The following is a 72,089-nucleotide window of genomic DNA, read 5'->3' as shown; positions in this document are numbered from 1 at the left end:
GCTTATGTGCCATCTTTGATGTCATTTTTCATTGGTTGTTCATTTTCCATAGGCTAAGACACGTCTATCTCTGTTCTTATTACAATAGAACTTACTTATTGTCACTGAAGCTATCTTGGTGTAGAGAACCAATCTATGCTAGCTGTTGTTCCACTATAGCCTCATCCTAATAATGTAGTTTTGCGTAACGTTTCTTTCTAAGATGCTGTAACATAGTTTTTAGGTCATTTCACATCTCAAATACACTACAGAAGGCGATTGGGGCTACAGTTGGGATGTGGAGGAACTGAGTGAAGCAAAGTGATGTGCAAACAAGAAGAGGGTCAAAACATTTGGCATACAGCAACATACAAACAATATACAGTATTATGCTCCGTGATATCCCAGTGAGCATTTTTCCTTTGAAAGGACGGTTAAAAAACAATTATTGTCACCGGTGAAAAGACGTTCAAAACTGGTTCAAAGGGGAATTTTTTTTTTTTTTTAAATACTTGTTTTATTTACAGATGTCCATCTGAAATATGGCAGACCATCTGAACCCGGCTGCTGGGTGGCTTTGACAGTGGAAACTGTTGATGTGTTACTATGACTACGTAATTAATTGCTACATAATTAACCGTAAGCAGTTTTCAGTTTAAAAGACGTTTAAAATACCGTTAAGGTAAAAAGATGTTCAAAAGTGGTTCAAAAGAGAAAGTTCTTTGCCCGATTATTTGAAGACGTTGATTAAACGTTCACGTTTATACCAACTTTGAACGTCTTTTCAACAGAAACATGCTCACTGGGGAGGGGGAACCAGAGGGTGGGTGGTGCTGTTGGTGTTGTTAATAGGTTGATGTTGTGAGTGTGTTTCACTGGGTGGAAATGTTGAAACGTGTTTTGATTAAAACAATTAACCTTTCTCAAAGAAAACAAGTGATTGATGCTTCTACCCGAAGACTTTTAACTGGTTTCCGCTCATTGACTGTTTAGTCAATGAACTCTTCCTTTTCCTCCTTTTATTTTGGTGTTCGGCAGTTTAGTTCGTTCATCAGTCATTAGGCAGTTAGCCAATAAGCAAATTAGCCAATAAGTTGAACAACCTTGAAATTGAAAAATCATAGAGAAAAGAAAACCTATATATAGTCACTATTACAAATTAATGTAAACAGGCAAAGCACATGTCATTAAGTAGTTTGAGACATTAAGCACCAGTGACCTATTTCATAATTTAAACATGTTCACATATTACATGCACATAAAGATAATGCCCACTGCCATAAATCTTGACACCAGGCAATAGCCCTAAAACTCACAGGGTTGTTTCTGCCCCGCCTAGAGGCAGCGGGATGAGAAGATAACACTAATGTGTTAATGTGTGCTATCAGAGCTGCTGGAGCAGCTGTCCATTCATTAACACTCAATGGTTCAGGAATCCTGCAGTCCTACAGATGGTGGTACCTTTATTTGACAGGATTGTTAAAAGCTGATTCGATAACTGTAGGTGCAAGGTGGCAACAGAGTGCTTGACCACGATGACAGAATTTTACTATATACCCACTCTGACCACTAAGTGGGTTAAAATGGCGCTGTTGGTTTTCAGCTAGATGACTCCATGGGAAGGGAAGCAATGGCAGAAGCAGACTTCACTTAAAACTTGAAATGTTCATGTCTTGTTATATTAACAGACACGGAAACTCGCAAGACTTTTCTTTGTTCAAGCCGATAATCATCTGTTGGCCTTCTGTCAGTTTGTTCCTGACATTTCATCAATTGTTTCTCCGCCCTGAAACCGTAAAAAAAAGTGTAAGAAGAGAATGCGTATGCGTGTGTCTTTATTTTAATTCAGGCTATAGTATGTGTGTCTTTATATTTGCGATAAACTACTGTAACAACTGAAAAAGAGAAATCCCATACTCTTGTCAAGTGGAATTCCCAAGGGATGTCATACGTAACCTTAATCTAAGGAGTCATACCCGCTACATGCAGCGTGATTATATATGTTTAGGAGTGGTTTAAAGCTAGAACCTCTAAAACCTAAGTGCAGCATTCTAACTCCACCAGATGTGGTTTAACTGAATGTTTTCATGGACAAAACACAAATTACATCACAAGACATTTGTCTTGGCTCCATGAACCAGAAAGAATAGAATAGAATAGTAAATGGCATTTTTATTCTTGAAGCAAATAAAGCTGGATGATTGAAAGACCTAAAAAGTGTTCATACGAAAGTATAAAATATGGGTTTTAGGGCTGCATTGAATAGTTAGAGGCTTCATTCATAACTTTGAAAATGTAATTACTTAGGAGAGTATGACCCATATAGTCCAGTAGAGGGCTTTGACTGTGCTTATAGAGCTAGGGTTACAATATTGTAAACTTCATTCATCCAAATCACCCACCAACCCTTCCCTGTGGTTCCCATACATTGCACTACTTTAGTAGTTTGTGTTGATCTGGCCTGCCTGGTTCACTAACCCTCGTATCGTTTCAGGTCCTGCCTCTCACACCATACAATCACTCATTCCCCTCACCTGCAGCCCATTCTCTCGTTAGTGCCTCGGTATCTACATCAGTCCTGCACTTCATCCCTGCCATATTGTCTTGTGTGTTACTACCAAGCTCTCCAGCGTATTTCTAGTTTCTGAAGAGGATCTGCTGTTCCGACCCTGCTTGCCCGTTTGGACTTTGGATTTTCTGCCTGACCCTTTTAGATTTGTTTGCTTCAGTGACTGATCTCCTAGTTCTGCCTGATGAAGTAAACTGAACAATCCTTGTGTCTCTTCGTCGTGCTTTTGGGTTCTAGTTTGCATGTACAAGTGATCATTAAGCCCAGATGTTTTGTGGCAGAATACTATTGTTACGCTGCAGCTTATTTTTTTTTTTTTAGCATTTAAGCATTTTTCAGTCCCTCCTTTTTGAATGAACATCCATTCCAGTTCTGATATGAAATCTGGATATGTTTCATTGGACACCTTTGGTGCATGATGCTTGGTGAGAAGTAAATCAATTATTTTGTCAATAGCTTATTATACCATATTATGTGATGTACATTGTGACACCCTATTGTAAGCTTGTGTCAGGCGCCTTCTGTCACACATCTGAGACAGCGCTGCCACTGTCCTTTTGCCACTCAACTGACACATGAAAACTGGGTGTTTAGATGTGCACTGGGCTGTGATCTGAGCTGTAACAATAGCCCAGATTCACAACACACACACAGCTACACACACACACACACACACACACACACACACACACACACACACACACACACACACACACACACACACACACACACACACACACACACACACACAGTTACACGCTCACTCACACATATACTGTCGTCACTCGCTGTGATAGTCAGTGTGGTCCAGGGGAAGAGACAGACAGAGAGAGGCAGAGAAGGAGCAGTATATCTGAAGGGGGAAACATTAGAAGGGTATCTCTTATGGTTTCCATTAAGGTAACAGAGATGTGATGGCAGGAATGTTGGACCAGATAAGAACAGAAAGAGACATAAATGGAAATGGAATGCTTTTTTTTTGTTCCCCCCCAGTGCATAACGCTGGCATGATTTCACAGTGACTTTCTCTATAAGATTGTATTCCAGAACAAGCGACATATAATGTAATACTAATGTATTATATGTAGTACTGATGTATTTGTGCAGTTGGCAACTCAAATGGAGAAAGAGTGACAGCTCGTACCATTGTTGAGTGAAATTGAGAATCCTTAAAGATAATATCCCTGATGCTGCTTAGGTAAATGTCAGATAGCATTCAAACGAATCAAACACCCAAACCAGGGAGTCTTTGTGGTATGTGGCACACATCTCCGGGGAGCGCCTGTTATTTACACCCTCTCATCCTGTCTAGGTTGGTGCTTTGCAGATGCATCACATTCTCACTTTGTTGTAGATCAGCTTTAGACTGCTTTAACTGTCAGCCACAGCACTTTAAATCCCTCAAGGCCCATTCTATTTGCACTAGCCATTAGCCGAGGAAAAGGCCTCTGTATGTCGCTCAGCTTATTTAGCAACTCTTTGTTTGTTTTTCCCTTGCTGATTCCCATTTGATGGTTCCATTCCTCACTCCTCATTGATGTGGACTGCGTATTACTGTTTCGCTAGTGTTTAAGTTTACACGTTTGGGGAACAGTTGGGGGTGGCGGAGGGGGTTCAAAGCGCGAACGAATGGTCTAATCACATGCAGGCATGCTGTCTGACGCTTTAATCGCCTTTGTCAGCCATGTCTCTGAGTTCTGAGAGGGGGCCGGCATCCCTACATGATACCCACTGCTGTGTTCATATTGGAGACGCATAAACTTTGAAAACAAAGGGGAGGAAAGCAGAGGCACAAGTCTTTGATCTGACTATAAGCTGCCATTTGCCGTTGCTGGACATTGTATACAAAAGTTTGGTGCGCCCAAGACTTGAGTCTTTGAAAAGGTCCAACAGACAAATCTCACAGACTTTCGTTGTGGTCTCTTAAATCCCAAGCCTTCAGCCCCAAAGTCAAGTGTTATTCTGATAGAGGCATTTCAGTCATGCCTCTTTATGAGCCGTCACAACTTCACTACAGCTGATAGAAAATGGCGACGCTTTCACCTTAAACACAATATGTGTTCAACCCTTCTCACAAAGTCAAACCTTTCATAAGCTGCAACAAACTACAATAAGTTTTCATATCTACATTTGTTCTTAAGGATTAAAAATCCTATTTTTAGCAGGAGAACTAAGGGAATAAAAGGAATACCTAAGGCTTCATTTTTTTTTGAACAAGCATTCTTTTTCTTTGGATAACTTTATGAGTGTTTATTGAGATTATGAAGCATATTCGTTCTGGTTCTTTTTTTTTCTTTCTTTTTTTAAAGTAGCAATTTCTGGCATTTGTAAGAAACACCTGTTGTGTAGAATACTATGAATTAAATTATCTACAGAAACATCCATGATAGAATCAATGGGTCCTGGTCTAATGTTGCGATACAGGTGTGTTTTTCTTTACCTCACTGGACACAACCTGTCAGACGACAGCAGCGCTGATGATGCGAAACCTAAACAGACAGAACTCCTGGCACTGAATCACATAATTGCTTGGAAATGTAATTTATGTTCTTATTTTAACAAAGAGAGTCAATATGGCAGATAAAGAGCACAAGCTATTAAGGTAAATTCAATTATCTGCCCCTCTAATTTACTTTTCCTATCATGAGATTTATCATGCAGCAAAAGTAATTGGTGATTGTGGGGGTGCATGTCTGTCTCTCTCTGAGTGTGTGTGTGTGTGTGTGTGTGTGTGTGTGTGTGTGTGTGTGTGTGTTCACATTTCTGCTTGCATACTGATATGAGTGAAACTTATTTTAACATAACAACACAACACGCTGTTCATATTGAGTTGCATTGACCTCAGACTGGATCATGAATCTTTCAATTTCACATGTCATGCAAAGATGTCAAACTGTACTTTAAGGCCTGACCTTAACATGACTTTACAACACTTCTACACGCTTCCCTTTTCAAACTATTATAGAGTAGACAAATTGGGTAGCTCATGATATATCCCAAAGAACATTGTCATAATGACATTGTGGTATCGCTCAGTTAATGATGGCATAGCTAATTGATATGATATGATAGGATCAATGGTGCAGCACTGACAAAGGAGAACAGGTTCACTGTAAGAGAGATCTGTCCCCAAGGTCATATTCTGTTCGTGTATTATTGACCTTCCTGTTCCCTCTGTCCAAATAACATCCTGTTATTGCTGCACAGCCATTTAGGTCTCTGTGACGAGTTATCAAAGTCTAACAATGAAATCACTTGTATGTTAAAACAACTTATAGGTGGTAAACTAAATACAAGTTCTCATGATGTCCACAAAATTACAAATCATTAATAGAAAAGGAAGAAAATGTGGTGTGAATGCTGGTTGTGGAAAGGCTGATGCTAAACTGGATTGCTGGCTTACATTTGGATAAGGAAGCAGATGGAGTGTGAAGGAGTTGGAAAAGTGATATGGATGTTTCAAATGAGGAAATCTCAATCAGCTGTGTTTAAAATTTCCAAGAAGTATATATTGTTAATACAAGTTATGTAAAACTCCTTATCTATGAAAGATGTGGAATTGTATTGTTTGAATGAAGTTTAAATCACAAAATAAGATATAAGGATGCATGAAAAAGCAGCTGAAGCAGTATGAATATAAGGAAAAGTGGGAAAGGGATGAAGGATGCAAAATATAGAAAATGCAATAAAAAAAGTTCAAATAGGAGTTAGAAATATTTTTCAGTCAACACTTCTTAATAAAGTGTGTTGAATAAAGTCATTCAAAAGTAATAGTATGCATAACATACACTCAACAACATACAGTCAGCAACAATCAACACAGTGCAAAGTAGAAACATTTAAAAATGTACGGAGAAATATTAAATAAAGTGTAAAATAAAGTGAAACATAAAATAAAGTGAAACATAAAATAAAGTGAAACATAAAATAAAGTGCACAAACGAACAGATAACAGGACTATAAACAAGTGAGATGTAAGTGTAGTGTAACAGTGTCAAGTGTATTTAAATAACAACCTAGAAGTGATGTGCCGGGGAGTGACCGGTACGACAATTGTCCTGGGGATGACAGAGTCAGTGGGGGACCCGGGCTCTGTTAATGAGCCCGACTGCGGATGGGAAGAAACTGTTCATGTGTCGCAAGGTCTTGGTCCTGATGGACCTCATCCTCCTGCCAGATGGAAGGGGCATGAACAGTTCGTGTCCAGGGTGAGATGGGTCGGCTACAATCTTTCTTGCTCGCTTCAGGGTCCTTCAGGCGAACAAGTCCTGGAGGGACGGCAGATTGCAGCCGATCACCCTCTCAGCAGAGCGAATGATGCGCTGCAGTCTGCCCTTGTCCTTGGCAGTGGCTGCAGCGTACCAGACCGTGAAGGAGGAGCAGAGGATGGACTCAATGATGGAGTGCACCATCATTGTCTTTGGCAGATTGAATTTCTTCAGCTGCCTCAGGAAGTACATCCTCTGCTGAGTTTTCTTGGTGATGGAGCTGATGTTCAGCTCCCACTTGTGGACCTGGGTTATGGTGGAGCCCAGGAAGCGGAGGGACTCCACAGCCTCGACGGGGGAGTCACACAGGGTGATGGAGGCAGGTGGGGCTGCGTTCTTCAGGAAATCCACAACCATCTCCACTGTCTTTAGAGCATTGAGCTCTAAGTTGTTCAGATCGCACCAGGTCACCAGAAGGTCAATCTCCCTCCCACCTGTAGGCGGACTCATCCCCACCAGAGATGAGTCCAATGAGGGTGGTGTCATCCGCGAACTTCAGTAGCTTGACGGACTGGTGACTGGAGGTGCAGCTGTTTGTGTACAGGGAGAAGAGCAGAGGGGGAAGAACGCAGCCTTGGGGGGGAACCGGTGCTGATGGTCCGGGAGGCTGAGACGTGCTTTCCCAGCTTCATGCGCTGCTTCCTGTCAGACAGGAAGTCTGTGATCCACTTGCAGGTGGAGTCGGGCACGTTCAGCTGGAAGAGCCTGTCATGCAGCAGAGACGGGATGATGGTGTTAAATGGGATGGGTGTTACAGAGGCGTGGGCCCCTGCTGGGCTGGAGGAGGGGGGGCTGGTGGTCTAGGGCTGGTTGATGGTTGATGGGGCTGTGGGGGATGGAGTCAGGGCTGTCCCTGTATGTTGAATTACGTAACAAAAAAGTCATAGTATAGTAATTTAAAAAAAGTCCTAAAAGGTTTGTAGTATAAAAAGATGAAAATAAATTTATAGTATATTATTTTGAAAAAAAGTGATTAAAAAGTTTTAGTAAAATACGTTTTAAAAAATGACATTTTAATGACATGCTATATTTGTATTTTGTGGCATACTATACTTTGATATTTTTTTTCATAAAATTCTATCTTTACTATGACATGTTTTGACATCCTATACAGAGGCAGCTATGATTGAAAAAAAAACAAAAAACATTTTGGACTCAGGAAATGATCAGGCAAAACTATTGACATTTTCATGGCATACTATAGTAAACATTTTGATGATTTTTACTATGAAATAATTGATTACACTTTTCATGGCACGTCATACTGTGATTTTTATGATGCATAAATATGCCATACTATACTGTGACTTTTCATAACTTTTATATGAAATACTATACTATGACTTTTTCCATGACGTTTTATGGAATACTCCACTATAATATTCTCTTGCATTTATTATGACATACTATATATTTTAATGCCATCCCACACCCCTTGCTGTTTGGGTCAAATTTGACCCGTTTTGACATTTGACGGCAGTAAAAAATACCCTAAACATCATTCCTTTAGCCTGAAATTTCATGAGTTTTCCTAAAGTGACACAACATATTTTAAAATGTTATACTTTTGAACAGGTGCTACACATTTTTGTACACTGAGGCTGTTTCGGGTCAAATTTGACCCGTATCTGTTGGATCGATTTTAGATCTACCAGTGTGGGTCAAATCAAGGAAAATGGTGGTTTTAAGGAATCATGAAACTGTGAAACTTGTCAGACCATGTTAGTGTGTATTTTTTATGGGACAGAGTTCAAGGGGGACCTCGACACTGTCACGAGAATCAATTTGGGTCGGGAGGGTGGTGTTGGTAGTGGTGGGGGGGTTCATAACATTATAAAGGTACCTGAGCTTCCATTTCAGTGACTGACATCATGGCAGCAAGATTTAGTGTGAAACAGGCCCTGGATCTGTTCTTCCATGATGAGGAGGTTGAGAGGAGAGTGATTTGGAGGATGTGTCAGAGCAGGAAGACAATAAACATTTTATTATGTAATGTTTTGTGTTCTTAGTGGTAAATGTTGAATTCATATTGATAATTATGATTCCTTATGATATAGCAGTGAGGACAGCGTTTAATGGTTGCAATGATTAAACATGGTAATATTATTAATTCCAACAGTTCCAGAATGTTCATGCTATTTTCAAATTCAATACAGTATATTTAAGTCATTATGGCTTTTATGTTTTTATGTCTTATGTAAAACAGGACATAATAATGTGTAATAGTAGATGTTTTTTTTCCAAAAAGCGAATGTTGTAAAACTTAAAAAAATACACTCTCCCTGCTCTCTGAAACATGTATTAAGGATTAATCATACATGTATTAATGAGACATAGGCTATCGGAAGAAGACTGGGAGCATCTTATTTATGTCATCCTATTGTGACATTTTGGTTTTAGTTCATTTGAGTGTGGGGACGTTGCTTGGAGTTCCTGTCACTTTCAGGCTCTCATGACCAAATGTTTAAGTCTGTTTGCTTCCACAGTTACATTTTCACCTAAAATAGCTGTTATAGCTGTTAAGACACTCCAGAGCTAAGGGTCCCCTTAGCTCTGGAGTGTCTTAAACACTAGACATTTGATATTAAGTGGCCCAATTGGGTTGATAACAGCCCCCAACAAAGTTGCTAAAATTGAGCCCCTCATTGAAGTTTCACTTAAATGCATGACATTTGGTAGAGAGGTGTAACATGTGGAGACGCACAAAAAAGCGTCTTGGATGCATGACAAAAACCACACACAAAGTCAGCCATTTCGATTTTAATATGCCACTTTAGCCTTTCACAGGTGCTGTACTTTAATGAACTCAGCCTACAGGTTCAATCACATCGTCGTACTTTGTCCAATCTGCTCTAAATGTCTCAAGCATCATATGCCCTCCAGTCCTGAGGACATTTACATGTCTCATAGACTTCCTAACCCTGCCCTTTACGCTTTAGCCCAGTCCTCTTTTGTAACTCATGAACCGTTTGTCGTAGAATCCCGTGGGAGGCATCAGTGCACTCAGCAGAGTGTACCGGTTTCACTGATATGTGTCTTCCCCACCCCCTGCACTTAAGTCCACCCTCTTTTATAACTCATGAACAGTTTGTTGTTGACACTTGTGCGAGGCATCATTGCACTGAGCAGAGAGTTCCTGTTCCATTAGTGTGGGTCATCCCCGCTCCCCTATACTTTAGCCTCTCCCACTTTCATAACCCGTTAACAGTTTGTCACAGACAGTTGTGGGAGGCTTCATTGCACTCAACGGAGAGTTCCTGTTTCATTGGTGTGGGTTTTCCCACATCTGTCAGTACCCCCGAGGCACGGGAAAGTGCGAGGGACCGGTCATCGCTTCTTGAACCTTTAATTGTGATCAATTCAGCGGCGTCAGTCATCCTGCACTTTGCCAGGGCTTCTAATTCATGAGATGGAATTTACTGTCTACTTTTCCAAGTGTTAGTTATTGACCTTTTATTATAGCACTACCCCTCATGATGTGAACTGGCTCCTTCACAGACGCTGTCTAGAACCATTCTTTTTGGTGCTTTCTATTCTGCTCCTTGAATAGTTAACACGTTGCATCTCTTCAAGTTGACGGCAGAAGCGCTTGCATGTGAAAGGAAAATCTTAGATGCAATCACAAACTTGTTGAATGGTTCAATAATAAGCACATGCTTATTGTGTCTTCAAACGTCCTCAAAAGCTTACAACATACAAACAGTCTCCAGTTAATACAGGCGAAAGGATAGCGATCTTTCAAAAGAGTCTGGATGCACATTAACATAGAGAGGCAAACACATTCTTATCACTATGGCACATTCATCGTGCCATGCATTATTATTTAGGCATTATTTAAATGATGTGCCATCATGTCTTCCTCTGTTTGATGAAAAGTGTGTGTGTGTGTGTGTGTGTGTGTGTGTGTGTGTGTGTGTGTGTGTGTGTGTGTGTGTGTGTGTGTGTGTGTGTGTGTGTGTGTGTGTGTGTGTTGGTGGTGAAGGTTGGGTTGGGGGTTAGTGTCAAATCAAAATTGTCACTTGTGACTCCTGAATCCTGTTGTGAGACGTACATACATATTTCCAACCTCCGTGTCTCTTACGACTCTTTTACACAACCCCACACACACACACACACACACACACACACACACACACACACACACACACACACACACACACACACGTTTTCAATTTGCCTGCGTTCTTGAACACAACAATAAATGGAGGGAGAACCCTTGTCCTTAACTACAATATGATGAATACCTTAATATGGAACAGTACTTGATTAAATCTCATTAGCGCTGCTATTTGAATCAAGGACCTTGATAAAAATGCAAAAATATGATTTTCATATGTAATGTTACTCTAAATGTAAATCAATTTGCCTGCGACTAAACAACTAAATGAAAAGTGGACTAAAGTATCCATCAGAACGATATGCAAATGATCTTCTTCTAGGTATTTTATAATTAACATATATGATGTTGTCACGATGATGATCACATTTGTTTCTGTTGCATAAATATGTTGCCGATTCATGCATGGTGTGACATTTGTGTCATGTTTTGCCAGTCATATAAGAATTGACTTTGATTATTATGTGTTCAGGTTGTGTTTTAGCTCAGGTTAGGTCCCGTTATGCACTTGTTGCTGCTCTTTACCTGACACGCAGTCTACAATACCATTCATATTTCACACTATGAAACAGTTTCCAAGTGATCTGTTCTGTTCAGAGGGACTATTGAAGGTGACTGACACATACAAGAGGACAGCCTGTTATTTCTTAGCAGGTATGCTGTAGGTTTAATAATGGAAACTCTTACCACTAGGCCAAATGAGACAGTGCAGCATGAAGCAGCTGCAGTCCTAAAAAAAAAAAAATAGTTTTTTTAGAGAAAACCTCTGCTATCTTTTTAATTAATATCTACCTTGAGGCGACGCGTTAGATACAAACAGAAACAGCCTTGGTGCATACCAATGGCCTGCAAAGATCCAGGATGGGGTAAAACATTCCCTCCATGCTCCAAATAAAAATTAATTTGATTGAGTCCTCTTCAAATAATAATTACACAAATAAGTTATCTCAACGTATTTTAATGGATTCTTTTGGTACTGAATTTTTGTACACATAAAGCACTTATAATACCTTCCCAGTTGACTTTGAAAATCCAAGTGTGTAAAGATTACAAACACGACAGACATGAGTCATCCATCAAGATTAATTTAGTTTTAATATTCTTTTCTATATTCTTAATAACAAATCTCCTCAGCACCAATAAACTAGCCAGTTGCAGGTTGTAGGAAGTCTTTGTGTAATTAGGATGTGATGGTCCTAAATGAGCATTTAGAAGGACTGCAGTCTGGGAAATTAATTAACTTTAATCCTTAGACAGCAGTATGCCGATTGATGCGTGGAGTCGCAAGAGCATACAACCATATGTACTTCTGCAATCATGATGGAATAGTTGCCTGAGCTAAATGTAATGGTGTTCCATTAGCTTCCATGGTCTGTCATTTTGTATTGGAAAACACTAAAAAGGACATTAAAACCCATTCCAAAGCACTAATACTTTAAGCGGTAGTCCAAAAAGTTTGTTCACTATTCTTCATGAGGAACTAAACACCACCAGCGAGGTCACATCTGCCACCGCCAGTGTATGTTCCACTCTGAGCATCTAACACCTAATAACCATTAATTACAAATTAAGCAAACCACATTTCACTGAGCAAATGGGAAGCATATAGTTTATCTCTCTAACCACAGGCCAGTATTGAAGAGACTTCAAATTGGTCTCTGAATGCTTATCTAGCTGAAGGGTGAAGTGCAACATCTTATCTGAGAAACATTAGTACACATATTTTCAAGCACCAATTTGTTTGCCTCTGAGCAATCAGGAGAGAAAAAAAAAGCCATAGCAGTAATCTTTTGTGTGGCGAAAATGTGATCTAACATAATGAATGAAGAATATTTTTGCCAAATGCAACATTTTCAGTGTGTCTGTGTCTGGTTGGGTACAAGGTAGCATGCGACATGTCCATTTAAAGCTAAAAAACACAATTGAAAAAGCCAATTTTTTTATCTTATCCAGGCTCTGTGAAAGTAAACAGTGGAATCCTATTTGACAAGGCAAAATTGGCTGCCTAGATGCTCTGCCTAGATGCTCAAAAAGAACTAAAAAAAAAAAAAAAAAAAAATCAGGTGCTCGAGGTTATCTCTTGGGAGAAGAGAAATTAAATCAAAGCCATGACTAGCCATTTCTCAACCAACTCATACAAGGACAAGAGCAAACATTATTAGTAATTGCTTTTTTATTTGATCTTTTCATCTTTTTTTTTTCAGATAGATCACAATGAACACAGCCTTTAGACAATAGCAGTTGAAATAATCCATACAAATGAATGTCTCTGGTCTTTAAACCAGTTGCCCATTGTAGCATGGAGCCCTATGCTATCAGTGTGGGCTTGGGGTGGGGGGGGGGGGTGAGGGGACGACACTGACAAACATTGGGTGCTTGTTTTAACTAACCAAAATGACATGTTGATTCTCTATGTGTAAAGCAGTGGCTCTCTGTGTGCACCTGCATCAGTCAGAGACCGGAGGCGGTTAGCCACATTCAACAAGGCCCTGTCCTAATCCCTCGGTAAAATCAACAGTCTTAAGTGGGCAGAAATAACCAACTCTAGATTTGAGCAATGCACTGCAAACAGTGTATGATGCCAACAGTGTGTAATTAGACAATGATGAGAGGCCTTGCATTATGCTCAATCTCCATCTATGTGTTGACCTCAGCAGCAGCCTCTGCTCCGTTAGACAGCAAATAGCCTGAGAGACGGGCCATGGCTTTAAAGAATACCTTCCATCCACTGGACCCAGCGCATTTCCTGTCCACAGTCTGCGAGGGTAGACAGCGGCTAGGCCAGGGGGGGGGGGGGGTCTCCATTCGAGGGGACAGCACTTTAAATGTGCCTGAAGTGTGACCGTGGCTGTTTGTGGCAGCCAGACTGAGCAAAAGACACAGTCCTGGGGTGACCTCTGCCCTTTGTTTTAATTAATGGCCAAATAAGCCACGACAATAAAATGTATCTGTGAGTTGGAATTGAATCTATAGTACATGTGTAACAGAAATGAAATAAGAAAGGAATCGTTTAGTCAAACAATAAGGGGCATGAAAGCGCATCAAGCACAAGCACACACACACACACACACACACACACACACACACACACACACACACACACACACACACACACACACACACAGTAGAGAATGCTTGATCCAGCATGAAGTCTAAGCGTAATGAGATAAAGAAGAAAATAAACCATGAAGAAAAGTGTCACATTTGTTTGGGGAGTGTTTTGACCTCTCTTTCAGCCTTTGCATTACCTTTTTAAGGGGCTATGCATTTAAATGAAAGGCAGTGTGATGCTGAAGTGCCCAAGTGTTTGAGTGCGTGCGTGTGCATGTGCACACGTGTAACAGCATTTGTGTCAAGCTCACAGTCGCAGTGCACACTTTAAAAAGCACATTTGAGCTGATTGTATGATGTGAATGTCAGGCTTCCTTGATTTATCCAGATATTTGAGAGAGATAATGAAAAAAAAAGTCTAATTTAAAAATAACCATAAATATTTTCTTCTTCCAAGCCCTCTCTAAAAACAGCCTCTGCCATCTCCCAGGAAAAGAGCAAGGGTAAACCAAAACCAAATAGTTTGCAGACGAAAGAGAAGAGAAAAGCTAACAGTTGCTTTGCTCCCTTCGAGGCGACAAAGCAAACAGCTGAAGAGAAGAAAAGTAAGCAAATGAATAGTGAAATAGAAAAAAAAGATGGCAAGCAAAAGATACAGAAGAATGGCAGAATGACAGGACAATGTCCAAACATGTATCGCGATTATGAAAAAGAAGCAAGAACAGAAATACCAAAAATACTCCGATGTGACATGTCTGCAAGATAGAATGCGTTCTATCTGCTGTCAAGATTCCAACTCAGCTCAGAAACACTTTACGATGAACACACCAGGGCCATATGAACGCAAGTCACTGTTCCCTCTCATGGCTGCATCTAACATAGATTTGGTGATTGTAGTCATATTTTCCAAAACACATCTAGTCTAATAGCCTACTGTTCTGCTTTTTTTTTTTTACTATCAGAGTATATTAGAAAAAGCACCTCCCTTATTTCAGAGAGTGGCCGAAATGTGCCAAAATTTTCAAAAATAAATGTCTGTATCATTTCTTTTAAGAAAGCCTGAATGTGAAGACACTTGGTTATATAAACCGTGTACCTAAACAGCTAAGACATCAAATCCAAAGTAACTTTTGATAGAATTTCAGATGTCAAGTTTCTCTGCAAAATATGAGAATTCTAACATGTATCGAGAAGGAAGGAGTACATACATAAACAACACAGACTACTGAAAAAGAACCTCTTTTAGTCCTTAATAGAAAATGCACATTCTGGTGGACCAGGGCTTTATAAGCAGTCACAAGCTCCACAGATACAACAAGCTCTCCGCAGAGACAGTAAGGCAGTTTTATGATCACCAAGGAAACCACTCCACTTTCAATATGGCAGGTTTCTTTTTTGGAAAAAAGAAAAAAGAAAAAGTAAAAACATATGGAACACAAGAGATACGCATACTAGTTATTGTTAAAGAAAATAGCTGCCCTGTAAAAATCTGCTCAGTAAAAATATTCAAACTGTTATGTTGCGGTTGTTGCTTTTTGTTGTTGGTTTGAATTGTATTCTAAATCAGCTGGCTCATTAAGCTTCAACAGTTATTGTATTTGATCCAGCTGGACCTTCGGGTAAAAAGAGGCGACATCTCAAAAGCACTGAAGCCAGCCTGCAAAGACGCAGAATAGAGAGGAAAAGAAACACCAACAAAAACCCAAACTAAAGCAAACTCACAGAGTTCGACAGCTACTAAGGCAACTTTTGCCAAATACAATATAAGCCCATGTATATTGCAACACAACTATATATTAATTTAATAAAATACACAATATAGCTTTTGTACACATAACAATTTGGCTCAAATGCACAGAAATTGCAGTAAAATCAATAAAAATATGTCAGTTTTTTGATGTAAACACATCTAAATTGAATACATTTACACATATAATGATATTATGTATAGTGATAATGTGAAGGGACAATTTCTTGTTATTTATATTTTTGGATATTTGTCTTCGAAACAATGGCAGTGTCCTTTGCAGTTCTTTGAGTTAGTACCCCACGCTTGACCTTAACTCAAGGACACTTTTTACTGAGATTCCTCATTCATTTTTTTCTTATAAAATGTATAAATATGTAGTTAATATTTGGACACTTTACATGAATTCATACATATAGTCATCTATATAATCATATAGATTTCATCTTTTCACAGTTGAGGAAAAAGTGTCCCTATTTATACAACCTGTGATTGCCTTAAGGCATAGTCACACACATGATAATTCACTGTACACAAGGGACGGAAAGCTGATGATGTCCATGTATAAGACAGTTACACAGATGGCCAGTTGTGTGTAAGCATTAGTGTGTATGTGTGTGTGTCTGTAGGGTCATCAGTGCGTGCGAGTGTGTCGGCATGTGTATGAGCAAAGTGTAGTGCACATGTGTAAAATGTGTGTACAATTGGTGAATGCAACGACACCAGTCAGCAACATGAATGTTTAAATAGAGGCGTGAGACAGACACAGCTTACACATGTGGCTACAAATGACAAGTGAAACATGGTTACACTGTTAATAATTCTCCTTCAGCGTGGCAATTAAGCCCCTCCGTCGCCAAGTCCACAACCAATCCCTGCGAACACACACCTGATTAACCAGTCGCTTCATGTTCAGATACAGCATCCATCACACATCAAACACCTATATTTAAGTCAAGAGAGATAAGGTTGTTTTGTGTATTTAGGTCTTTCACTGTCCAAAACGGATTAGAATTTGTTTCACTGTTTTCGCATCGATTGTCGTGTCTGACCATAAATAGTCCTTTTTCATTCAGTTTCTATGGCCATCACACATAACAGAAATCCACCTACACACACTTAGATATGTAGGATGTCACGAGAGACCATGAACAACACACTTATGAGCTGGTGGGCACTTAGATAATAGCTTGCGAGGTGCCAGAGGCATAAGCCTCTGCAATTTGCTTAAGAATCCAAAACAAAAAGAGTTTATAAATTCAGCAGAATTCAGATGTTTGTCACCCAGTTCCTTTTTGTTGGTAGGGATCCCGGCACCGAACCGGTGCCAAATGACTGACATAGTAAATGTTCCCATCGTCCGTCCAAAGTTGGTATTTTTCAACAACAAATACAGTGAAAAGAGCTCCTAACAGAAGAGCCGTTTAACCTTTTTCATTTGTTTTGGTAACAGTTTTGGCATGAGAGTTTTTAGAATAGCATTATATTCCTCTCTCTACCTCCATAATTCTTTTTTTTTTTTTTTTTTGCGGTCCTTTGTGTCACTTCCTGAGTGTTCCAGTGGCCTCGCTTCCTCTGCAGTCCTGCAATAGTTTGTCGATGTCTCTCACCACCTGGTCAGCGTCCATTCTATCGCGGTTCGCGTCGGGCTCCACCTGCTCCAGAACACACTCCATTTCCCCTGCGGCCTCTTGGCTGATCCTAGAGCGGGCCTCTGCGAGCACCTTGGCCACTGGGTCTGAGGGAGGCAAGGGTGGGTAGACCCCCTGGTCTCTGCTTTGTTTGGTTGGTGACAGGTACTGACCATCAGGAGGCCCGTAGTGGCCGGAGCAGGTGGCGGGAGGCGGTTTGCCTTCAGCTCCGTCGGCTGGGCTTTTGACTGAAGAGCAGGGAGACATGGTGGAGCAGCCCTTGGTGGGACTGCTGGAGGCTGAAGGGACCTCTTGGAGCAGTGGACTGAGGGCTCGTTTCGCCTTCAAGTAGGGCTTGACATTGGCGACCAGGATGGTGTGGTCACGCCTCTCTTTTCCAAACGTACAGAACGTCTTCTTGCCATTGGGGTTGACGGTCTCGTAGGTCTCTGTCTCAGGCACGGTCTCCATGCCCGCCGGTACGAACATATTGTTGCGGTAGTCGACACCTTCTGCCTGGTTTCCTCCAGCGGGGAACTGGGGCATCCAGCAGCGGTCAGAATGACCCAGAACCCGGCACTCCTCCGTACAATTCACACAGTCCTCATCTGCAGATAGAAAGAAAGGGAGGGGATGGATGGAGAAGAAAGAGCTATTTAGGTCAGCAGTGTAGAATAGGAAAGTGTAAAAATCCCACACAGCGAGAGGGTAATAGAATCACAGTGCCATTATGAAACTGAACTGTACAAAGAGTTGGAGCCTAAGCGAAGTTAAGCGGAGCCAAATCTAATGAAATGATAGAAAAAGGGAAGAGCCAAGCTAAGGATGTCTCATTCCAAACACACATGCAAATGCATACACATGTGCACGCACGCTCACATACACACACACACACACACACACACACACACACACACACACACACACACACACACACACACACACACACACACACACACGCACACACACACCTTTCCAAGGGACTGGGGGACACCTGCTAGCATTTTTCAAAGCTCTGATCAAGGGGATGGCAGAGCATACAGAAGGGTTGGGGAGGGAGCGAGAGAAAAACAACAACAGTTGAGGTTTGGCAAAGGCATAGTGGCGTTATCATAAATTCATGTCAGTGGGCTTTGAAGACCTCCCTAGACAGAGAGCCTGTGCCAAATGGCTTGTGCTTCCTCCCCATGTGTTTGTGCCTGTTTATTTGTGTGCTCCTGTTGTTGTTGTTGTTGTGTGTGTGCATGCATGTGTGTGTATATAAGTGTGTGTTTGTGTTCCCCTCTTTCATCTCTATTCAGAGAGATGCACACTCTGGCTGATTATTGGAGTGTTCATGCCTGTGTCAAACAGATCCCAAACTTGGATTAAAAAATAATATTAAAAAAGAAAAAGAAAAGAAGAGGAGCCCGTTTATTTTCTCCTCTTGGGCGTGAAGTGAAGAAAAGAGAAAAGAAACAGAGCATCTGTTGTCCCACAAATGGAATTTTTCCATTGGCCAGGTGGGATGAAACCAAGAGAGCCCAAATAGACAGGATCCTAACAGTTGGGACTACACTAATGAAATTAGTGCAACCAGTTCCTTGTTTCTCATTCTCATCCACACATCAGAGAGGGCATAGTACGGGGTTAGTTACAACTAACTGATGAAAATATATTAAAACACTGACTATATATTATGTTTGGCTCCGCAGTAGCGTTTGCCTCCATCAATCATTCCATCAAGTTAAAAAAAAAAAGTGAAAATTCAACAAGGTACAGGCTATAAAAACCCTAGAATGAAAGAAAACAGCAGCATTCAACAATGTTTTCCAGTAAAATCCAAAGGTTTCTTGCACAGTCGTCTAAACAGATGCAGCAGCTCAGGCCAATTTGCCTATTGGTTTTGAGATATGCAATACATATCTGCCTGTTTGTGGAGACAAACGCCGCAGACAAACGACACACTTCCAATTTCTTAAAGCAATACAATAGTTGTTTATTTGCTGAAATACACTTTTCAGAACAGAAACTGAAAGAGAACTGAGGCGGCTTTCTCTGTGAAGAGGAATTACGCAAGTCTATTCATAGGGGCTTGAATCTGGCATTGTTGATTTTCAATATAGCCTAATGAAAGTGTCAATAGCGCAAGTGGCCGACTGTATTATTTGAGCTAAAACAAAGTCATATATTTCGCAATCGCATGTTTTGTAATGAACAGAAAGCAGCTTGTTGTCACCTTTCACCTCCCCCGCTGGTAATGGTTTGAACCTAGATTCCTCATGATGACTCTTTGTCCTCGTGTGTTGAGTGTAAGACCAATACCACATTTTAAATCAGGGTAATTTGTCTTCCTGTAGCAGGCCTGTAGTGGTTTGAAGCCTGAAACCAAAGTCAGTGTGGGACATTGTGAGTGGTATATTAATGCAAGGATTGAAAATATCCTTTTAGACTTTTTTTGTTTTGTTTTTGGGTAGCATTTAAAAGGACTAAGAATGAGGCTACTCAAAGCTGTATCCTCAACTAAATGTGAGACGACCACGACCCGACTGGACCTTTACAGTATGGCGGGTGTGTCGCCGTGACGACCACAAGCGCGGGACCTAATGCAATCTTCCGTTGATGCAAATGAGCGGGGCAGAGAGGACGTGCTTGAGCGCACTTGGCTCGGCTGTCTCTGCTGTGCTGCGGGTCAGCGGCCCGGATTCCTCAGAGACTGCCCTCCTAAGCTGTAGAGATGAGCTTAACACTTCACAAATGTTTGAAGAAGCCACACAGCGCCGGCAAAGAGAGCCTGACATTTCCTATGTCGAGGCAGTCATCTGAAGAGGAAATAAGGTGAGCTGGGAAAGCGGACGCCGGACCACTTTGAGATGGACTACATTTAAATGGTGTGTGTGTGTGTGTGGGGTGGAGGGTGAAGGAATTCATCCGCACACACTCAGAAGCACATTTGCGTGTGTGCACGCCTGTGTTTTGCGCACGAGTGATTCGAGATTTGAGTGAGAAGGAAGGAACATGTCAAAAGCACAAAGATCGATGATTCGGACGGAAGCTTGCGCATGAATAATACAAACCTGAATACACTTTCCGACCAGAGCACGCCATAATCCATCACCAAGCCGCAAAATATAGACCCTACGTGTAACCAAGCTTAACAGCTCGACAGCCACTGCCCCCTCACACACCCATCTCGCATGCATTCCAGACACACACAATTAACTTGGCCCCAACAATGTCTTCATGCTCTCAGAGGTGATTGTCCATTCACCGTGTGCATATTAAAGCATAAATAATCCATGCAGACATATTTCCCTCTATTTAGTCGGAGGAAACCTCTGATGGATTATTTATGTCTCTGCTGCACGTTCAACCTTGAGGCGTTCTCGTATCTATGGTTAACAATATGACATATGAGAGCAAGGGTGACATTCATCTCCCTCCGTCCTTCCCTTCCTCTCTCTCTCTCTCTCTCCCCCTTCCTCCCTTCCTGTCTTTCTTCACAATGGCTCCACCAGCTCTCTGGGATGGGCAACAGAAGCTTCCACCAAGGACACATTTGCCTGTGATAATTTGGCTACCAGGGACGGGGCTCAGTTGCTTCCTGTCCAGTTTCCCTTTCAGCTCTGTGTATGGCCCAAGATAAATTACACCGATCGCTACACTCAAACATGCAATCACGGTCAATGATTTGATATGGAACAATGATGAGGCACACTAATAATCAGCTTTATTCATTATTTCTGAAGAAGCAATAAATCACTCAGAAAAATAATCATATTAACTATTATCAAATAAGCGTTACTATTTCTCCATCACCTAAGAACTGCATATACTGCAAATCAAGTTTTATGTTGATATCCTTTTAGTACATGCCCTCAATGTATCATTGCATTATTGTTTTGCAACATTATTGCTGTCATTATTCAGATTATTTGTTAGTACTTGTTGTAAAATCAAAACCTCAAGATTCCTTGAACCACAAGATATCCATCTGTGTTTACAGTATTTGTTTTTATCTTTCAGTGCTCACTTTTCTTTCTTTTTTTTTTTTAAAATCATGTTTGCGATCTTGGCCAGTGATATTGTGTGGCGAAAGAAAAAGTTCTGCTTAAATCTATTCTTCCAAACGAGGCTTGAAAAGGACGGTACACATTCTAAGAACCTGAACCAAATAGGAACAAATGTAAACAACGGGGTAAGATGCAATGATATGCAGCAAGGATTTTGAATGAATTAATCCATATAAAGTGTGACCCAAACATCCGAAGTCAAGTGTCACTGAAATTCTGACTGACTTGCCCGGTCAGGAGTTTGTACCTTTGAATTCCTATTGTAGACACTTGACCTGGATCCCTGATTGAAATCAGATATTTATTACACCTCCACTGCCAACCAAAAAGTGTAATTAACTCCACACACTCTTTTGTACTTCTAGATACTTCTTTTCAGCGAGCACCCAGAGATATCTTACCACCTTCTCTGGCAGGGTTAATTGCCTTGCTTTAGGGCAGAATAGCAAGACTGGGTAACAATGAGTTAGATAGGATGACTATGTAGCTGCCAGTTATCTTTACAGCTAAGAGCACATGGAACAGATATAAAAGTAGTTAGGCTGCTCTAAGAAATCTGTGCGAAGTAGCAAAAAGGACACGCGGTGTCAAAGAAATCTTTACAGATCCAAAAAGTCCATTAATATAGCAACATTGCAAAAAGAAGAAGAAGTAAACGATCTGGGTTCACCGTGTTATTTGTCAACATCAGATGCTGCTGCACCTCGTAACAGCACCCGGGGTGAGAGACTTGTGAAAACTAAAAGATGGATGAATGAAGGATTTGTTAATTACTTTCTGAACCAATGAGGTGCCTCATCTAAAATGCAAAAAAAAAAAACAGCCCCTACATGTATCTCTTTTAAGTGACTGGGACATTTTTAGAGGCAGTTCTTGCAGAATAAATTATGCATAATTTGAATAAAGAATTTGAATAAAGAATTCCATTTAAAAGCAGAGTAGAGCATCTAAGATGTAGTGTGAGATGGCTTTCCCAAGGCAAAGACTAAACAACAGAAAGCTACATCTATTGTGAATTTAAATTGTATCTGTAAGCATGACACTGGATGTGTATGTATGAGTTCATTTATGAAAATATATATAGTTTTTCTTTTGTTAAAGAACACACACACACACACACACACACACACACACACACACACACACACACACACACACTCAATATCCACTATCACAACTCCACTTGATATGATTCAAGTGTCCACTGTAAAATGTCAAGATGGAATGAGGTTGATATTAAAAAAACTCCAATAACCCAAATTGGTCAGGAATGAATGCTGAAAAACAAAAAGCAAACACCTAATACAGTTAAACCCAGCAGACCACTAAATTGTGTGTGCTACTGTCATTTAGCTCGTGCTCATGTACAAACAGCCACATTTTTGTTTCATCTCATATCATGAGAGTTATCAGTATCATGAAAAGCTCCCGCAGCCATCTCAACAAGATGCTTCTTCTACTGAGCCATAAAACGCCTCTCATCTCTTTCCACATTCCAAAAAAAAAAAAAATGCCCCTCTGTTATCCTTCCAAAAAAAGGCTTTTACTAAATTAACACTTAATTAACGAGGGCCACGGGCCACGCAGAATCACACACAGGTGGGAAAGAAGTCACGAGGCTCTCCCTCAACACGTACTGTATTAATAGAAAGCACAGGTGGGAAAGAAGTCACCATTTCTTGAATCCTGAGTTGTTGGTTTTTTTCCTCCTCTCACAGATTGAATTTTTCAAACTTTCAGGGTGGAAGCTTTCAGTACAGTGCATGAAGGATGTGCACCTAAACCTGCGAGTGTAAAAATGTGCCTGTGTATCAGTGTGTGTCATAAAGCACGGTGTGATTTCCCTAAACACCCTTTTCTCCCTCCAGACGCCTGCCCCCCTGGCCCTGCATGCCCATCCCTCCTCGCTTTATTACCCAGCCCTGTGATTAATGTCCCTCTGTCACACACTGTGGTTCCTGTGGTGGGAGGGAGAACCAAGAGAGAGCTGTACACACAGGGTAATGCAAGCAAAGCAGCAGCAGCAGCAGCAGCAGCAGCAGCAGCAGCAGCGAGCTGAACACACGAACCCGTAGCGTGGCAGAGTGTTCAGTAAGTTTAAAAAGAAGGTGCAGGAAACACGCTATAAACACATAATAATAATAATAATGTATCACTCATCACAGAGGTGGTGATTCCTTTTATCATCATGCACACCTGGCCTATACGAATGGGGCATGATCCAAGATAATGTGTGTGTGTGTGTGTGTGTGTGTGTGTGTGTGTGTGTGTGCGTGTACTTGTGTTGTCGTGAATATCCCCCAACCCACCCAAAGTGGACAGGAGGAAAGGCAGCTGACGAATTGCGCAGAGCATCTGTGACAGACCATGACTGCACCTGTTCACCTGAGGGAGCTCACAGTGTGTGTTTATGTGTGCATGCATGTGTGTGTTATTGTGTTTTTTAATTTCCTCGCCTACTGCTATCTAGCCCAGCTGATCCATGCAAACCCCCCAACCCCGCAATCAGGGTGACTAAATATTTGAACTGCACAGATGAGAGAGTCTCCACTCTGACTGAGCCTATAATGTTAAGTAAATATCTTATGGCTTCTCTGGTTGCCAGTCTACCAAAAAAAAAAAAAAAAAAACCTTCAGGTGTGAGTAAACGGAGTGTGCGTTGGAAATTTTAAAATTTTGTTTTCTAAGCAATAAGTTTGAGACAGGAGAGACAATTTTTCCCGGTCGAAAGACGAATGTCGAGGCATCTTACAGTTTCCGCTTTTTTGAATTTTTTTTAAAAAAAAGAGCTGTTTTATTATGAAACTCAATATGTATTCTGCTGTGAATTTAGTTTTACCTTGACACAGACCCAAAGAAATGTTATATTTCTCATCAAGTCAGATATCGAGCGAGTTATTTTATAGGTCTTTCTCCTTACGCAGCATTGCTGTGCTGAAATTGAGCACATTACTCTGGTGTATTGCTGAATTTGATATTGTTATGATTCTAGAGCAGAGCGGTGGAAAGCAGGTTGTTTTCTACAGTTGGCAAGTCTGTTTTGTCAACATTATTTCAAGAGATTACAATACAATAGTATTTCCATGAAAATGTTATTTTGGTGTATCCACCATACTTTGTTGTGAGACCTGCAACTCATACTGGCTTACTGCTCGGCAATCAGTGAACAGCAGTTACTGGTGCCCATGTTGTGATTTGAAATGGTAATTTGGAGTAAAGTGCATTTTTAAATGTATTAATCCTTTTTTTGCTGGTAAAGCTCTCCATCCATGGCATCAGAACGCACAACAAGTATAACGTAACAAAATAATATAGCAAGTTAAATCAATTCCAGAATATAATGTGATAAATTGTTGGTTAGCGTCCGATCATTGATTCAACGTTCTACTGTGAGTGTAGCTGTTCGTTCAGGGAACAGGTCGGGATTGTTTTGTGCAGTGGGTGGCTTAGCACAATGAGAAGGATACTTCTCTCCGGTGTAATAGCTTTTATCACAGTGGGAGGCAAGAGAATACCGACGCATAGCAGGAGAAGCTTGGCAGCGGCGGTGGGGGTGCCCGGTGGCTGGCAATGCCGAGACTGAAACAAGGACGCGTATCGCAGGATCAAACACGTCCTCTCTTCAGGCGTTCCCTAACAAACTGCAGGCCCCTCCGTCAACTAATGCCTGGCTAAGTTGTTCAAAGAACACCCGGAGGAGAGAGTATTTATGCATAGGAGAGTGAGGGATAAAAAAAAAAAAAAAAAACCCAAGAGGAGGAGGAAGAGGAGCATAAGCTCATATTCAAAGAAAAACAAACACACAAAGCCCAATCAATGATGAGCAAGCAGAGCTGTGTGCTGTGGGTGACGAGGAAGGTCTGTGGGCTGTAGAGATGAGGGGCATCTGGACGGCCGCGTGGATGTTCTCAAACAGCACTTTCCCTTTTACACAAAGCAGCAATGAGGGCCCTAAAATGCACAATGTGGTCCTTATAAATACAAATTAGTTTGCAAGTGACCCATGTGTTTATATAAAGGCCGCAGCATGCGTGTACACGTGTACGGATGTAGGTGTGTGTTTGCCTGTTTCTGTCTGAATAGAGCGGAACATAATGTGGACATAAACTCTGCCAGGGTCTGCAAATCCAGGGCATATTGATTTTTTTTTTTTTTTTTTTTAATGAAGTTCATTTAAAGATACCGCATTGAAAATATGAATGGCTTTTCATTGCATTACGTGTGTTTTCACTACATGCTACAGACTTGTCATTCATTGTTTAGCCATGTGTTGCTTGCTATAATCTCAATCATCAAAGGGTTTCTTTGAGCTTCAGTTGATGGTGAAGGTCGGCCTTGAGGGAACTGTGTGGAAAAAAAAAAAGGTGTGTGGAGGGGGATCTCACCGTTTCTCTGTTATCTGTTAACAATCAGACCTCAGAATAAAACACTAGTCACCTCGACAAACAGGTTTAACTGTAATGAACGGCCATGGGAACCTATCCAAGGCCAAAAAGTGCTGAGAACAGGCAAACCGATGTTTATCTGTAACCACATCTGTGACGTGTGACAACACTCTTTCGAAAATTCCCACTGCTGTGTTGAAGCAGCCAATTCAACCAAGTTCCAAGCGTTCTTCATGGAGTTGGTTTTGTTGCTGGCGACAGAAAAAACAGAAGCAACACGGAGAGAAACTTTTTTTCCTTCATTGTGCTTTCAGAAAACTCGGATCATTCACTGTTCACAAGAGTCAGAGACTCTCAATAAATAATGCAAGGTCAGTCAAAGAAGATCCTTGCTTCAGCCAATCAAAAACCCTCTTTTCCAACCTGTGACTTAAGACCTTGTATAATTCACATTTCCTCTGGCTACAGCTCACTCTTCAACCCCACTTTCTTTCACTCCTTAAGTGTTCTAATGGTGGAGCAATTGCAGCAGAGCAGCCACAGGCAAGCTATTAGATATAGATGTCTAAGAGGAACAAGCCTTACATCATCCCGCTAAAATCAAGCTATTTATACCTATCGAACACTTAACATGGAAAAGCTATAACCTGGAAGAAAATACATATCAAGTGGTGTACTGTAGCATATGTTGTATGATTGACATTTAGAACCCTCAGCTACAATACATTCTTACCATAATCTATGGATCATATTCTGCACTTTGCCATAAAGACATGAAACTAATATGAAAGCTGAACTAAACCAACACGATTAATCCAGGTTCATTTGGGTTCATTCAACAAGAACCCAAAATACAGGAACAATTACACAAGAGCAAATATAAAATGTACCAATCTTCACGGATAAATCACTCAAAAATAATTACAGACAGGTTGAAGTTTACAGAAAATATTGTTCCCCAGCAAAAACTGTAAGAAATACAGCCATGAACATACTCTATTTACATGTAAATTCGATCCCAACGAGTTGTATGCCTTTTACATTTAAAGTACATGCCATTGTACAACAATATATACGGTGAGATATCGCGTGGAAGCCCAATATCAGAAATTTCAACTGGTTTCCTCAGCTCGTGTCTACATAATATAGAAATGCAGTTATTGTGCTGTTAACAAAATGTGCTCAGTGTATTCACCACTGACTAGACAGACTTCAATGGGTACATTTAGCTAAAGATGCCCGGTAAAAAGAAAAGAAAAGAAAGAAAAACAAAAAACACATTCATCCTATAATTAACAGGCGCACTGTACACAGTGCCAACACATGCACTGGCACATGGAAACACACACGTACAAAATAAAGCATGTACACCTAAGAATGTGAGCCTATATATATCACTGATGCAAAAAAAACCCCGTTCTGTGTCCAAATATTGAACATAAAGTGAGGAGAAGCGCTAACAAAAGGAGCCTGCTGCTCAGCCTACTTTTAAAGTGGGATTAGGCGGTGTTGTTTGAGGCAGACGTGTAAGCAAGAGGGAACAAAAGGGACACAAAAAGCTATAGGTCAATCGTATCTCGCTACCTTTACCTGGAGAGAGAGACATGGAGGGTGGCACAAAGGAGGGCGAGGAGACAAGAAGGGGACTTATTAGAAGATGAGGAGAGCAGCATGCTGAATCAGTCGCTAATCCTCCGTTTCCTCTAAGCCGGTGTAATTAGGACATGGGGGATTGCACCGTGACAGGGGATGCTTCTGGACCGCCTTGCTTCCCCCCCCCCCCCTTCTCTTTTGTATGTTTCTTCTCTCTTTAGCCTGGGTGTATGGCAGTTTGTCATCTAAATATAGCATTCTTGTGTCTTTATTGTGTGTGCATCGCAGCATGCTCACTCATAAGCAACATAAACAGACGCAGCATGCCTGAGCGATGTTTTATTTCTACTCACAACTACTCACTGTTTGGAGATGTGAACGAGAGGGCACTCTTTCTTTTTTTTGATGCTTTGGTCGCTGTGTGACACCCTTTGATTATATTTGCAGAAATCAAATGGGCTGTTTCAGTCAAACAACACTCCACCACACACACACACACACACACACACACACACACACACACACACACACACAAATAAAGCATGTTCAAAGGGTGGCTATAACTGAAGAGCCTTAGGAGAGGGAGCACAGTATGGACCAGAGTTGAGACCAGAAAGGCTGATCAGCATCCTTGTGAGTGTTAATAGCCTTAATCTACTTCCTTCCCCCAGTAGACGGCAAGGAAAGTTGCCTTGGCCCATTTAGAGAGACGCTGTGCGCAATAAATGAAGTGAGAAAGGGAAGGAAAGAGAAAGAGAAAAGAGAGAAAAGCATGGAATAAAAAAGAAGATGAAAAAATCAGCCGAGAGAATCTATGACTCACCAGCTCATTACAGAAATCCTGTTTCTATCCAAGGAGAAAACAGGTTTAAAACACCCTATTAAGGAAAGAATGAAGGGAAACCTTTTGTTGCTAATTGGGTCATCTTTTGAAGTGCTTCACACACAGCAATTCTTTCCACATTCTAGCCATACTACTTCAATGATGCTATTTCGAACACTCTAGATTTGAGAGATCTCTCCTTTTAACCGATTTAGCGCCTAATCAGGCGCCGTGGCCCGGTCCTGATGGCTGGCCTGAAACAACGAGGACAAACAAATCCAACATTGTGGAGGCTTCGTTCGGACGATCCATACAATAACGAGATCCACCAGACATCCTACAATGCTTTCACATTTGTTGAGTTAAATCCCTTTCTTGTATTGTCTCTTTCCCTCCATGTCTGCGTCACTGTTTGTCGCTCTCTTTTGAACAAAAGGGATTTGAACAACTCAGGGTGTCATGGCTTTGTGCAAGTAATCATTCCCATGTGAACTGCTTTAGCAGGATTAGGGAAAGTGTTTCTGATTCTCCGTCTCAACAGAACGATCAGTGTGATACAACAGCACATACACTTACAGTATACAGTGGCATCGTATTGTCCTCACTATTGCATCGGGGTTCTGCGGTATCACACAACCTCGGCCATTTCAGAGTTTGTATGCAGAATGAAACTAAGCTCTGAAAATATAAATTCATCAAGATCACGCAAAAATAGATGGAAAGGCCAATTCTGAAAGCCTTACGCTTATTTGACAGCTTGCTGCCACGAGCAATAGCTTCCCTTTGGCTGAAACGGGTCAAACTCAATAATGACAGAGTGTGTAGGTGAAACATGTCAAGAGGCTCGACACTCGAGCCTAATGCAATCCAAGAAGGGGCCAAAGCCTAGAAGAACGAATTAGTCACGGATGGTGCTGACATGGGGGTACGTAAGATGTTTCAGACATCACAAACCAACACAGAAAATATCATAAATCGTGTTTTCATCACAAATACTAACTAATTCATCGGAATTCTTCAAACCAGGGTTTGGGAGTGATGTGCTTTAGTAAAAATAATCTAGCCTGTGGTTGGAGGAAACGCTAGATGTGCCGAGGATTTGCAATGATACCGTTCAGATGCAATTATGCAGATTGTGATACATACTGTACTGCACCGCCACCAGTATTTCTCTTGAGAGCAGCTGTGACACTCTCACATCGATTCAGCTAAACTAACGGAAACATAGCTGTGTAAAAATAGCGCGAGCTGGCGCACACACCCGACGTGACACCAGTCCAGTGTTTTCAAACAGACACACCAAGCCTGATTACTTTATTTTTAGTCCACCCACTGGAGCGTATCAAGTCAGGAATTTCCACCGTGTATATTATTTGTGTGTAAATCACATGGAAACGTCATTTGGCAAATGAAGGGGACTGTCAATGCTGGAACATGTTTTTTTTTGGGCTAAATAAATTCTAAACACCGTTATCTATGTGGGAAAATCGCAGAACTTTTTTTTCTTTGTCCGGTTCGTGTCGCCGATACAGTGTGAAGTCTCGAACTATCAAGTGCTAGTTGTAATAAAATGGGAGCGCCCTCAGCCTAACTGCCTGTTACATCTGCCCGCGAGAGAGGGGAAGAGGCGTGAAGACACACGACCTGTACAGCTACCTGCCGTGCCGCATATCGGCACACCACTCTAAACGAATCCTCCAGCACACTCATGAGACTAATACATGCAATAAGAACACGGCACACTTTAGCATGTAGGCATTTGATCAATTGTGCCAATGAACAGCAGTGTAGCTCCCCTAAGGATATTGGCGGGTGTTGAACAGAGGCTAAGTGGAAAGGTGGAGAGAGGTAGGTTGAGTCGATGGTGTTGGCTTTCTCAGCCCCGGGGCCTAACACATTTAGAGAGCTAACTGACACACTTTGGATGTATTAGCCACAGTGAGCTCTGCCAACCTCTCCTCCATTGCTGTTGCATCTCCTCCTCCTCCTCCTCCTCCCATCGCCGTCTTGTCTGTCCCTACCACTCCATGCAAGGCTGAGGAACATGCCTAGCGTTTCAGCAACATTGCTTTAGCATCGATGTTCCTCTGCTCCACAGCCAAATTGGTGTTTGCCGTCTAGACACCGGTTGCTCGCGTCTCTGTATGGATAAACATGCACACACACTAACACTCTCCCTCGTCTGTTTATGAGCGTGATTAGATTAAAAGAAACCGACGGAAATGCAATAAAGGTCTATTAGTCTACCCGTCAGGAGGGATAATCATTTCAAATAGAAATGCGTTTTCCATCTCACTATCTAATTTACACTTTCTTTGCCTCTCCATCTGTTTCACTCCTGAGACTGGGTTATGAGCAAAAGGCTTTAAAATAGACCAGGTTAAAGTCCAGCGCACTGCAATAAAACACAAATAAATAGAAATGTATAGCAATGAATACATCGGATTGAGCTTGTGAGAACGAAACCCCAAAGGCTAGCGGACCCCAGCTCTCTCTGACAAATGCGTGCATTGAATTGGAAGGTGAGAAAAACAACTCAATCCACGCTGCCCCATTCTATGTGGTGGTTTAAGATTAGGGTCAAAGATTAGAAGGCTTACACAAGATAAGAATAGGATTAAAAGAGCTCAGAGATGTAGAATTACAGATCAGAGAACTGCTGAAAACACACCTGAATTGTAAACAAATTCGGCAGCAGCCACCTGTCCTGGTGGACAGTCCAGGCATCATGGGGGGGGGGGGGGATGAGGGGACGGGGGGGACGGGGACGAAGCAATGTATTCCTGATGAGAGGAAGGGAAGTGAATATTATGGAAGAAGCATCCAATATTCCAGAGAGGAATTCAGCACACATCACAGGATGCCTCTGCAGTATGTCTGTTAGATTTGGGATTAATGGACTCCAGAGGGGCCTGGACACACACATGCAGGCACACACACACACACACACACACACACACACACACACACACACACACACACACACACACACACACACACAAAATCCACTACCACGCCTGATAAGATTCACAACCCGGGCTAGCAAAGCACTGCAGAGTATATCTATTCTAGTAACTCTCCACAGTAGACTCTCTACTGCAGCATGACACTGTGTTACAACATGGTGTAAGTCAGTGAAGACAGTTAATGTAATTTCTTAACATTCCAGTAAATGCTGGAAAACAAAATGCTTCGACTGTCTAGTTGGTTCGAGAGCTAGATTTCCATGAAAGCAGCGCAGGCTCTTTCCAGTCGTGTGTGGTAGATTGTTTGGACAAGTTCTTTATTTTGCTTGTCAAATTACAAAGCACATGCCCGGACACACACACACACACACACACACCCGCATGCATACGTGCACACACAACCGTAAGTTGCCTCCGAGCTCCAATGAGTTCATGCAAATTACAAAAATGCAAATTTGGATGGTAAGGCTCAGCTGTCCTCTGATGCATTTGGAGGAAAACACAACGAAATGGGGGAACGCAAAATGAATCTATTTCCTTTAATCTCGACAGACAGAAAGACAGCCTAATCCCAACACTGACTGTCTTTCCACTCCAATGCCCAGACTCCCCCCGTTCTGCCACCCTCCTCCTGCATCCCCTGCCCTCTGGGCTAAAATCACAGGTGCAGGCAAATGCAAACCACTGGGTGGAAAATGCTCGTTGACAGCATTCTGGTGTGTTTGCGATTGGTCAGTGAACAATGAGGGAGTTTCCTGAACCACTTGTCGTGCTGATGGAACAGCTGGACACCAACACCAGACACGGATCAGGGTGGGAAGAGACCATGCGGAACAACAGGAACACTAAAATGAGATTTAGCAGAGCTTAAGCTCACTGTCATTTCTCAGAAAAAAAATCACAAAGTACACAAACAACACTAAGTCTCAGTTATTTGCGAGAAATTCGCTGCATTCAAACATTCTGACTACATTGCAAATGGGTTTTCAAGTAAACAAGGTGCACAAAAGGAAATAAGCTTCTTTATACTGTAGGATTTGTCTAATTTTGCTGTCTTGAAATTGTTGTATTCTTATTCATATGTGAGTCATCATTTTACAGCTCAAAGCTGAAAAAGGAAGATGGTGGCAATCACCTGTTGTTTGATATGTCTTGAATTCTGATGCGGTTGCTTGGATACAGCAACAGCAATAGGGTGTTTGTTTCTTCTCCGTCGTCTGAGTGTACTAATTGACTGACTCTCTCTGCTGTCGCTTGCCTCTTCTCTTTGGAGCACCAGCAGACAGACAAGTATACGCGAGTACGGACCCACAGCCGAACCAGCTCTCATCCACATGATCAGACTGAGCAGCATTATCACAATCTAGGGAACTAGATTATCCCTAGGCTCAAAACTTCATCCTCTCTGATCCCCACTTGGGAGGGGATGAGAGGCAGCACAGGGGACCATCAACCAGATTTCCCACTTGTTAATCAAGGGAGATTTTGATCACCTTCAGGGACAGATGGGAAACTGTTTTTCAAAACATCCTCCCGGAATGGGCATTACGCTATCGAGGAAACTTCCACCAATAGCAACAACTTCACAATGTTCCTAAGAAATCCCATAATAATCGCAGTAACCGTTAAAAAAACCCCAAAAAACAACTATATCAGATACAGCTGCCGACATTTCAATTAATATGACGCATTGTGCGGTGCCTCCGACAAATGTATGTGCTGCATTTTATCTAAAGTGTAATAAAATTCCGCTGCAATAATGCATTGCTACACTCTAGGACGCTTTAATACATATTTTTCAACTAACGGCAGCAACAAAAACATGAGTGAAGCTAGTGAAAACTAGTGGGAGTAGCATATATATAGGTTGAGTGGTGTTCTGAGTGGTGTTCTCTTTAAAGCCTGTTAGAGGAAAAAAAAAAAAAAAAAAACTGCACATCTGCAACACTTCCAAACGTCTACCTCGCCGTGGTCTGAATTTCAATGAAGTGCGTGTGAGTATGTGAGTAAACCAAAAGAGGAGGTGCAAACACCCATAAGCTCTGTATGAAGATCCATCACACTTACTTGTTTACACTGCAAGCCTTCGAAATCTCCATAATAGATCTTTGTTGTGGTTTGGGGTGGGATGGTGAGGTCAGCTGTTAATTGGCTGCTGGTAATTACAGATGCATCTTAAGCTTGCTGACATTGTCCGTGGGGCTTTGGAGACCTGCCTTGCAACAAATGCTCTGCAGAGATTACTGCAATGCTCAGAAAAATGACACATCGCCCATTCATGCATATTGAAGAAGCAATTTAAACGCCTCATCTTAAGTCAAACCTGGTTGTCACCCTGTCATGGAGCCATTGTAGGCACCCCATGCTCTGTGTGTCATGTATTCAGAGGCTTGAATTATATTTAGGTTGATCCACGCCCCCCTTCTTCATTGAAATGTTCAAACTCATCACTCCTTCAACTCTTCCATCCTTTGCCAGTAGCCACGAGGATGCGTTTCCCCCCCTTTCTCTGGGGCTGCTTCCCCGGGATGGGAGGTAGCGCAGGGAGAATAGCAGCCACCCAATTAAAGCTGTGTTGGCCTCGCAATTCCTCAAGGTATTGCCATGTGACAGTTTAATTAACCAAGCCCCTTATCTTAATTTAGCAGGATCAAAAAGTAACAAACTGAGGTTATCTGAGAAAAACACTCCCAGTCGCCATCCTCACATACTCACTATGGCACACACACACACACACACGCACCTACACACACATTCTCTCTCACTCCTATTCACTGTCACTGTGGTACAGTGCCACACGTGTAATACAGTTATTTGAAGAATTCGTACAGCTAGCTTCTATTGCCATCCTCACAGATACCGCAAATTACTATTTATGGTGCAAATGCTTCATTGCTTTATGCTATATCCAGTACAGCTGCCTGCAGGGGTTGGCCTAATGACATACTTGCGCACACACTGTGGCGAGTGTGTATGCATGCGACTGGGTTCAGGCGTGTCTTAGCAGGGTAGGTGTTTAGGTTGACAGTTTGTTTCTTTTGTTTGAGCTGGTGGCTCAGTGACTGCAGGAAGCCAGGCACCATGCTACTTAAGCCAATCTCCCATGGAGCCTGCCTGCTGTCCCGCCCCTCTTCATTAACCCATCCATGCATGAGCTCTTTCTACTCATCATCTGATCCCTCATCAACTGGTTGCAATGTTTCCTTCCTTCCTTCCTTGATTTTCTTTCCTTCAATCCACCTATTGAGTTTGTATTTGTTTGATACATGCGAGCCCTACCACCATTGCTCTACATACCTTTTCATATTCCCAATTTGTCTTCTTTTTTTTGACATTTGTGAGCATTCCATCAACTGTAATCGCATAACCCCCCCCCCCCCCCCCCCCCCCCCCTCTCTTTGTTTTAGCAATTCCTCTTCTTCAAAATAAATACGCCATTATCTATAGCACTGCAGGCAGTGGATGAAAGGACATTACTAGTTATGGTTGAGCAGAGAAGAAGTCCTGATGCCTTAGACAGGCCAGGCCCATTTATCTCTCTGGTTCCTGATGCAGTGTAACATGGAGAAACAATGCCCCAGGGCACCGCAAATATTCATTCACATGAGAAAAGGAAATAGACGAGACAAAGCGGCCCTTCGCTTGTATCTTACTGATTCAGTGGAAGTTGTGCTGAATTCACTGTCTTGGGAGACTTTTACCAGGCATTTCATTTCCACATAATCAAAACTGAACAATCTGCCACTTGAAATTTTTTTTTTTTTTTTTTTTTAATCAATAATGTTGCTGCGTACAATACAGCAGTACTGGGCAGAATATTTGAGAGCGTTGTGTGATCCAAACCTCAGAAAGAATCAACTGATTGTGGTGGCTGTCCCACCAAACCCATACGAAAGCATAATAATATAACGGAGTGCTCACTTGTGCCACTTTCCCACCGGATCTAGGTTTGTGAATTGTACATTGTCAGTAGCAAAAAGGCCACTTGTACCGAGCATAGAGGATAGAGAACACAGCTATTGAGTAACACAAAATATAAGTGTGCCAACCAGTTTGCTAATTCAAAGTAACTGTTCGAGTACTGGAAAAAGGGCAGTAAAATGTAGAGATAAAACCCACACACACCGACACACACACACAAAATCACTCAAAAGACAAGATTTATAATAAGCGGGCAGTGGGATTGCGAGGGAAATGTGTTTAATGAGATCAGAGACAACGTTGTTTGCATAAAATATCTGTGCCGCCCGAGATTTTACCTCCCACAATATCGTTATACCAGCTGATGAGAGCATCCACTTCTCTAATTGCAAGAACAGGCGACAGGTATGAATTTGTCAGATGTAATATAGCTGTTGAAAAGCTAAACTATCGTCTATGAGTCTGATGTTGTAGGTGCTTGATTTGATATCATATCTTTGTCCATTCAAATACTAAAGCAATGGAGAATACTGTGCAACTCCCTGTAAAATACCAGTTTACGGCATTTTACCGCAAACAAGAACATGTCAAAAATGCTACATTTAAGTACGATTCACAGAGCAATAATCTTTATTTAAAAAGCGGAACATAAAAAACGAAAACCCTAAAGTGTTATGTGTCATTATCAGTTGTTTGCAATGTTTCATTTAATGTATGGACTCTAGCAGATTAGTTTATTGTGGTGGATCCAACTAAAGAGACAAAAACTACAGATGGCAGCACTGCTTTGACTGTTACAATACCGACAGATGGAGCTGCAACTTCCAACTGTTTATCGATTCATCTTTTTTCTTCCATTAATCTTAAACTTTTACTTGCCCGTGAAAGATTAGCAAATAAGGACAGAAACCAAATTAACCAACTAATGTGTTCTCGTCAACATTTTTGCAACACATAACTGTTTGTTTAAGCTATTTATCAAGTGAAAATACCAATCATCCAAATTTGGTAACTATTACATTTTCAAGACTCATAAATCAATGCTGAAACAGATGAGAATGATGATGTGTATGGCTGAAAAATGATACGTAGGAAGTAAAAGACGCTCTAAAAGCAAAGGTGCTAGAGTGTGATCACACACACACACACACACACACACACACACACACACGCACACGCACACGCACATGCACATGCACAAATGCCCGGCTGTCCATGGACAGAGGACAGATGGCCACGGAGTGGCTCTGGTCCAGGAAGTGACGATGTTCTGTATCATTATAATCTGCTCCGTAGTATTCTCCCTACTGCTGAGCCGGACAACATGGTTCCCCCACTGAGAGCAGACACTGGAACAGCTCTTCTGCTGCTCTGTCACACATTCTCTCCGAGTGGTGCTGTGACAACAAACTAGCTTGCATTATGAGTGCCCCTTCATTCAAACCCAAGAAACTTGGCCATTTCACAGCCCACAAGCGCCACGATTCGATGCAGCAACCAGACGTACCCAAGGACAGCGCAAATGCACAGCTGCAGCATTCTCTGCAACACATCCACTCAGCCTTTTACAAATCAGTCGTGGATTGCCCACAGGAGTTATTCACGTCAGTCTGTGAATCTAACCCACACACAGATACGAACACAAGGCCGCACAGCAGTGGTTCAGATTCTGAGGCGGTTTGTTGATTTCAGTGAAAGCACACTTGGCACCGCCCATAAGCTGATAAAACTGCAGCAACATCTCCACTCTCTGAATCCAGTGTCAGAGCTTCTATCTTCAAATATATATCACAATTTGTTATAACAACCTATTTGCCAGTGCTGTAATCACACATTTAACTAAGCTTTCCAACGTTTCCGTTCATGTCTGGAAAAAAAACAACAAAAAAAAGAAGAAAGACGTAGGCTGCACTGCCATGGGGCTCAGGCACACAATGTTAATTAATTTCATTTATAGCACAGACCCACATCTACAAGGTTGTTGTTCATGTGATTAGAAAAAGAACAACTGGGAGCAGAAGCATATCTTTCGCGATGATGGAGCTGATAAATACACTGGATTTTCTCTCCTGCTGTCGGTCGGGGAGAATATCTTACATGTGTGTGTGTGTGTGTGTGTGTGTGTGTGGTAGAACTAGATCGGCAGGTTTTCAGTTTCTTTTACCTGTGTGAAAAAACACACACTCTGGAGCATAATGTAGGTTACTAGATGTGTTTACAGCAAGCAAGTCTGTGTGCGTGTATAAACTGTAAACATGAAATATGCAAACTCATCAAACCGCCTAGCCTCACTTTCTGAGTTCCATTACACACAAATGAGGCATTGAAGGGAACGCATTCAAATTCCTCTGCAGGTGAGGCCTCTGATGAGAACAATGACAAAAAAGCATCTCCAGCTAGATCGACATAAAAAAAAAAAAATGTGTTAAAGAGAGAAGAGAGGGGAGTGAGACTGACAAAAAATAATTACTATATCACTGAGGGTTTACTGGATCCAACAGTGGATGAAACTTTAACAAAAATGGTTGAAGAGTGATTAACTTTAAATCTCCATGACTCTGGACTAATCTTACTAATCTGCATACTCGGTGCGCCTTCGTGTCTTAACGGGCCTTGAATAGCATTTCCACAGCATTTAATGGCTGTGTGTTTTTTCAACGTCTAATATGAGTGAACACACACTTGGATTAATACCCTGTAATGTTCTCATTACAGAGCGGCGTGAGGAGAAAAGGCTGGCCGGCCGTGAGCATTTAGGGCCAGCAGCCCTCGTTGGAAGGTGCATGAGAAAAGCTCTCTCAATGGGATCTTTTAAAGATGAAAGTCCAATCATGCTATGATGGGAGGTCGTAATAGTGCTTAGAGTGAAATAAGACATATTTTTCCATAAACATGCCATAATTATTCACTGCGGCAACCAGGGTGGAGGGATAATGCCAGAGATTTATAGCCCAATTGGTAAGAGTCCGAGATATTCATCAATCGTCTCCAACGCTGTGCTGCCACAGTGCTTGAGATAGGCTCCAGTGGCTGAATGAGGATCAGGGGGTGAGCCGCCATGCAGGCGGGCTGCGGTTTAGAGGTGGAAATCACAAAACCCACAGCCAGCCTAGCCCAATATCACACACACACACTAAGCACATGAGGGAGCGCACAAGAATGGACATTACCCTTCGTGAACCACAATCATAACAATGGGATTTAATAAAACTTTGTGTATTAAAGGAAATAGACTAATCCCTATAAATCGTCCATAATGAGAGAGAAGAAATCCAAAGACTGTGATATTTCCCCCTCCCTTCACCCCACAAGATTTTAGGCTTTCACACAGGATTCCACTAGCTTAGCCGCAAATCGCCTCACTGCTGTGCGATACCGCCATATCCGCTAAGAATGGGGTGAACACACGATCTGGCACAAACACACACACACACTCACAAATCTTATTTGACTTTGAGTGATGCTTCCTGGAGAGGTCCAGATTGCTGATGGTTCTAATTTTCCACACCAGGAAAGTAGCTGGTGATGTTGCCATGAATCAGGCTATCAGCCCGGCCAGGGGCAGGGCCATGTTGAGCCGAGAAGATGAGGCGCAGGGAAAAAAAAGATGAAAGGCTCGGAGGACAAATCCTCTCCTTCCAATGGCTAGCACAAACCGAGCATCTGGCTGCGGTTCTCAGATGTTGCTTGTTTTATGTGATCTGCCGCCCAAGGTCATGCTACAGACTTTTACAGAAGGTTTACAAGACAACAGACGATTCGCAAAGAGAAGCTAAAAAAAATAAAAAAAAAAAATAAAAAAAAATACCCCCTAATTTGGTGAATAACGATGACAGATGAAACAAGCGGTAAAGGTTGTGGGCGAAGAGGAGCTCTGAAACTCGAGCAAGTCCAGCGATGGGAGGGTTCACGGCGCGCGTGCATGAATCCACTAGAACAACGGCTGTAAACGCACTCTGATGGCCTTAATTAATCATGTTTAAACAGACAGGTGTGATGGCATCACATGAAACCATGACTCCTCCATATGCTACCTGTTCGGAGTAATGTTTGTGAACTAACTAATTACAATGCTCTGAAATGAAGCCCCCCTCTCTCTCTCTCTCTCTCTCAGCAGATGTTTGTCCATTAACCTGCAGAACAATTACTTTAACATTGTGTGAAGAATGTCAGGTTAACAATGTCCTCTCTGCACCGGAGAGGACACCCCGAAAACGTAATCCATCTCGCTATTAGGAGGTGTTATATGACAAGTAATATTGGTTCTGCTTTTAAACTTTGAAAATTAAAGTTCTGGCTGTACTGATTTATGGGGCGATGAAGGCACATTTTTCATTCAAGTGTAAATCAATGAGAAATGATTGTGTTATATTTGTTGTTGTCACCAACGATATATACAGGACTGGGGGTGATTTCTGCAATATTGCAATAAGGCCTCTTGATCACAAGACCAAAGGGTATGGAAATATATTATCATACATCTTAATATCACGTATTCCGTATATCACAGCTAAGAATAATCTGCGGGAACTTTGTCACTGATCCAGCTGTTCTAAGACAAGCATAACAGCAGTAACGGGTGTCTTTTGTCCTCTTCTGGGGAAAAAACGTCTAAAAGTCAGCTTCATGATTGAGTCACATTCTGGCCGTGGCTCCATCACATATCCCTTTGGGATCCAATGCCCACTGGAAATGTTTCAGAGGAAGTGTGCTTCAAGCAGCCTGTCTTTGCTCAGACAGATTTTGTGTTGCTTTGTTCATTTGTTCATTTGTTTTTGACATTCTATTGTGTCTGAACACTGTGTTTCTCTCTTTGTCTGCCCGTCTCTGTCCTTCTCTCGCTTTAACTGAAAACCTCACATTATAAACAATAAGTCACCCCTCAAGGGGAACCCACATGAAGACGAATACATCTTTCATTCACTAATGATAAACCTTAATGTCTTGGTCACATGGGGGCCAACGTTTGCCTTTAAAAAGGTACATTTGGTCAGCCATGATAAAAGCACTTGATATTTTATACTTTCTACAAATAATATCAGCAAATGACATATACACAAGCATTATCAAACGCAGCCAGAAATGCAATAAGCAATACATTAGTAAGTAATACATTAACTGTACTGGCCTTAGTGCACTATTTGTGACAAAAATTACACGCATGTCAACACTGAACTCATAACATGCTCACTGTGCTGCATTTTGAATACAAATTCAGAATGATTTGAATTCTATGTGTAATGCGCAGCTACCTATCTACTGTATGTAAATGTGTCAGTATATTTCTGTCCATGAAATATGAATGGCGTTGAATGGAATGCCCTTTTCTGAAAGGCAGATAAAGGTTTATTGAAGGCCAGAGTGAGCAGGATAGAGGTTGCCATGGCTACAAGTGTGAAAAGGGCATCTGATCCGACTCCTGACCAGTCAATTAATCTTGGAATTGCATTTTTGTATCAAAAGGTTCAGACGTGATTCAAAATTAATTGCTGCGAATAAAAATAAAGAAAGGAAAGAGATTGGAGGGACTTGAAACACTTTGAAAAAGTACAGTAATGCCAGAGTCTTAAGATTAAGACTGCCACAAGGGAAGATTGGTGAATATTTAAGATGGATTAATGTCTGAATATTGAGTTTGCTTGGTCTCAGTGTGGGCTGGTAGAGAAAACCTAGAATTCAACAAAACAACAGATAAAGACTTCATTTTCTCATGATTTTACAGAGGAATAGATGTTAAGTCGCACCCTCTCCTTGCTTGGAAGTGTCACAACGCTCCAATGAGGCATCAAACATCATCCCTTATATTTATTGTTTTGGCGATTGTATTTAATTGACAATGCTTATGATAAGCATAATAGTAGCGGTGAAATTCATCAGCACTATATCTAAATATAAAGAGGCTCTCATGGGTGTTCCTTGTTCCCAGCTTATTCACGTGCGATGCTTACAGTCAGATATCCTGTGATGTCGTTATGTCAACAGGACGTCCATATTTGACGTGACATGTTCTTGTAGGACAATATTGTACGATTACCTTATGACTAGAATATCAACTGCAGCTGCAGAAAGAAACGGCAAAAAAGGATTTACTACAAAACATTCGAGACCTCTAATCATGGCTAAGAAATCCTACTACATGCTAGTTATTTAAATAGAAGACATTTCTTAATTGAAACAGCTTGAACTGAAAGCGTCACATCGAACCAAGGACTTCTTTTTTCTTTTTCTTTTTTTATTTAAAGCTTTTGGGATTGTGTAAAAAGGAGATATGAGTCAACAAGTGCTGCATACAAGACAGACAACATGTCTGAGGAACATCATACATTCAAAATATATATACTGTACATGCATTCAAATCTAGTGCACTCACTGACATCCTCAGCAGCATAAATTATTAAAACACCTGCAGCGAAGACCGGCCTCATATAAATATTGGAGTCTAGGATTAAATATATAACACCATCCTTTATTTGTGTACAGTATATATATGTCTCTGTGTGCATTTACATCATTGTTTGGGTGTGTGTGTGTGTGTGTGTGTGTGTGTGTGTGTGTGTGTGTCGATAGTTTTAGTGTGCGAGAGCAATTGACAAGGCATGACACTTCCCTTATTTAAGCTACTCACAAGATGAGGGATGATGTGGGTGTGGGGTTTTCTATCACCCTGCTGCAAATAACGGGGAAAAGTCAATTCCACCGGCTTCTACTGCGCTGTCATATAGGAACACATCTCATGCTGTCACCCCTCCCTGTATCCACGCTCTCCTTGTAGTATCACATCCCTCTCTGTCCCACACATGCCTCCCTTTTAAAACAAGTCAGGCGGCTTGATTATCACTCTCCAATCGCAGCTAATTAGGACGGGTCAGCCGGTACAGTCAAACTGTATCCCTGTCAGACCCGGTCCCTCCGTGCTCTTCCATCATCCCTCTCTCTCCATTTCCTCAGACAGCCATATCAGTGGGTAACATCTCCCTACACCGCTGCCGCCTGTCTGCTCGTGATAGCGACTACGGCAGTCATCTCCACAGAGGCGAGCGATGTGCTGCCAACCACTCCGCCAGAGCCAGACGAGCCCCGAATCAACGTCTGCTGCAGACGCGTTGGAGCATCAATTAATCGCCGTTTAAAAGTGGGGAAAAAAAATAAAAAATGCATTTGATATACTTCAGCTTAATTAATACGTTGCTACCAATTTTGCAGGGCTAATTAATCAATTTGAGACCGGTCCCTAGTGCGTAGATGTCCAGATTATGTTGTCTGGAAGGAAACCGTACGGAATATCAGAGAAGAAGATGAATTACGAAGTATGGACATGGGAGTTGCATGTTTGTTCTATCAATGCCTATGACCACAGGAGAGCAAGCATGAGGAAAGAAGAAGAAGAAGACAGTAAGAAAAAAGCCCAATAAGGAAGGCGCAATCAAAAACAAAAAAAAGGATGGAGATACACAGTTGTGTTTACACTTTAGGCTACAACCTAGAGACTATAACGGCTAAGAACTGAAACAGGGTTGGGGATTGATTGGGACTTGAACTACATGCTTTGTGCACTTGTAGTTCTGTTCATACTGAGCCAGTGAATGAGGCTGCAGAGTCCTGGCAGGCAAGCAGAGATAGCTACAGATAGTAATTGGGAGAGCTATGCTGGGAAAGAAACAGAGGACTTAAGATGGGATGATGGGGGGGGGGGCAGTAGATGCTAAGTGCTGAGTTGTGAGGAAAATAAGTCTGCAGGAAAACGACCCCAGGGACACTGACCAATGACCAGCTCCCTTTCCTTTTTTTTCTCCATCTGATAATAGACCTGTGCCTCCATGTGTAAAGCTCATGTATGGAGCTTTTTTTTTGAACCACAGACATCAACACCTGGAAGCAGACGCCACACCTCCTCTAATAGCTCACGTTTCAGTTTCCCTCTATTCACTATTTCATTTTTTACTAAGCCTCATTAATTAGCCATAAAATCACTATAATAAATTACCTGTACATGAGCTGTACTGCTTAAGACAAAGTAGCAGATGGGACTTACCAGGCACAAGGTGACCATCTTGCGATTCATCTTAAACAGCAGGAGGACGTAAAACAGACCCTTCTAAGCAGATGATATTGTAATTTAAGAGGCATACAGTCGCACCACAGTACTGTTTTCTCATGTAAATATCAACTCAAAGCGAGGGATGATTTGCTGCTTTGGATCATTCAACTGGTATCGTTGCAACTTAATACAGACACAGTGGAACGCTGCCAGAGCGACGTTCACCACCCCTCACTCGTCACTGCTCTTGCACCGTGCCTTGGCCTCCTGCCCCTGGCCTCCCCCACAGCTTAGCTAAGCCCCCATGTTATTGGCTAAACACAGCCAGCTGCAGCCAGTTAACTGTCTAATCTCGCATCAATCGATTTCCCCAAACAAGGAGAGGTGGAGAAGTGAAACGAAAGTCGTGGAGCGGGGGTGAAAACACAGTGGAGTGTGAGAATAAATGAGAGGGCAGCGGTGAGGGAGAAACCTGCGAAAGCAGGTTGCAGCCTGAGTTTCCAGCACCACCGGGCTTGTGTGTGTGTGTGTGTGTGTGTGTGTGTGTGTGTGTGTGTGTGTGTGTGTGTGTGTGTGTCTGTGTGTGTCTGTTGGTGCATGAGTACAACAGTCTCTTGTTCAAGACCATAAAAAAGGATACTAATCAAAGACAACACACAGAAAACAGAAAGGTGGATGGACAGGCTGTGGTTGGCGGTAGCAGCACACATCCACCAGCAATGTTGTATTGGTTCAGTCTTTACTGACTGACTGCTGCCGAACACACTCTTTGCTCCGTTTGTCACGGTTTTGCGTGTGTGTGTGTGTGTGTGTGTGTGTGTGTGTATACATGTGATTCTCTCAGTCCCTCACGGACAATTAAATAGGAACATTTTCAAAATGAGAAACATATGGAGCCTTTTAATTGGCCAATTTCTCTTGCCAACATGTGTGGCTTTTTTAATCTGAAAAACCAATGAAAAAAAAATTGAAATAAAAAAAAAAAGCTATCTATTCAGACATGCATATTGCAGCACAGAGTGTTGCACAAATTGTCATTGTCCTTCCGCAAAAAGAGAAATTCACAGCCCTTCTGTTCCCTGGATTAATAGCACCATTACACAGAATCCATGTTCAGTATACCGCACTGTACTTCTGGATCCCGTCAGTGAGATACATACTTCTTGGTGTCGGGACTTTAGAGAGTCTGTATTTCTGTGGGAATATCTGTTTTGCCAAGCAGGTAATGGCCCACGCCGAGGTACATGACTGGATGAGGCCGCAGTGAGAAATGTACCATAGCAACTCCTGTCCTATTCCTTCCGTCAATATGTATAATCGTGGCTTTCTTGCCTCCCCTGACCCTGCACTAATCATGTGAGGTGGCTGGGGTAGGGAGGACTGCAACAACCCATATCTGGGGAGTTATTGTTCTACACATGTCATGTGTAATCTGCCCGACCCACAGCGCTTAGAATGATTATTCATATTTAATCACCACACTACGAAGCTACATCTCCTGCCGCTCACTAAGTCATTTTCCATGTTCCATTATCAAAGTTTCAGAGACGGGTGCTCAGGGAAGGGGGACTAAATGGAGAGGCTGAAGAAGTTGGGCTTATAAAAACATAATGGGCTTGTCTGCTTTGATAAACTGAGGACGTGTATAGAATGCACACTCACTCACACACACTCACACACACATACACACATTAAATGAGAAAAGTGCAGAGAACAAAGTAGGGGAGAATAAAGTAGCCAAGAACAAGTTCAGATTGTGAGCGTTCAGGCAAGTCAGGAGCTCAATCGCTGATACAAATAAGGGCAGCACCGAGAAAAAAAAGAAAAAAGAAAAGAGTTTGATAGTCATTTGATTCAAATGTGTCTGGTTCTCGCGGCAACGTTCATTCCTCATGCAGTCAAATTTGCCGTTGAGGTCTCACCTTGTTCCAAAGGTGGTGGTTTCACGCCTGTAGCCTTCAACTTGAGGGCTTCCTTTGCAGACATATCGCAGCAGGAGCCTTTGTTGGTGTCCTGGTCGCTGTCAGCCTGGTCACTGTCACCATGACCACTGTCTCTGAGGCTTGCTCGCTCTGGGTCTTTGAATGTCGAACTACTATACACATGAACCAGAAAAAAAAAAAAATAATAAAAAAAAAAAAAAACGGAGAGCAAAAAGAACATTAGTACTGGAAGAGAATTTCTCTAGGCTTTTTTTTACCCTCAGAGAACGTTTAGACACAACATGAAACATTGATGAGCATCCCTGAATGCTTAAGTCAAATAAAAAAATATATATATTATAATAGGATTTAGAATGTGATAAAATGCTTCTAAAAATACGGTACCAGAAGTACTATCTGCTAAAGGAGACTAAAGATGAAACTAAAAAAGCTGAGCATGTTGTGTGTGATTATCTTTTACGTATTATAGAGAATACTGTTAGTGAATAATTTTAAACCTCCCTGCTATGACACAAAACAATTAATTGTCAGTTTAGCTACTGTTGCTATAGTGCTGTGCTGGGACTATCGGAGAAACGAAAACAACGATCTGAGATGTAGTGACTGTTATAGATCCCAACTCTTACCTTTGAACAAACTGTTGTCTGCTACCCATATAATTAGGCTCAGTGGGGAAATTGTCCGTCTGTGGGGAAGGAAGAGAGAGAGAAATAAGGTATGTAGTGGACTCTAAGAGGAATCAGTGCTGCTGTGAAACACCATCTCCCAGGGACAAATGATTAATTGTGCAGAAGAAAAATGAGTTAGGGGACAGAGTAGGGGGCAAATAGTGCTGGGAAAGTGAGCTCCATATTGTTTAGGTTTGAGCATTTCATTAACCACATAAAGCAGGCTAATTAGCCTTTCTAGAGTAAACCGCAGAGCTGAACATCAAATCTGGCAGACATAATCAATAACTGCTCGGAGAAAGGCCTTGATGAGCATGGAAAACGTGTCAGCTAAAAATCTACGAAGAACATTGCACCACTATTTGTAAAGAAATTAAAATGCAATTTGCGAGTTCCTTACACAACATTACTGTGAGAATCTGTTGACTCTGAATCTGTTGAGCCACAACACTATATGTTTTGCTCCAGAAACTGAGAAATTGCTTGTGAGGAACTGGGGTTTGTACGTGTTGAACCATGTGGTGTTAGTTCAATGTGGGGCTACCTGATCATACACAGGGGGCTTCATGCTATGTTGTTTGATAGAATAAACACACACACACACACACACACACACACACACACACACACGCTTGTGCACACGTGTACACTGAAAGAGACACTAACACAGGAACGTCTAACACATACATTCACACAAAGAAACCGTATAGCATGTATGAGAAAATACATCACTGTAATGGAATGCTGCTACAAAGTCTATACTGCGTAAACTGCACAAACACAGCTCAATCTTCAGCACAGTACGCAGCAGTGCATCACAAACTGTATCAATCACATTGGCACTGGAACGTACCGTCGCTCTCAAAATGCAGAGGGTTTTTAATCATGTCAATTGATCTAAAAAGGTCACAGAGATCCCAGTTTCTTCCTGGCATTTACCTGTCAACCTAACTAATAATGAAAACAACTAATGTAAAAGCAATCATGCGTATAGACTTTGCTGTAAGCCACTAAGAACTTCTGTGGAAAGAAAGCAATGTGTTTATCTTTTCTTAAGTCCCCGTTGAGTAGAGGTGGGAAGTAGGCGTGGACAATATGGAGAAAAATCACATAACACAATATTTTTGACAAAATTTTGACTCGATATTGCAACGATATTGTAGGGTTGGTGCTTTTACAAAATATTTACACAATGAGATTTTTGGTAAATAATCATCAGTAATGTGAACATAATGACTAAGCGGGTAAATGCAACTAATAGAACAGCTAGAACAGTCTAGTAGTTCAGAAAATTGCATCACCTTGCTGTAGTGGTGTAAGGAAGCATGTCAATCTGCGTTGTGTACGGATTCCTTCTTCGCGATCCGCATGCATGTGAACCGCGGATTAATTACACAGTTTAACGTTAACCATCACAGTGTGAAATAAAGTTTTACTGACGACCGTTATCCGCCGATATTCATTCAAATATGCGATCAGGACATCAGCACTCGTGCTTTTCTATGCATTATGATGCGTTCAGGCTCCGTTTAGTGAAAATCAGTATTGGGGCAAAGGCAAATTATAACATTACCCTGATGTGTTCACATGTAATTTCGTAAAACGTAAACGCGAGAACTATAGCAAAGTAAAAGAATAACATTTTGAATTTTTGACACCGACTTCAGAGCGGTTGAAAATAATTTTGGGATGGTGGCAAAAAAAACCTAGTTTGGAGCCTTGTAGACCAGCTGCTATAATCAAACAACAAAGACATCTGCATCTGCCAATATGGATTATCAATGATCGGCAATTAGTATTGGTGGCAAAAAAACGTGATCGGGGATCTCTAAGAGTTATATTTGCTCCCTTTTTTCTTTTGTGCTGATCCGATCTGTGACTCTGATCCGTGATACTTACTGTAGTCCAGCCTTTAAGAAAAACAAAAAGGCAGGAAAAGACAACACATGCCATATTACATTACCAAGATATCCAAAATCGAAGACGATATCTAGTCTCAAATTAGGATATTGATATAATATTGATATATTACCCAGCCCTAATAGGAAAGGTGAAAACATTGGCTTCCTGAATTGATAGCTGTAAAATGTCATGTTTAGTGAGTAATGTCTCCCTGCGCCAGGCTTTTTCACATGCACAGCTTGACTCACAGTCAATAGAGTATTTCAATGTCATCCGTGCTCCGCGGTGGCTCAGTATGAAAGAGTGTGTGTGAAGGTCAGACAGGCCACCTCAGTACTTTGACCTTCCATGCTTTTGCCAACACCTTTATCACTATCTAAACACTCTATTCCACCTCAGCCTTCGCCAAGATTTAAAAAAAAATAAATAAATACACCCACAGACTATATCAAAGGCTGAAATCTGACCACGGAGAAAGACAAGAATGGATGTTTGAAATCGTTTGGCATTGAAATGATAACAGCTTTTCTCAAAAAGGGGAGATGGAAGTCTTTATAATAATGTGCCCCTTCTGTACTTTTATGACCAGGGACTCGTCCTTGGACACACTTTTCAATCAACTCAGCACTGTTGGCAAGGAATGAAAGAAAAGACATTAGCAGAAAAATAAAAGGTTTGATTGTTACAGGATGTAATTTATTTTCCGCAGCTGTACACACAGAGCAAATATATCAAAATGATATAATGTGCACAAACTAAAAACTTTTTTTCCACCACCGTAGTTGATGAATTAAACTTGAAATGGCAACGGTCTACTGTACTTTGATAGTGTTGAATTATTATACACCTCTGTATCCTGTATCATGGTATTCACAGCTGTAGCTCTTTTCTTACCAAAAGAGAGGAAAAAAAACAGTAAAGTAGCACGTGCTCCACATCCATCTACCACCCACCAGCTCTACAAGCCAATAAAAAGCACATTACGCCACTTCATAGAAACCTCTTTCCTGCCAATTAAGAGTCCGGGCTGATCTTAAGCCTCCATCTCTTCCTTTCTGTCTATAACTGCCCAGCCCTTTGACTACAATGGGCCACTTTCCAATTAATGGATCGATAATGGCCAGTATGGGCTGCTTTGTACTTAGCCAGTCAGAGCCAACAATGAATACGGGATAATTTGAGAGGGCAATGATACGTCCTGGCTAGATATCCAGTAGTTTTGATATTAATATTAGACACTGAATTATACAGTACATAAATTCATTTAGCATCGCAAGTATCATTGAGTATTTCATGTTGCATGCTTGCACTTCTGGCCTTCTAATTTCCCCTTGTGGGACTTCTTGAAATGAACTGAACAGAATTAAACCAGAGTGAATTGAATTGAGCTGAACTAAACTGACCTAAATTGAATGGACCCGAACTGTGGAATCTGTGTTTTTGGCCTCCGAGGCTTACGAATCTGACTTGCATATGGACCCAAAATATGAGACTTTGACCTTAAGAGCTTCAGAGGAGCACGGGACCTATTCATCCCAAGATGAATCCGGCGGTTCGGGGTCAATGCACTTTGAGTAGACATCAGCAGAGGTCAGTTTCACTGGTAGTGTGGATGAGAAGTGCAAAAGCCTGTTGTTGAATTGTAAGCCAAATGAATGATATGTTGTGTTTAAGTCCACGCAGCAAGGCCACAAAGGTCAGAGAGATACTGAGTACAATGAGGCTGAGTAAGTGTAAAAAGCGGCACTCTATTCTGTATTCCCATTGAGACCCTAAGACTGACCGGGCAGACAGAAGGCCGATTGAGACAAATGGGAACAGCATATCGGAGTGCTATTCTACTCTCACGCCTTGTTGGTGCATTTTGGGACATGGCTATGTTTGTGTGTATCTGCTTGTGTGGAATGTGTACATGTGTGTTTGATATTTCTTGGGTTGTGAAAAGAGGACAAATTGCAGCGGCTCTTTCCCACATCATTGGACGGCTCTCTTTTATTCACAAGAACGAGAGCACACCCCCTCCCTCTACCTACTCTGCTAGGCATGATACATGCATTTGTCCTTTACTGTCTTCCAAACACACACACACAGCACCACTCGCTCTGTGTGCATGCGTGTGAGTGCATGCGTTTCTCCGTGTCGGAAGGTGTGAGCCGTTCCAAATCCACCGTAACCTTGTCAGTAAGCCAAAGAGATCTGGACTGCAGTTTTTAATTTGATAAACTATGTCTCTGTTGTTTTTGTTTGTGCAACGTTACCACCAAGGGAACTCTAGATTATTCCTCTTGGAAAACTGTCAAAGTAGCTCAGCAACAGCCAAATGGGAAGGGTGGGTAAAGGATAAAACAGAGCGACATTGAGCTTAAATGGAAACAAATGCCACCAGTGAAGTGGGATGCCGCATGAGCAGGAAATAAGAAAACAGAAGAAAAAAAAAAAGGTGAGCAAAACGGCAAACAGAGAGGATTATAAAGGAAGTGAGGGAAAAGGGGTGGAGAAACTAGACAATAATTAGACTGCATTGATTACCTAGTGGCTGAATAGCAATTGTAAGTGATCAAATCTAATTAGCTGGACCTATACATCTTCCTGGAGATAACAGAGCAATCAATCAATGGGCTTAAGTGAACTTAAAGCCATCACAGTCTACTGCCTGCTAAATATCCTCCACTATCTTCAAATAACTTACAAGAGGTCAGGTCCAAATGAATGCCTGAGAAGTAAGGAAGTGCCACTGATGCCGGTAAATGGAGACTAGACAGATTTCAGCCGCGGCGAGGTCTTATCAGTCCAGATGGACACCTTGCTAATGATTCTGGACGGTACTTAAATCGTAAAAGAGCATTAAGACTTAAGAGTTTGGATTTCAAGGTGACATCGGATAGTTTGGACATTGTTTAATATTTATGTAATCAAATTATTTTAGAAAGCCTTTATCATACTCGTATGAGGAGGAAGTGGTTCGTCTGAGGGAAAAGAACATCCCTTGTTGTCAATGAGTTGGACTTATGCGTCATCCATCAAAAATATAAAAAGGCCATTTGTCTAGTCTGATTTATTTAGAGGATAAACATGGCTTATATTGGATAATTTGCACTATTTGCAAATTATTCTGCATAGAAATATGTGGTAAGACTAAAAAATGTCCACCTACAAATAACAAATTAAAAAGAAAAATTAACTTTTTCCAAGGTTCCCTGATGAGCTGTGTTGTGGACAAAGGTACAAATGGTAGTTAATCCGACAAGTGTGACCAAGTGCAGCTGTGTAAATGGAATAAAGTTAAGAAAAAGACTATCAAGGATTTGGTTTTGCAGTCCAGAGAATTTACCAGCAAAGGAGCATTCACTCCTTCAGTTGTCTATTGGGTCACTCAACTAAACCATACAGCTTTTTTATTTTTATTTTTTTAGTTCTGCTAGTTTCAGTTGGAGACCTTAAACCCATCCATTTATTTTACTTTGACAGCGTGATTTATGGCCCATGGGCCGATAATTTGTGTTTTCAAAAGTGAATTAAAAGAAAATTTTGTTTTCCTAGCTGTACAAAAAAAAACATACTGGAACCTGACCCTGAAACCATGCTGCATATTCAACTGGTATTTTATGTTGAGTAACAGCCCTCATTAATGGAATATTCTCTGATAAAGAATGAATCGTCTCCTGTTGCTTGGTATCTATAAAGCCCAGTGGTTGCCTTGACTGACTTCAAATGCTCTTCACTGGTCTCACCACAACAGAAGATGAAAAAGCCTTTGCCACATAATGATTGGCTACAGTGAGTCACCTGCATATGTTTTGTAGATGTTCCTCTATAGCACAATATTTGTCACAGGATGGCTGGTAACCATAACTGTCACATGAATGAGTGAGCTGGCACTCCATGTGACTGATGGCCCTAAATGGACTTAATGCATGTACAATTTCAGGCTTTTTTCTTAATGGATAGGACAAAGTACCATGGAATATTTCAGAAATGTCTGCAGAAAAGGAAGGACGTAGCTTAGCAAGGCAAGAGAACATGCTAAGGAATTAGTGCCAGCGTAACAATAACATATCACTAGAGACTGTCCCAGAATTTATAGATTATTTGTCCCATCCCTGGTGATAAGTAATTTAAAGTATCTCTCTTAGGGTCAGGTCTCTCCTCTCTTCCCCATCTCTAATGCTGAACTAGACTTCAGTACCACAAATCTAAATAACACTCAAGCTGAATAAAGAAGCCCTCATCTACACATGTGTTAGACTTGCCACTGAGTTGACATATTGTGACAGTGTTTATTGTATAAGTACTATGAGCTGTTTGTAAGAATTGCTGGCTTATTATGAAGCAGTCAGCTCTAATCCAACTTCATAGTCTCATCTTGTTAATCATTTTGCCAAGATTCTTTGCCACATTCTTTTTTTTATTTTGCTATGTTCATTTGGTTAGGAATTAAGTTATTTTTCCCCTTGATTAAATAGAGCCAAGTAGCACTTTGGAGGCTTTTACATACAGTTATATAAAAAGCATGACCTCTAACTTGCGTATTCACTGCTCAACAGCAAAGAAACAATATTCATAATTAATATGGACCCACTCACAATGATTGCCTATTATTTTCCCTGACCATACAGTGCCATCAGAGATGTCTATTAGCAGCCTATGCAGAAAGCATCAAGTTGTCTTCATGGCACAACTATTCTGTTTTTTTCATCACCCTCCGTCTCGACATAGCCGCTTCATATAGTGAGAAAAAGGCACACAAATGAAATAGTTGACATTCTAACCACACACTCGGTAGGGGACTGAAATCCTCGATAGGTGAAATACAAAAGAGAAAAGACGGAAAAGAAGGGATGCACAGGGCAGGGGAGGGCTGAGGTGGTTGTGCTTGCCTCTTTTCATCAAGAGAGACGAGACACTACTTCAAAGCTGATTTCCTTCAACCTGTGCGGTTACTGCTACTTTATTATTCCTTTTGAGGAAGACCCTGAGCAAGCATAGTTATAATTTTCTCCTCTGTCTACAAATGACTACTTTGGTCAAATTTCTAAAGGTAGTTACATTATGTACAAGTGGGATAGCTAGAATCGCCTTTAAAGGAGCAGTGTGTTCGATTGAGTGGCATCTATTGGTGAAGTTGCAAATTGCAACTTTTCCAAAAGGGTGTCGGGGAATTACGGTGGTTTTCAGTTAACGTAAAAAACGCGAAAGAGCCAGTGTTTGGTTTGTCCATTCTGGGCTACTGTAGAAAGCTGGCGGTGCAACATGGCGGACTCTATGGAGGGTACCCGCTCCCTATGTATATAGACGGCTCAAACAAGTTCATTCTTAGTACTAACTAATTATCCACTGATGAAAACATAGTTATGAATATTATATTCGGTTTCTACCAGTAAACCCCCCTAAATCCTGCACACTGTTCCTTAAACAGCTATGAAAGAGTCTGTCTGTGTGGGGTTTTTGGGGGGGTTTGTAAAAGAGCTATATTTATCTTTTGTAATAATGTCTGCCATTGAGTCGGAGAGGAGAGCTGGTCAACAAAGCGTTGTTAAAATGCAAAACAAGATGCAAACCTCCTGAGAGTGTGCATATCCTTGAACATGTTTTTCTCTCTCATTTACACAGTCCACACACACACACACACACACACACACACACACACACACACTCACACCATTACAGGTGCTGTATATCATACAGTCTAGCCTATTTCATGATGCATGAGGAATCAAATGACGGGCTAAACTAAATCCTGCATAAACACAATGGCTCAGAAGGCTCGTCTTAATAAGCATAAAGTAAAACAGCATAATCGGTTTACGACAAATTACAAAAAATATATAGTAATCGGTTTTTCTAACTCCTATCCATGTAATTGATTTATTAATGGACTGATTAAGCTATTATTGAATGTATCGTCCTTATCTAACTGAAAAGGATGACATTACCCATCGAGTGTTATGATGTTGACCAACATCCCCTCGGGTAAAGATTACAATAAGCTGCGACATTGGAAACACACAGACTCTATAGTACAATAAGCTGAATTATATTGTTTGCTAAATTGGAAGTAAATGAAACCAATTTGATTGTGACCCTTTTTACAGCGAACCTGCGGTTTGAATTCAAGTGATTCAGTCGAGGAACCCGAACCTTTGTGACAGAATATAAGACTCATTGTTTTTAACCAGAACAAACATATTTTCACCTGAATGGAGAGAGAATTCAAATGATCTAATGGGTATATGCTACAATCCCCCAAACGATGTCAACAATTATACAGTTTCACCGTCTTTGTGGCATCCAGTGGTTATGGTGTTTGTTTTAAGGCTGCTCTATCGTCCGATATACATCAGTTTTGGATTTGCAACAAGTAATAGGGATGTGGTGCTCGTGGCTTGGTGACCTTTACTTTCCCGATCTCCACCAGTTCTAAATATATCTAAATAATGGGTGACGGTGGGAAACAGGTCAACGATGCCATATCTCCCAGTAATGAAGAGGTTTTGTGTTTTAAATTACATCTTTATAAACAGATATTTACTTGGATTTTCTTAGCATTGTTGTTTTTTTTCAATTATCTCTTAGCACGTTTCTCCATCAAAAACAAAGATGGATTTTTCTTTTTAAATAAGAAAGGAAAATAATAAAGAGCAATCATTTTCACAATGGAGAATAGCACACATGTATATTTAATGACATGAATTAACTGGTGTCTGGGATGCTGTGTATGTGTGTTACTCCTGAGCCATTACTATGAGCTGCAGTCACATATGTGTGTATGCAGTGCAATATAATGAGGCCGCCTGTTCAGGTGTTGGCAGTCAACAGTACACTAGACAACTAAAAAAAAATCATTAGACATAAAAAACACATTCTAAGTCACAGTGTACTAGACACAAAGAGTCTGACTGGAAGAGGTTGTGACCCCATCTTTACCCCCCCATTGGTCTGCAGTTGAAAGCGGCAGGAAGCACTCCTCTTTCTAGTACAACTCAAGTATTACAGGCCCAGTTATATTTGTAATTATCTTCTGCAATATTACTTCTGTATGTCTGTAGCTCCTAGCAGCGTTATCTTTTAAACATGCAACAACAACGCTGACTATTCAGCAGTAGGTCTCAGAGAAAAAAATACGTTTCTGCTCTGAAGAGAAAGGGCAACACAACGACGGCACACTTGTGCTCCTATCAACACAATCCACTTCTGTGGCAGTTTAGCCCCAGGAGTAAAAGATAAATGTGGCTTTTGGCATATATATTTATTCAAACACAAAAAAAAAACCTAACACAGCAGTTCGGTAGCTCTCTTAAAATAGCAGTATTGTTTTCCCTCACTACTTGGGACGTTTTGTGTAGACACACATAACCAGCTGGTCTGGGTATACGCTTAGAAATGAGGGCTCTTCCTGAAAGGCTGAGGTACTACATTTGCTTCTGAAGTATACTTTTTTGATTTTCTTTTCAGGGTTCTTTGTGATACTAATCCACTACGAAACATTTTCATTCAAAGAACCTCTTTGGAAGATAGTGATCATCAAGGATTATTGAAAGCATTAGTTTTTATAGATCCTCCCCATCGACACAGCCCCAAAAATTATGATTGTGAAGTATGATTGTTGTGGGCTGCGCTGCATCACATCAGCTCTGGCCTATTAGGAGTATCATGAGGAAACCTGGGTGTGTTCTAGATGAAACCCTTGGAATATAAATGGGTTCTTGGCAGAACCCCCTGGGTGGATTCTAGATGAAACCCTTGGAACGCCAAAGGGTTCTCCGTAGATTTGCCTCGTAGGTTCTTGTTAGCACCTTGGAAAGTAGATCGAACCTCAAGAGAGGGTTCTTTATGCAACCATGTACATATGATTCTAAGTATAACTTTTTATACTGGGTTCTAGTTAGAATCCCCTGAAAAGGCTGCAGGTGGAACCAAAAAGGGATATCCGAGTACAAGACAAAGAAATCTATATGGTTCTAGTCAACACATGTATTTCTAAAACTGTATCTTGAATTATTGTTAAATTATGCATACTCTGTTGAAACTGAGAGGAAAGGAGTAAAAAACAAAAAAGGAAAGGGTGCAGCATGTTAACTTGTGTGTAAACTACTATTCGTTCAGTACTTGATCAACGTTGCCGTTCACTGAAGTCTTGAGTCAGCACTGACCTTGCTTCACCCTCATTAATCCAAAGCCAATTTAGCCCAAAAATCCAAAGCTGTTACAGAGGTAACAGGCCCGTCGCACTGTACACTTTGAGACAGACATGCATGAACGCAAACAAACAAGCACAGATGTAGTATGCTTATTGAGCAAGAAGCCTGTAACTACATTTAAAGGGAGGATGACCCTGCCTGATTCCTGTTTTTTTAGCTGTGTTCCAGACATTTCTGGGGATATATGGCGAGAGGAAACACCAAGCGGACAAAACTCGTTCCAAAGCGAGAGTGAATCTGGGGTTTGCTTTCACCCACTGGCGAGCACCTTAAACCGAATTAAGGGGGTGTGTGCTTCTGGTGTTGTTGAGCTGAGGAGGAGGGGCCAGCTTTGAATGTTGCGTTTACAAACCGCAACTTAAATCCTACTCATTCTGCCTTTAAAAGCAATAGTCTCAAGTTCTTCAGAAATGCAGAGTGTCCTCCTTGCATCCTAAATATGGAGTGCCATCAACTTGTTTTTCTTGCTGTTAAAAGCACATCTTTAACGCGCTTTCATGCTGATATTATAAAGCTCTCTTATCCAACATTTATATCCAGTTGGACTACAGAAAAAAGCCTTTTACAATTTAGTGTTGAAACAAACCATCCATAAATGTGGTCTGGTTTGCAGGTTTACAAGACAGAAGCAGAGGGCTTGTGAACAAAAACAATAAAAGATTTAAATTATTCCATTTCAATTGATGGAAGAAAAAAAAAAAAGCCTTTCCGTGGATGAAAGGATTTTAGATAGTTCCCCCAAGCCCAGAACCGAGGCCAGACGCAGATATATAAACACACAAACATAGACACACAGAATGCAAGCACACATATTGTATGTCTAATATCAATACATGCACAAGTGCACACACACACACACACACACACACACACACACCTGGGTTCTCCCTCTATGTCTCTCCAAGCGAACACACACACACACACACACACACACACACACACACACACACAGATGGACTATGTGTAGTTTCACTTCAAGGTGACCTATCCGCTGTATATGTATGAGGTCAGAGGTATAGAGGCAAAGGAGGGGCTGGGAAAGGGAGGAATAGGAGCCAGGAAGGAAACTGTCCACACACACCTGGGTGAAATCTGACAGTAAAGGCTTTAGGATAATGCTCCGTTGTCAAAGTGTCGGACGCCAGCTCCACCGAGTCTCTTTTAAGTGCGTCTGTGATGCATTAAGTATCTGTCAGAACAGCTTTAGCATTAATCAGCTAGCCCAGAGAAGAAACAATCACACATAATCTCAAGCTCTAAACCCTGCTGACCTTCTCTTCAAATGCACTGATAAACCCCCCTTCAAACTGAAGTAATTTCAAGACACACACACAGGCCCAAGCTCTGGCGCTAGTAATTTTTTCCACCCCGCTCTCCCTCCCCTGTAGTCTATCTGATTGGCTCCCCCCACAGCAACACCCATGTCTCTCCACCTGGGAGTACATCGACTCAGCATGTCAACTTGACCTCAACGAGGACGAATTTCAGACAATGTGTGTGGGGAGAGGGGCTGTTTTACCCCATCAATCTGGAGCTAGGAGAGGAGAGCAGAGCAGAGGAAGAGAGTGGATGGGAAGAAATACGAGAAGGGCAGAATACACAAGTTTCATTCATCATCTTAGCAGTGTTGAGAGTGTACAAATTGCAAGATCTCTTCAGTGTTATCATTGAGCCAACGCTTCCATCCTGGTACTTCATTTATTAAGACTGTGCACAGATCAATACGGCAGACATATACACTCTGTACTGTTGACAAGATAATCTCATCGTTATGAATTTGGCTTGGGTCGTCAGTAACATGAGCAATTGCATCGCTTATCTGAGATGACAAGACCAGAGAGAAAGAAAGGGAATCCGAAAATGGGAGAGAGTCAGAGCAAGAGCAGGAGGAAGCAAGGAAGAAAGCAAGCGAACAGTAGCTCTCTTTATTTTTTACTAAACAATGTTCAGAGCGATAGATAATGAAATACAGTATTTCAGTACCAAACAGAGGAAAAATCAATAAGGAATGGAGCAAACCAGCAATTGATCTGAATGCTAAAGGCCCCAAAAAGATTTCTCTCTAAGACATAAACCCAGCGAGGGGCCAATTGAGTACATCTGTGTAGTACAACAGAAAAAGATGCAATCGGCCAAATATACCATTTTCATTACGCCATCAGCACTCAGCGTCGCCAGTGCCGCTCCGAAGAGCAGACAAAGTCAAACGTTTGATGACAAATGTTGTGTGCCCGCCACTTAGTGGGCCTTTTGTTTAGGCAATAACATCGGAGAGTGCCGACTCATTCGCCTCCGTTGCCACAAACACATAACAGCCACTGCAGAACACAGTGGCTGTCAATTCCCCTCCGACACACACAGGGCTTTAGACACGGGAGTCCGATTTCAAACTGCTCTACAGATAGAAGCAGGAACAGTGGAGACAGTGGGATCTCTCCTATTAGAGCGGCAGATCTTGTCACACACACACACACACACACACACACAAACATACACAGACAGGATTACACTGTTTAGAAAAAATTATTCTCAAATTGCAAAGCAAACCGTTGTTTCCGGAATAGGCGACTGCAATGTATGGGGGACGAGAAGCCCGTTTAACAGCGGCTTTGTTTTGACATGTAGTTAGGTGAAATGAGAGAAAATGAGATGGTATTCATGGTATATCCCTCCAATCAATTAATCACATTACTGACGAAGCTGAAGAAGTGCTGAACTGTAGAAGGCAAGGACAAGGAGAGAGAGAGAGAGAGAGACTCGGGGAGAAAGGGATAAATCATTTCTCTTATACTAATGAGATAGAAGGTGAGAACAGATTCACATAACTCATTCTTTGAGCTGCGTGTTGCTTCTACTGCACATGCCTAGGGGGCACAGTGAAGGAAGATGTGGCAGAAATAAAAGCTCTCGCAGGTTGGACTGGCGCCAAGACACAGCAGAGCGAGTTCCAGTTTGTTTGACTTTGAAAGTGTTTGATTTACAGCAAGGAGACCCAGCTGCTGGCGCTTCAAAGAATACATCGCCATGCCATGTACGCCGATGTGTGCTGCGCATCGCAGTGCACATTACTGTGAGGTCACTACTATACACACACACACATTAATATATATACATATAATATATATATATATATATATATACACCCCCATCTATTGCTGCAGCTCCGGCACCCTGCTGCTCAAAATGTTAAGTCTAAAAGACCCCAGGAGGGATCTAACAGCCCTCAGGGGGCAGTCGGACCCCACAGGGAAGCCCATTCCAATCTGAGAGAACCAGCGAGACCGGTGCTTCAGAGCACAGCTGGAGCACAGGTGTGTGTGTGTGTGTGTGTGTGTGTGTGCGCGTGTACGTACATGCGCGCACACAGACATGGTAGCTGAATCATAAATTCCTCCACTGTGAAGGTTATGTTTTGTTCTCTTGTTTTTGTGACCTCTGTTGATGCTAGGTTGGCTCCTTGTGCCTGAGTTGTTTGAGCACAATGCCAGCAGCACCAAGGTAAATGCTTCAAAATGTACCGGGGGCATGCACAGAATCTTTTGGCACAAAAGTCTTTTTCCTCTACAAAAATGCTGTGTGTGTTGGAGGAATTTATATGAAACACAGTAAAAAGATTGGGTATACAATGCACAGATTCAACTAATGTAGGCGTGAACTTGAAATGCAACAGGAATATGGGCAACTAGCAGCATCAGCGGGGTCAAGAAAACAAGAAACACTGTCACACAGACAGACACGACGAACACAAATGACTGGCAAAGTACACAAGTCAGGCTCCCGAGAGCCATGTTAGAACACAATAGAAAAGTAATTACTAAGTCTGATAGGACTTGATCTGAAACCACTTTAAATGCCAGTCCGTCTACGGAAGCTAAAGAACGCCTAACAATGGCACTTGCTACTCAACAAAATGACATGACAGCGTGACATGATATTTTGAAGCTCTGGTGCCAGTGAATTATTGCAAGTTGTAATCGTCCACTTCCTAGCGATCACAGACAGACTCATGCACACACAAACGCACAATAACTCGAGAGCGAAGGTCCACTGACAATGTAGTATTGTGCCCATGTCGTCTCCAATAGGCTGCTTCTTATTGAATGAAGCAAATTGGTTTAATGTGTCCGGCCAATCTGGATAGTATCACAGAGGTCAACTTCTCATATCCTGTCTCTTTCACTACACTTGAAAGAAAAAAAAAAAAAAAAAAAAAAAAATCTCTTTGTTTCCCTGCATTGCCAGATCGGGAAGTCTGTTAAAATAATGAAATTATGCCACAGAGATAAGTGCTGTTCCCAAATGAATGCACAACAGCTGGCTGAAAGGACCTCCAGTAGCTGGGCAATAAGACCATTGTAATGTATACACACATGATTGCCTTCAGTTTATCAATCTATTCATTTATCTATATGGATTTTTTTGTAAGTTACAGGGGGAACTTGTGTTTAGTGGTGGGCATAGTCATGTTCATATATATATATATATATATATATATATATATATATATATATTTATATTTAATTATTTAGCAGGGTTAGTTTGATTTTTGAGAAGCTGCAATAAATAAAACATTCACTTCCACAGCTGCCCACGATCTCAAACACATTTCCCCGGTATTCGTAATATGTTTCTGCAAATGAACCATTACTTGTGTAAATCTTTGAAGAATTTCCAGCCTGGCTCCTTTTCATGTTTTTCATGGAAACAGTGACCAAAGAAAACATTAAAAGTGAGGGTAAAGATTACATATTAACATATCAGTGGGTTTTTATTCACACCAGAGAAGATTTCTACCGTTTTTCTTGAAAATGTCAATGTTAAGAGAGGAGAATGGTCTCCTTGACATTAGTACAGTCATCCCCACTTTCTCTCTCATGCATCATCAAAGTGCAAACAGACCCTGGAAAAGTACATGAATACTCAAATGCTGCTCATATTAGAAAGTAGATAGCTTCTGTTTCCCACTTACCCTGTGTGCCCCCCCCCCCCCCCCACCCATGTTCACAAATGTGTAGCGAGAGACCTCTGATGTTTATCGTGACATCTTCCGCTTCCCTCTGATTTGTTAAACGTTATGATTTATTAATGAAGGAGGATGCAAATATAGCTGCTGTTTTGTGCTGCGAGTTACACTTCTGCTACAGCTTGAAAACACAGTGACGCATCTGTACTGAAACAAAGCCCCTCTGCAAACTGAACTAGAGCCAACAGCAGCTAATAGAGGAAACATTCATTGACAAAATGTCTATATTTTGGTTGAATAGGGGTCACTTAATCTACTGTTCACCCCCAGTGCAACATTCTGTGGTCTGACTGCGCCTCCTCTCAGTGGTTTCTACCACATGAGCTTGCGGGAGATGAAGAATAAAACTGCCTATTAATAATTCAGACTTTCAGCATGTAGTGTTATGTACAGTAGCAACAGCTTTATTTGTGGAAATTTGAAGATACACCCTAAGGCAAGTCGATAATTCATTTTTTTTTTTTTTTTTATTATGTACTGGCATGCTCAACTAAAACAAACCTGTGCCCAGGAGAGCTCAACTGGGGGACAAAAGTACACAAACTACTAATGGCTACTTGAACCGTCTCTCATTCCTATAAATGACTGCTGAGACTGATTTTGCTGAGCTGCTCAATCCTGTGAGCGAGCGGGCTTCAGTGCATACAGGTTTACCAAACTCATTCGATAGAAAGCTCCAGAGGAAAGCAGTTATCTAAAGATGAAGGCAGAGGGAGAGAAATGAAATAAAGAGCGCTTTCCTATTCATTGCCTCAGTGGCCACTGAAGTGTGGGAGCAATTTCAATACAATATACAGCGGAGGCTTTGATAAGACTTGTCAGTGGAATCCTTAAAAACAACCCAAGCCCGGTTACATGTGCATCTGTGTGTGTGTGTGTGTGTGTGTGTGTGTGTGTGTGTGTGTGTGTCTTGGAGGAAGGGTGTTTCAAGGTTCGGACAAATGCAAGATTGTCCCGCTCATAAAAGAGAGGGGCTCTGTCACGGAGCCTGCCAGCTAAAGGCTTAAATCACATGCCTGGAATACACAATGACGTTACACCCCCACACACACACACACACACACACACACACACAATCTTCCTAAATTATGCAGAGTATGACCATTCCTGGAAGCACCCATTTTCAACATCTGCTCCAGCTACATTGTTGGCATGCACATGCTCAACCTAAACAGATCAAAAGGAGTGAACATTTTATCTCCCAGATTGTATACGCACCACTTAAATCATCAAGGTCACGCCTCTTAACTGCTTTTTTTATTCTCGGCATTCTTTAAATTCACTCAATATGATATGGCTGCCAGTCATTTTCAGAATGCCATCAAAGACCTTGGTTTGTTATCATTTTGTTACAACGACAAATCCGCCTTGATTTTCTGATTCATATGCAGAAAAACTGTGCGCGCGCATTCTATGTGTCATGCTTCAGTGATTGTCATTCAAAATCTTTCAAATGAAATAGTGTCATGCAGGCAAATCCAGAAACGTATTCTATATTCCACGCGATTGTCACGTATTCCTGTCTGACATTTTTCATTAGAGCAGCAGCAGCAGCAGCAGCAGCAGCAGCAGCAGCAGCAGCCTCCCTACCAAGTGACAATGTCAAGTCAGCAGAGACCAGAGCCCCTTTTCTCCTTGACACCCTCATCTCAATGCCACCCAACACAAGGCAGAATGCCGCCACCTAAAGGCAGCTTTTATAGCCTTTCCCCCCTTTGTCTCTGTACCACCTGCATCTTATTAACTCGGATGGTCTCCCACCGAGACAGGATTCGGTTTAATTAGAGTTTCGTGGTGAATCAAATTACCACACTCAAAACTTATCAAAACAAATCAATATGATAAATTATGGGCCATTTAAAAGTAATGACACCGGAGTCTTTGAATGTTTGGTAACAATGAGGGCAGCGTCTCGAGAAAAAAAAAAAAAAAAAAAAGGTGGGAAAGAAAGCGACAGAGAAACGTATGAACCAGTCGGTGGGCCACAGCCTGGTACAGCTGCTGGAGCTACACATAATGTGGGCCAAAAATCCTAAAACGTGTTGAAGACAGAGTGAGCGCAGGCTCGCTCTTTGGAGCAATTTACTGAAATCCCTTCTTCCTGAGCATTGAGGAATTTTGCAGCAGATTGGTTTTAACCCTGATTCCACACTAAGTAATTCCCTTCGCCAACGCCTTAAGCGGAATTAGGCGTCATTACGTATCATCCATCTCCTTATCCCAGGAATTCTCTTCAGAGATGAAATGAAGCTCACCACCGGGCCGGGTGCTAGCACGGTGGTGACAATGATAAGGCCAGCAGAGCTCTGCTGATATGTTCATATCATTCCCTTCTCCCAGCTCGAGACCAAGCCCAGACTGTCCGCCAGTGCACCACTATAAAACATCATTAGAGGCCAGCAGCAGTGTGCAGAGAGTCTGGGAGTTGCTACAGTAGCCCCACTAGATGCAGATGAAGACAGCAGCGCTAAGGTGCCCTTGTGAGACTGGCTGGGCAGGCGATATGCTCTCCCTCTTTATCCATCTCTTTATTTATTTTTCCTATTCAGCCTCTCCTCCTCGTGGCAACTGCAGTGACAGATGGGCTGAGAGGCCTCGGGATCGATGGATGGGGAATTCTGTCTTTGTTTCCTGACATTTTTCCCATAGCCACTCTCCTCTGACTCAGGTTACTTACTGTCGACACGAACAGAGAGGCAAAAGCATGGGAGGGAGGGGGGGGGTTCGGGAAAGTGATATGCCTCTGTTCAGATTCTGAGGAAACTTAATGCCTCAGGCCATCTCCCTCTACACAGGTTTCTGTTGAATAATACAATAGAGCACCCTGCACGCCTGATGCGTCAAGGGGTCCCTCTGTAAACAAGACACTAAGGGATGTGTTGTTGCTGCTCTTGCTTGTTTTCCCTTTGACAGTCTGATGTGTGTGTGTGTGGGGGGGGGGGGGTGGGGTGAAAAAAGTAAGTGCACAAAATGGATGTGCAACAGCCTCACCCAGCATAATTCATCGTCACTGCATTAGCAGGGAAGCAGCCTGCAGAATAGGCCCGCAATTAAATTGTCCCTCTGATTAGGAAGCCTTAACGGTCTTTGTTTTGACCCTTGCCCTTTGCAACTGGCTCATAATAATAGAAGCAGGGCTGAGACCGAGAGTGGGAACAACAGACAGTGGCCTTCCTCCCTGGTGGGAAGACGTCACTTCTGATCACAGTCATCGTCACATCCACGTCCAGCGCAAAGAGTGGGATAGAGATCACAGCAGAGAGCCTAATGGAGAGACTAATAGTCACGGTCCATTGGGATGTAACGGAAAGGAATGTCATTCTCCAATTGTGCTGAATAGTTAAAGACCATATGCAGAACCTAATGATAATTTTTTTTAAAAACATACTGTTTCATATTTCTAGCAAATACAGTTGGAACATATATTTTTGATATGTGAACAATAGGTAAACATCAGCTGCCCATTATCCCCAGTGTAACATACCACTGTCTTAAGCAGGCCTTAATCCTCGTCTGACACGACAGACTTTTAATGGGCTTAAGGCCAAAGACACAGAGAAGTTATCACGTTAGAGGCTTAGACACCCAAGTACTCCACACAAAGACACATAAAGTAGCTGTGAAAATAAGTACAATCTGCTAATCTCTGGGATTAAAAAAATCGCCAGAATTAACCACGAGGAGCTCTAGAATTCGATGATGAAATGAGTTTGAACGGTGGCTTCATACAGTAAACACGCATCTGTCACTGTTTGTGTGTGTGTGTGTGTGTGTTTATACTATACGAGTATGCCAGCAGGTCGTACTGCTGTTTCTATGAGGTCAACATGGGACCAACAACGTGGGAACATGTTTCATATTTGTTATTTTAATTAAAGGCCGTTTTAGGGAGGGGCATTTGAAATCAGCAGTAGCTATAAATGCTGTGAAACATTGCCTTGGATAATTGTTGTGCAAATCTATCTGAATATTGTATTAGTTCCTATCATATTAACATTAAATATAACTCACATATATAATTATGTGGGCTTTTTTTATGTAGTTTAAAATGGAATTGGTCTGAAAAAAACAACTTGTACCTGATTATAACTCAGCCACAGGCTAAACTCTTTATTCCACAAGACTGAAATGACAGTGATTGAGTGATTAATGAAAAATTTCTACATGAAAACGGATTTCAAAAGCCTGCCGTGACATATTTCAAGCACAACTGATTTGTGTCGATGTCACTGGCTCTGTTCTATGAGAGCACCAGAATGACGGTTTAATCCTTCTAATGCTCACCCCTCCCTCCCTTCTTTTTCCTCTATGCTCTTGGGCCTCTCTGCCTCTGCCTGTCCTTATCTTCTTTTTCTTTCATTTTACAAAACAGGGGGCAAATGTTGACATAGGAAATGGGATCTTTCTGAGGGTTGTGACGTGGAAATGGTGGCATAACGGTGAAGGAGAGGAGTGCAATTTATCTTACCTGTATGATGGACATGCGGTTAGTAGGTGTGTCTGTAGTGCTGGTGACTGGGCCTGTGAAGCTGGTGTGGCATCCCACGTGGCCTTGGGGCACGCTGAGGTTATTGGCAGTGGGCTTGAGGTACATAACCTCTGACCTTGGTGAGCTGAGTGGCAGGCGTGTCTGGTAGTCAAAGTACATGGGAGAGGTGGCCAAGGAAGGGCTGCTTACCACATTCATCACATTCATGGCATCCCGCTCCTCCACCTCGCTCTGCACCAGCATGATGTCGTTCTTGTTAATCTTCTTCTTCTTGCCTTTCCCGAGCTGAGGGTGCGAGTACTCTGCAATGCGACAATTGTAGGTACGGATCTCCTTGTTTTCTCGCTTGCACTTGATTGCTATGGTCACCATGGCTGCCAGAAGCATGATGGATATGATGCTTAGAGTTACAATAAGAGGAAGGGACATGTCCCAGTTCTGATTGTCCTTTGTGCGCGGCAGTCCGTCTGGAGGACGTCCGTTGGATGCCTTGATGATGAGCCTGGCGGCGGCAGTGAGCGTTGGCTTGCCATGGTCAGATACTCGGATGATCAGCTCCACAATGGGGTTCACATCGTCCCAGAATGGGTGGGCTGTTCGCACCTCCCCGGTCACTGGATCAATCTCAAAGAGGTGCTCCTCATTACCATCAGAGATCTCATATGTGAGCCTCCCACTCTCGCCATAGTCATTATCCACCGCCCTCACTGTGGTGACAATGTAGCCAACGCCAACGTTGCGCGGCACATGGATTTCAGCGGTGTCGTTTAGGAGCAGGGGCAGAACTATAACGGGGATGTTGTCATTGACATCCAGAACACTGATGCGTACTGTAGCATTGCTCTCCAGGTGTGGAGATCCTGCATCTCTAGCAAGAACCTTGAAGTCAAAATATTTGATTTGCTCATAGTTGAAAGATCTCACTGCATAGATGGCTCCATTTGCAGCATTGACATTAACGTAGGTGTTGACATCACCCCCACTCACATTGGAGTTGACTATGCTGTAGTACACTGTGCCGTTCTGGCCGAGGTCTGGGTCATGTGCCAGAACTGAACCGAGGTACTCTCCAGGGATGTTGTTCTCAGGTATTTGAAGAAGGTAAACGGACTTGGTAAAGCGAGGAACATTGTCATTCTCATCCAGAATCTTGACAGTGAAAGACTTTGTGGAGTTTAGAGGAGGAATGCCGTTGTCTTTGGCCACGATGGTGACATTGAACTCATCCTGCACCTCTCTGTCCAACGGTCTGTCTGTCACCACAGTATAGAAGTTATCATAATTCTCCTCAAGTTTAAAAGGGACATTACCCAGTACTCTGCACTGAAGCTGCCCATTCCTGCCTGAGTCCTTGTCTGTGACACGAACCAGAGCAATGACAGTGCCTGGAGGTGCTGCCTCGCTGATGGCTCCCTGTCTTACAGACACAAAGCCTATAGACGGCCAGTTATCATTCCTGTCCAGCACTTTAACAGTGACTTTACAATGGCCTGGGATTGGATTGGGACCTAGATCCTTAGCCTGGACGTCAATCTCAATAACTGGGCTCTCTTCGTAGTCAATTTCACCTTGAATCTTTATGACCCCTGTTCTGGAATCTATGGAAAAGAGCTCCCGGATTCTCTCTGGGGCATAGCCACTAAAAGAATAGACTACTTGTCCATTGTTGCCCTCATCAGGATCAGTGGCGTTTAAATCGATGAGCACTTTACCTGGAGGTGAATTTTCAGGAATTTCCACAATATAGGAGGGCTGATCAAACACAGGGCTGTTATCATTGGAATCAATAACTTTAACATTTATCTGCATGGTACCTGACCGAGGATATTCCCCCCCATCTGTGGCAGACAAAATAAGGGTGTGATGGTTTCTTTCTTCTCGGTCCAATGGCCGTTGAATAACTAATTCTGGGAATTTAGTCCCGTCCCCACGGGACTTTACCTCCAAGGAAAAGAGATTGTAGTCATCGCGTGTTATTTGATAGGTTTTCAGGCCATTCTCCCCTGCATCTGGGTCATGGGCGCTGGTCAGGGGAAAGCGTGTCCCTGGCACTGCATTTTCAGAAATGTCAATATCAATCTGGTCCGAGGGGAAGATCGGTGAGTTGTCGTTAATGTCCTGAATATCTATTTTGATCATGCAGATCTCCTTGTCATTGGCAAACACCTCCATGGAGAGCTGGCACTTGGGGTTTCTCTTACACAAGGTTTCCCTGTCGATGCGCTGCTTCGTGTACAGCAGTCCGCTTTGGGGGTCCACGTCGATGAGATGCGGAGCCGAGTTCTCCAGCACCCTGAAGTTGGCTTTCTTACCTCCCGGCCCAACCTGTTCGAGTCCGAGTCTGGCATCTTTGGCAATGTTCCCAATCACTGTCCCCGGACCCTGTTCCTCCGGGACAGAGTAATTCAAGTTTTTCAATGTCAGGGCTTGAGCCCATAACAGGAGGAAAAAGAAAATAGAAAGATACATCCCCACTCCGTAAAAGCTGCTATAATCTGTGTTGTGTTTACGCTTCCTTTGACCTGTTGATATTTTGTTCAAATTTGGTGTTTCTATTAATCAGGATCAAAAAAAGAGTTCTGTTCATCATGTGAGGCCTTGGCATTTGTCTTTGTGGATTGTCTTTGCTCTGTTTCTCTCTTCCAGCAATCTGTGGTGCTGAACACCTAATTTATATTCAGCTGAGCGCCCGGACTCATCTGAGCAATAAACGCGATCCAGTCTCCAAACAGAATAGTCATTGTAAGTGTTCAGTCATGCCACCTAAGAAGGAAAACAGAAAAAAATGTATATTTGTTATAATATATATATATGTGTCAATTAGTCACCCAAATAAAAACACACTAAAAAAAAAAAAAAAAAAAAAAGGTACACCAACCACACTGCCAGTGAGAAATCAGATCCACCGCTGTGCCAGAAATGAAACAGTGCTCATGTGTAATTCATCTCCACAATTATGGGGGAAGCTTGTCAATTAGTTAACCTTGGGAAGACACTCTGCGCGGCACAGATCAGGGAAATAATGATTCCCCTTGTAGATTATCTACACCATGTATCATTATAGACAGGATGCAGTTTTAAAAATCTATCTCTGATGTGCAATGCTCGACCTGACCCTGGCTTGATTACGGCACGTTGAGAGAATGCCGACTGGAAATGTAATAGGGCAACTTTAACAGTGTGGTCACACTGCAGGCGTACAGCTGAAGACGGCCTATCGCGGCGGCTATTTGAATAAGTGTGTATAAAATGAGCCTCTTACACGCATTAACAAATCCGCATAATCCGGATATTTACAATGAGCCTTGAAAAAAAAAAAAAAAAAAAAAAAAAATCGTAAATGAGCTGCCAGCATCTCAGCAAAGCCGTGTAATTCTCGCCACTGATGCCCTCCGTGTCTCTCTCTCTCTCTCTCTCTCTCTCTCTCGCTCTCTCTCTCTGCAAGATTCAACGGTCCTTGGAAGAAGCTGTTGCTTCCGCATGCACAGGGATGTGAAATAACAACCGTTTGGAAATGAGCAACAGACGGAGGGGGCATCGAGTGAAGAATCACACAACACAAGAGACATAAAGAACGTAAAGGACAAAACGAAAACTTACCAAAAGAAACTGCCGCATGTCAAATAGTCCAAAAAAAAAAGAAGGAAAAAAGATATGACGTTAACTGTCAAAACCAAAAACAGTCAGTTGCAGCCGGGCTCAGGCAGAGTTTCATCCCGTATAACCACTTCAGTGCGGCTGGCCGCCCGTTTCCTCTTTCCCTTCGCCGTGCAGGAAGAAAAAGCGACGAGCCTCCGCTGCTGCACGCACAGGCTACAGTGCGGCGCAGTGGAAATAAAAAAAAGTGCTCCAGAAAAGTATGACTGTAATGTCAATGAGCTGAAGTCCTCTCCGCTGTCTGATTAGGATGCAGCGGCTCCCCTTCTTCCTGCAGTGAGTCACCGTTCTTTAGGAAAGGAAAACTGAACTCTATGAGGAGAAGAAGACGAAGAAGAAGGAAACAAAAAAAAAATCCAGATGTGCAGAAAGGTAGATCCAAAGTGGATATTTTAAAAAGGCGGACAGTGTTTTTCTACCCAGTCCCGAAACACCGCTGAGTGACTGACTCCCGTAGTGGCATTTTGTCCTTGTCCGCCGTCCCCCAGTCAAAGTCCTCACGGAGAGACAGCTGCTGAGGAGGTGGTCAGCAACAGCCCCGCATTCAGGCACGAGTCTGTCTGTAGCTGTCAGAATAAAAACGGTGATTTTCTTCAATATATACGCACAGTCGTTATTTAGTATTCCCTGCACGTAACACAGCCCTAAGCACACAGAACGCTTCCTCTCACTGACTGAAGTCCGGACACCGCATGGTGCATTAAACATTGTCGCTGCTCCTCTGGCAGCCAATGGATTTGAAGAGGTGGGATGAGAAGGAGGGATTCAAAAGCCGCTTCGGGTACAGACTACAAATGATTGGTGGCTCGCAGTTCACCGGTGGTGCATCTGTGTTTTTTCAAATATCACACTTCGTCGTTGTTTACAATAAAGGGAAACCGTGCGTTGGGCAGCTTTGTGACAGACTTACAGGAGGCCAGGCTGAAGCCGTTTGAAATGTCGGTTAGCTCATTTATCCCAAACGGACAGCACGGTTTGAATTCAACGGGAATGAATTCTATTCGGTTAAGCGAAATAAAGGTGTGCGTTCTCAACCTTTTGATTCTGGACTTCATTCAACTGTGTTCAGAGCAGAGACGGTACTTTGAGTCAAATGTAAAAGAGGAGCACATATACAACATTGTTCCTATATGTAATTGTAGGTAATTAAGATTATTAATGTATGATTGTGACTGTGTATGCGCCGCACCTCACCCCAGTTTTTAGTGTTATTCTTCATTTAGAAGGTGTTTGGCATCTACTTTAGAGGCTTGTGTTTGAACTAACGGTTCATAGTAAAACAGTAAGTCCCTGTACCATACAACTGTCCCGCATCATTATGTTGTTAATTAGATATTAGATATCTGGGACATTATGATGGAAGCTAATGCAAGTTCTAGAGTAAATGATTGATTCAAAGTGACGATATCACTCATAGAAGTTTTCACTAATATACTTTCACAATTATAGCTTTAAAAAACTTAATTTCATGTTGTCTCACATAGTTCTCGTTCTAAAATAAACTCGTTCAAGTTTTTTTTATCCAGCACTGGAAGTAGAGCTGAAATGAATAGTTGATTGACAGAAAAGTACTTGGCAATCATTTTGATAATCAATTAATTCAAATTTTTCAAGCAAAAAAGACAAACATTACCGATTTAGCTTCACATTCATGTGAGGATTTGAAGCTTTTCTTTGTCCTATGTTTTGAAAAATTAAACATATTTTTGTTTTCAACTGTTTGTCTGACAAATCAAGGACTTTGAGGAGGTCATCTTGGATTTAAGAAACTGTAATGAGCATTTTAAAACCACACAATTAACAGAGAATACGTTCAACAGATTATTATATTTAAAAAAGAATCATTAACCACATAGGAACACACATGATAGGTTGCCAATGCATCAGGGTGCAAACAGTAATGAAAGCTTTCTTATCCTCGTGCTGTGTTACAATATTGAGAATCACTGAGGCACCATGCCACCCGTACTTGAATCATTTAGCAAAATAAATCATAACTCATACTGCCAGATGACGGCCCTGAGGACTTTTAGTCGTCTTTTGACTTGACTGTTGTCATAGGGTTTTGTCAGAGTTTAACGATGCCCTTCATTTGGTATTGCTATTTCAACATGTCAGCTTTGTGCGGTACAATCGTGTAGTCTACCCATGTATAAACATCGGTCCCAACCTCTTTGACTTTCCCTCTGACCTTTATCTCTGACAGGAGGGAATGACACGAGTGTCAGAACCATTCGTTAGTCAGGAGGCGACCGAAGCTCATTATTAAACAGCAGGTTTGATGTACAATGTCAAGATGATGATAACTGATGAAGGTAAATGTCACATCACTGTCTCTATCTGCATACAGTGTGTGTGTGTGTGTGTGTGTGTGTGTGTGTGTGTGTGTGTGTGTGTGTGTGTGTGTGTGTGTGTGTCATCTCGTCTCGGTGTGTGTATATAGTGTGCATATTTTCTTCATTAAGTGAACCTTCCTCTGAAGTCTTCAGGTCATGTAGGTGTTTCATGACTTATAGAGCCTGAGACAAAATGCTGAGTAGCAATGAGTCCGGTGTTTAAAAGAATATGTGATTATGTGTCAAAAAGAATAAAATTTGCTCTCGATTGAAGTTGAATTATCTATTATCCTCAAAACCACATTGTTCCCACCACGTTGTTTTATCATTTGCCCAAATAACATGTTTGCTCTTTTTCCTCGCCAACTACACAGTTGCTACACACTGCGCTTAAACAATGCCTGCAAAACCACCTGCCTTGATGAAATGTCACCAGTGCTGCCAGAGATAAACCCAGCCATTAGCAGCTTTCTTCATTAGCCCAATTAAAAGGCCCTCAGGAAATGCACAGACAGAAAGCGTATTTGGAATGGGCTGCTGGTGAACAGTTGCATTAAAACCCGATTTCGTAAATTAAATTTCAATCTAATGGCAATGGCCTTTCTTCAGGTGGTAATAAGAGAGAGGAGGCCTCTTCCTGCCTACGCTATTTAACCCATTTTTTAATTCTCTTTTCCTCTCTTTCCTACACTCAGATTTCACTTCTTCCCTCGAGCAATAAAAATGTGTTACA

The 72,089-nt window shown here is 41.9% G+C and overlaps 1 protein-coding gene across 3 annotated transcripts; it reads right to left on the bottom strand.

Moving 5' to 3' along the window:
* Window positions 1-17,238: 17,238 nt before the first annotated feature.
* On the bottom strand, window positions 17,239-69,679 carry pcdh17 (protocadherin 17). Of its 3 annotated transcripts, XM_068730591.1 has the most exons (5): window positions 68,964-69,679; window positions 65,343-68,126; window positions 45,710-45,768; window positions 45,063-45,235; window positions 17,239-17,970 (listed from the first exon to the last, which is right to left on the bottom strand). In XM_068730591.1, the coding sequence occupies exons 2-5, from the start codon at window positions 67,830-67,832 to the stop codon at window positions 17,273-17,275; spliced, it is 3,420 nt and encodes a 1,139-aa protein (XP_068586692.1). In that variant the 5' UTR covers window positions 67,833-68,126; window positions 68,964-69,679; the 3' UTR covers window positions 17,239-17,272. The 3 variants fall into 3 exon arrangements, with proteins under 3 accessions (XP_068586692.1, XP_068586691.1, XP_068586693.1); XM_068730590.1 differs by lacking the exon at window positions 68,964-69,679 and having other exon boundaries at window positions 65,343-68,199; XM_068730592.1 differs by lacking the exon at window positions 68,964-69,679 and having other exon boundaries at window positions 65,553-68,199.
* Window positions 69,680-72,089: the final 2,410 nt, after the last annotated feature.

This window comes from Cebidichthys violaceus, unplaced genomic scaffold, assembly GCF_023349555.1.
Source record: "Cebidichthys violaceus isolate CVI_PGR_0920_01 unplaced genomic scaffold, fCebVio1.0.p SCAF_5, whole genome shotgun sequence".
Taxonomy (NCBI): domain Eukaryota; kingdom Metazoa; phylum Chordata; class Actinopteri; order Perciformes; family Stichaeidae; genus Cebidichthys; species Cebidichthys violaceus.
The sequence above is the reverse complement of the archived record's forward strand: the minus strand, read 5'-3'. Positions and strand labels throughout refer to the sequence as shown.

What these genes read in the sequence shown, in the direction of transcription:
- pcdh17 (XM_068730591.1), bottom strand. Translation starts at nt 67,832, where the DNA reads ATGTATCTTTCTATTTTCTTTTTCCTCCTGTTATGGGCTCAAGCCCTG. An exon ending in AGACAACAGTTTGTTCAAAG is followed by an intron (nt 45,236 to 45,709) that starts GTAAGAGTTGGG and finishes TCATGTGTATAG; the next exon opens with TAGTTCGACATTCAAAGACC. An exon ending in ACCACCACCTTTGGAACAAG is followed by an intron (nt 17,971 to 45,062) that starts GTGAGACCTCAA and finishes TTCTATCTGCAG; the next exon opens with ATGAGGACTGTGTGAATTGT.